The following is a 60948-nucleotide window of genomic DNA, read 5'->3' as shown; positions in this document are numbered from 1 at the left end:
TTTATATACCGCCCTTTCCCTGAGGACTCAGGGCGGTTTACAGGGAGTTAAAAATCCAACATACAAAAGTTAAAAACCAGATTAAAAAATATTAAATTGACCCTGTACGCTTAAAAACCCCAATTAAAAATTTCTCCTCAGCCTGGGCCCGAGAGCTCAAAGAGCCAGGTCTTCAGGCCCCGGCGGAATGATCGGAGGTCGGGGGCAGTTCTCAGCTCCACCGGCAGCTGGTTCTAGAGGGCAGGTGCTCCCACTGAGAAGGCCCTATCCCTGGGTGTCACCCGCCGGCAATCTCTCACCGGCGGAACCCTGAGCAGACCCTCCCTGTGGGAGTGCACTGGGCGAAGGGCGTTTGATGCCGGCAGCAGGTGTTCCCTCAAATAACCCAGACCCAGGCCATGTAGGGCTTTATAGGTAATAACCAGCACCTTGAATTTCACCCGGAGGGCAACCGGAAGCCAATGCAGCTCGCGGAGTAGAGGTGTTACATGGGAGTATCGGGAAACCCCCATTACAACTCGCGCGGCCGCATTCTGCACCAGTTGAAGCCTCCGAGTGGTCTTCAAGGGCAGCCCCATGTAGAGAGTGTTACAGTAGTCCAAACGGGAGGTCACAAGCGCATGAGTAACTGTGCGTAGGGCGTCTCGGTCCAGATAGGGACGCAACTGGCGCACCAGGCGAACCTGTGCAAAAGCCCCCCTGGTCACGGCTCCTATATGGTCTTCAAAATTGAGCCGTGAGTCCAGGAGGACGCCCAAGTTGCGAGCCCTATCAACGGGGGGTAACACCTCACCCCCCATCATTAAGGATGGAATAGCTTGGTTAACCCGAGATGCCGATATGCACAGCCACTCAGATGGTTACCAGTATATAAAATAAATAGGTACTGAAAAATCCAGCTGTAATTAGTATGTAGATATCCTTTTTATACTCCTATTAAAATTACAATTTGAAAGATAAAAACTAATACAAACTAAAAAAAGAATAAAAAGAAAAAATAGAAAAAGAAAAATAGGAAAGAAAAAAGAATATAGGATAAAAAAAGAAATGACTTCCCCTTTATCATTTATTTTTTTACTAATTTATCACCATCTCTTAAAAGTTAGTATATAGGTCTCCTGAATATGATACTGTTGACATTCACATGCTAATGAGAAACATTGTCTTTCATTTCTGGTTATTTGAATTTAAAACACTGGTAAATACGAAGTTTATTTTCACTGTACATTTCCTCATCCATATGGTCAATTTTGATGTTTAAAAGGTTTGATACAGTATATCTGGACAATGAATTTCAGTCAACTGTAAAAAAAGTGAAAACAGTTTTAATACTATTTGTTATAAATTATAGTCTTTTCATATTCAAAAGCATATGAAAGTCATCTTTAGGTATATGAAAACTTCTTGAAATATATAAGATTTAGAAAACAACTGACTTTGTTTGTGTTAACAGGATGAGAAAGTGCAAGGCTTCCTGTTATGTGAGTGTGACAGCTGTAGATAAGTGGGTAGGCCCTCACAGGAAATCCGTCTTACATCTGCAGCATGACTTGTCTAAGGCTGAGAGGCTATCTTTAATTGAAGTATCAATGCCATGACGTGCTAGTGATCAAACATGGGGGACTTGGTGAAGAAGGACTTGGAGGATCAAAGTGTATTGCCTTTGGAAAATGAATGTACCAGTAACATGGGAGAATTTGTGGATGTTTCTCTGAATGAAAGGGTTAAATTTAATGACACAGGCTTATCTATGGTCCTACAGAATGGCTTGGAGAATCTCCGTCTGGAAAATTCTCTCACAGACGTTACCCTGTGTGTTGGCAGCATGCATTTTTCATGCCACCGTGTGGTCCTTGCAGCAGCAAGCAATTATTTTAGGTAAGGTAGATATTTAAAATAAGACCTCTTCATTGGATTGTACAAACTTCTATCAACTTAGCAACTAGGATGATAAAACTACATTTTTGAATCCTTGATTTAAATCTACCTGTATTCTATACGTTTCCCAAAATTTTGTATTTGGGATGGTGCTAGAATGCATTTATAGTGAGTGTTGTATTGTATTTTTGCAACCCAAATCTTCTTGTGTGTGTGCTTTTGAATCAAACTCCTGGTGACTCCTGGTGACTGCCTGGACTAGTCTCTGCAGTTTAATTGGCAAGATTTTTCAGAAGTGGTTTGCCATTGCCTCTTTCCTAGGGCTGAAAGAAAGTGATTGATCCAAGTTACTCTGGTAACTGTGCCTAAAATGGGACTAGAACTCATGGTCTCCTGATTTCTACTCTGATCTCTTTAACCACAACATCAAATTGGCTCAGTATTAGATCTAACAAACAAACAGAGGGAAAAGCCTTACAGGCTTTCCAAAATTAGAGATATACAAATATTGTCATTATTATCTCTTTCCTGGTGATGAAATTATCTGTGGAGTTTTTTGTTTGTTTATTTTAGGCATAATATAAAATTATTATCAGTATTACTCATACAATTTTTATAATTTTAAAGCCTAGCCTAATAAATATGCAGGCTGAAATCCCTAAATTATAATCACTGACTTTATATTAGATGCTAAAATAATTATTCTTTGTTAATAATATAGGAGTTTCTAAGTACATTCAATGAAATTCCTCTCAGAAACCTTGCTGCATTCTTTTTCCTTTGTTTTCTTTTTATCTAGAGAAAATAGCTCTGGTGTTATAGAATGGTCAAAAGTTAAAGTGCTTTGGACATCATCAATGTTACTCCAATTCCTTGTTCTGTTTAGAGAAAAGCCACATTTGTGATTTAAAAATGTAATATTTTTGACAAAACAAATATGAGAAAGTTAAAGTGCTTTGGACATCATCAATGTTACTCCAATTCCTTGTTCTGTTTTGAGAAAAGCCACATTTGTGATTTAAAAATGTAATATTTTTGACAAAACAAATATGAGAAAATCCTGGGTCATGCTCAATAAAATGGCAATAAAATTCAGTGTTCGACTATACAAAGATCTGTAAACTACGTATAAAACACAGATCTGGGGAAAGACTTATCCAGGACTGCTTGATCTTATAAATAGGCCACATAACATCCTGGAAAAGGTTCTGATGAAATTCATAGTACAATAAAATATGTTCCCCTGTTTCAAAATCAATCCATTATAGAGGCAAAATCTTTGAGAGTGGAGATTTTTTGAAATCTATCATGTAGCATATAATTTGGCTCTTGAAAAGACAATTCTGTAATTACTTAAATATAAATTATTAAGCTACCTGTATATAGGGAGCTGAATCCATATCTGTAGTTAATTCAAAAAGTTACAGGTGAGCATGGAACTCTGGTTTAGCCATTAATTTATGTGCTGAATTATTCCATAATTTTTGTTTAATATAATTGTATGCTGGAAAGTAAATCATCAGGATAAGTGCCAAACTTTTTTTTTATTCCATTTATATCCCGCCCTTCTCCGAAGACTCAGGGCGGCTTACAAGCTTAGCAGTAGCCTTCATTCTATGTATATGCCTGCTTATTAGGGCTTTCACACACCCCCAAGCGGCATTATTACAAAGTCAGCTTAATTGCCCCCAACAATCTGGGTCCTCATTTTACCTACCTCGGAAGGATGGAAGGCTGAGTCAACCTTGAGCCTGGTGGGATGCGAACCTGCACTAATTGCAGGCAGCTGGTGTTACTTAAAAAGGCATTAGCCCACTGCTCCACCAAGGCTCTTGTAGATCACTTGTTTAAACCACTATCGAATCATTTGGGATTTCATGAAGCAATCCTTCCTTGTTTCTAAAAATATGTTTGTAACCAAAACATAATACTGTAGGGCAGGCTTAGCAAAGCCTTTGTTTCAATTGACATTGCCCAGTTTCCGGAGAACAACAACAGAATCCCTGGAATTCTACTTGGAACACTTAAAGGAGGTCTTAAAAGTTTTACTTGCAGTTGGGCAATATGTTATTATTGGTCAATGTAACTCAAATTGGAGTTCCCCATAAAAGTGAGGTACATTTTTTTGCATTGTTGCAGGAACAAATGCCCCATTTTTTTGAATAAAACATTGAAGTAAGGCCATCATAGTAGATTTTGTTTTCAGAATTTTTTTTCTTCCTAGTGTTTTCCTGCAAGTTCGGTTCCCTTTTTTTCAGATCATCTGTTGGTTGCAACAGGTGAGCCTAAACTTGTGAGCTGAAAGAGAGTGACTGGCCCAAAATCACCCAGCCAGCTTTCATTCCTACAGTGAAACTAGAACTCACAGTCTCCTTGCTTTTAGCCTACTGCCTTAACCACTAGACAAATCTGCTTTTGTATTTTGCTTTGCTATTTTGAAGTAATACTTTTCAGTGAAGTTACCAGGATAGAGCATAATTAAATAAAATGCCCAAATAATTAAAATTCTTCACTTCTGTCATGTCATGATCTTGAATTTTCCATCTGTACTTTTTTTATCAAAACCCAAAGCCTTAATTTTGTCATGGTTAATTTGAATTGATTTTTCTGGCAAAATTTAACTAATGTCTCAAGAAGACATTTCAGAACCAATGTAGTAGGTGAAAAGAGTTATCTACATATAACAAAGCACAAATTTTATTTTGACTAATAATGGGCATTGGGCACTAACCTGAAGTAATGTAGTTTCCCGATTATTGACAGAGATACAGTATTAAATAGCGTAGGGGCCAAAAAATAAACCTGTTTCATACACTTGTTCCTACCCTTTTAAGAAGAGATTGGACAATCATTTTGTCTGAAATGGTATAGGGTTTCTTGTTGGAGCAGGGAGTTTGATGAAAAGACCTTCAAGATCCCTTCTTATTCTGTTATTAATATATTGTTTATAAATATAATTATTTTGTCAAACCAAAACGAAAAACCTCCTTACTCTGCTGTTGTGGTGCCCACACCATTGGGAAAAACATTATCAAAATCAAAATAAAATAAAATAAAATAAAATAAAATAAAATAAAATAATCTGTATTGGTATAATTATTAATATTTTGTTCAATCAAAATAAAAGCACAATCTCTTTGCTCTGAGATATTAACGAACCATTGCTTTGGCATAATATTGGAATATTTGTTTGATTACACTGAAATTAAAATTCCCAATGTTCCATTGTAAGTCTTGCTGTGGTATAGTAAGTGAAGCAATTTAAGTGGCATTGCATACTTATTTCCAGAACATTTTGCAGACTGACTGGATTTTCTAGATTTACTGAATTGTCTATTTTTTCCCCTTTAGGGCAATGTTTTGCAACGACTTAAAAGAAAAGTATGAAGAAAAAATAGTTATTAAGGGAGTTGATGCAGAAATAATGCAGATTCTTTTGGACTATACATATACCAGTAAAGTGCTGATTACCAAGGAAAATGTGCAGAAGGTCCTTGAAGCTGCCAGCCTTTTTCAGGTTAGTAAATGCGTGCAATTAATGGAAAACGGTCAGGCCAAAGCACATAATAAGACTAATTATTATGAGTTATTATTATGAGTGGGTTAGGACGCTGAGCTTGTCGATCGGAAGGTCGGCAGTTTGGCGGGTCGAATCCCGAGTGCCATGTAGCAGAGTGAGCGCCTGTTACTCGTCCCAGCTTCTGCCAACCTAGCAGTTCGAAAGCATGTAAAAATGCAAGTAGAAAAATAGGGACCACTGCGGTGGGAAGGTAACAGCGTTCCGTGTGCCTTTGGCGTCTAGTCATGCCGGCCACATGACCACGGAGACGTCCTCGGACAAACGCTGGCTCTTCGGCTTTGAAACGGAGATGAGCACCGGCCCCTAGAGTTGGAAACGACTAGCATGCATGTGCGGGGGAACCTTTACCTTTACCTTTACCTATGTGTTACAACTGCTACATTTAAACTGTAGCCTTTATAAGCATGGCTGCTTACTATATATTCTTTAAAATATTGCTATAGAGGTAGTCCTTGTTTATTGAGTACAACAGGGCTTAACAATGTGGGAAGCAGTTGTTGAATGAAATTGTGACTGTGCTGATGATCTTATTTCAGCTTTCCTTTGCTTTTCAGACCAGGGAAGGTCATAAATGCAAGGACTGATTGTAATTTACTTTTTTCATCACCATTATAACTCAAATGGTCACTAAATGAGACAATCATTAAATGAGGACCACATTACCTATATTACCTTTTTGCAAATATTGCAAATTATACAGTTCAACAAAATATTTTTTTAATGTTTTAAGTATTGTAAATGTTGCAATGAAACTACTGATTTAACTGGTTGTTCTATTTTAAAGATTTTTTAAATTAATTAATTAATTAATTAAATGTGTGAGCCACTTAACCTTTGGACTCATGATTACTTGATTATCTAGCACAGGGGTGTCAAACTCAATTTCATTGAGGGCCACATCAGCATTGCGGTTGCCCTCAGGGGGCCGGGTGGGTGTGGCCTGGGTGGGTGTGGCCTACTGGGTGGGCGTGGCCAGCTCTGCATCCTTTGCATCAAGGGTGCCTATGGGGGCCTGGGCAGGAGTGGGAAAGATCTGAGGGTCTCTGGCAGAAGGAGGGTCTCTGGGCCAGGGCCAAGGCAGTGGGGGCCGTTCCCTCACTGTTTCCAGGATGGCTTTGCGGGCCGCATGAAACCACTTGGCGGGCCGGATCTGGCCCCCGGGCCTTGTGTTTGACATGTCTGATCTAGCATGAATCAAATGTCCATTGTAAAGTTAAATAAATATATATTGACATAGTACAAAGTCATGTAATAAAAACTGAAACAGTAATAACAAGACACAATAACTTATAACTGATAATGTAATATAGGACTCATGGCACCCCACAAGAAAGTGGCCACTGAATGTATCTCACCTCTTTTATTGATGAACTACTCACTGAGATAGAAACAGAACCACTAAAAGATAGTGTCCCCAATCCCAGCCTCTTCAGCATTCTAAGATACTGTGGTTGATGGTATCAAAAGCTGCCAAAAGGCCTAATAGGATCAAGAGGAATGCATGACTTCCATCCAGTTCATATGTTACCCACTAAAATGACCAAGGCACAGGCCTTGGACTGGTAATCCATTTTCTGTTAGCTGAGTCTCTAACATCTCCTTAATTATCAAACCCCCCTGGATTGGGGGGAGGGGTCTCTAAAGACAGGGTTTATAACAATAATTTTCAGGATTGCCAACATCTCTTGAAGCAAGGTATTGGTTAACCCCTTTATCCAAATTATCAAACTTATCGTGGCTGTAGATAGAAATCAGGAAGAGCATGCATCAAGCCCATAAGTGACAAACTGCAGAGCTACTTATAAGCTATTTCCTTTATTGTTGCTCACCTATAGATAGAATCTTGCCAAACTAAAGTAAATTACTTGCATCAATAAAGATATACTCTTAGAATTTCTATTTGGAATCTAACTTGATCCTCTTCCACCCAATCAAACTATCTAAACTTTGCTATCTGTTATACCTCTGGATTGCACGTCCTCATCTTGTAAATTTGGTTTACATTCCATCACAAAAGGTCATACTAGAACACATTCTAAACTCTGGTCCATAGACCAAGATAACAGTCAAATTATGCCTAGGATGAGTCACTTTTCTGGCAGATCAGAGCAAATCAGATAGCAAAATGATCATAACTGCTAGGCAGCAGTTCTTCTTAACGCCTCCCTATAAGCCAGGGGTCCCCAACCCTCGGGCTGTGGCTTACTACTGGGCTGTGGCCTATTTGGAGCCGGACCATGCAAAGGGTGGTCTGGCTTGCATGTATGCACATGCAGCTCAAGTTGCATGAGTGGCAGGCCAGTGCGTGTGCACACGCACACAGCTTAACTTACGCAAATTGAGTTGCACATGCATACGTGTGCGCACCGGCCCACCACTTGTGCAAGTTGAGCTGTGCATGCATGCATGTCAGCCCATTGCTCATGTGGTCTGGTTTCCCTCTTCCCCCTGCTGGACTGCCAAGCCACAAAGGTAGGGATCGCTACTATAAGGAACTATTACCCTAAACTTATTATTAATTAATAGGATAATCAGGCTGCTTTCACAAGTAAAGCAAATATATTTATAAATTCATTGAGTTTAGTTGGACTTACTGTCTAATAAATATGTATAAGATTGTATTTCTAAACTCTTTTTTTGCATGTCTAACAGCCAATTCCAATTTTGGGATATAATGGTGAGATTCTCTGGAAAAAATCCTTTGAAGGTGTCCTGTACAGCTTTCCGGTGTCATCCTGTGGCGATAAATTAAGCTAAAGCAAAACAATTTATCCCAAATCACCCAGTGAACTTTTGTGTCTGATGCAGGACTTAAACCTGAAACTTTTAACTCTTAGTCCAACACCTTAACATCACAATCTCTCACCATATCAGAGAGCAAACACCAAGGACATCTCCTAGGGGTGGGGAAAGGAATGGCCTTTTCTTTGGTAGCTCTCAAGCTGTGGAATCTCTCTGAGACGTTCAGTTTGCAGCCTTGGATCATGCAGGAATCTTCAAAGGGGCCCTCCTGTTGATTTGAGTAACTGGGCATGTCCATAGTGAGAGAGACATTTCTGTCCTAAGTCCTTTGGGGCTTTAAAGATCAGTACTAATTGTGTGATTTCTATACCTTGCATGGGTCATCAGCTTAACTGTTGAATTGTGTATGTGGCATTGCAGTTTCTGGAAGCTTTTCAAGCACATTTAAATGAAATGAAACTGTTTATAGATATACTGTATAAACAAATTATCCCCATATTTATTAACTGTAACCACATGAAATAACAGCAGATAGCAAGACCACAGGTAACGTAGTCTGTTTGCATAATCACATCTAGAACCAACAGTATATAAATTCCAGTTTCCAGCTTTTTCTTTCCAATAGCACCTCTGCTTTGTCTGGGACGAATTTCAATTCTTCTCTCTCATCCAACCTACTAAGCTTAGGCGTGTTCAAGGTCACTGATTATTTCAGGGAGTCAGCACAGTACTGTATAGTACAGCTGAATGTTATCAGCATACTGAAAACATACACCTCTGGAAATAGATTATAAGTGGTAGATGTAAATATTATAAAGCATAGAAGACAGAATAGAACCCTGTGGGATCATAGATCAATGACTTGGGTGTGTGTGTGTCTAATGCTTGACCCCCAGCATTAATTTTTGGAGGTTCCCTGACAGGAAGTCCATTCTCAGTCAGGGAAACTTATGAGTGATTTTGGGTCAGTCACATTCTCTGATTACAGCCTCACAGGCTTGTTGTGAGGAAAATTAGTGGAAAAAGTAATATAGTACTATCTGGGAAGGAAGATATAAATTCAAGAGTAAAAAGTGAATAAACTCTGTTTGGCCTTCAACATACAAAGCTAGCAAAATTAAGATGGGAGCAGTGATAGATATTTTGTATCATGGTACATATGAGGGCACCCTTCAGGTAACCAGGGGACACATATTGTATAATAGTAAATGAGGTTATAATACAACATTGGCTGAGGCTACAGATTTTTCTGTTTTAGAGAGCTACTTTGGCAAAGGCATTTAGACTTTTACTTGTTTTCAGATGCCAAGCCTCCTTTAGTGGGTCTATTTCAGATTTTTTAAAAACTTCCTACCTCACTATGGGAGAAAGTGCATTAGTAGTTTTTCTTGCAGAATTGAACAGAACACTATCTGTACTTCTTGTGTCATTAAGTAACAGTGTGGCTAAAATCATTATTATTTGTCTGGGAAAGGTATCTTATATGATGAATTATGCAACATCAGATGGACTACTGATTAAATAAGCTTCATTGAAAATACTAAGCTAAATATTTCCATACATGTATCTCAAAAAACAGGAAACAAGTGGTTTATACACCAGGTCTGTTAATTTTCAGTTTTTGTAAGCAACTAAATGTGTCAACAGGACATGGTTCAGAACATAAGATTCTCCTGTGAATAATTTTAAAAATCTACATACCCTATTAAACTGTTTCTGGTTTTTCACTTCTCTCTTTTACTTTTAATTACTTTTTAAAACCATGCTGTGCTTTAACTGTAACTAGTTTATGTACAGCAACCAATTTTTTTGAGGTTTCATCAGCTGTTAGAAAGAAACTGATGTAGTACTACGAAGACTTACTTAACATGTTTTGATGCCAAAAGCATAAGACAAGATGACGCTTTTATTATTAAGCAGAACTGAGCAGTTGCTTCATGAAACAGAATCTGAGAAAGAGGGGAATGTGGGAAGACAGAACAGCTCTGCCCTTAAGGGGACACTGGAGGTAACTGTCCTCTCACCAGTTCTGCTTGAATGAAATCTGGAGAGGCATCATCTTTAGGTCAAACACTTCAAAACCATTTGAACCAGCACTAGACTCATCCTGTGCATACAAGCTTACTACACAGATGGTTGAATCTTACTATAATACTAGGAAGAAAATAGAATTATTTCTGATATCTGAAGGTAATCAAGGAGCATATGATACATTCATACAACTTGGTACCTCAATGGAGGACATCTGGCAGAAGGTTTTGAAAAATGGCCAGCAAGCCGCCAGTACTACCTTCCAACATTTACACCTAACATGGTTGTATAACTCAGCCTTATGGGCAGACTGATTCCCATGCTGATATCTTTCAAAGTAATTGGATGGATATTTAGAAAGAATTTGCCAGCATGGTCCAGACAGGGTAACATTTTTTCTTATTGTATAATTTGATAGCTTCAACAATGTATCAAATAGTTGTATTAAACCATGAACTCAGTATAATGTAAACAAATTAACCCCTGTACTAATATTACTTTTGGATCGATTATTTTAATGATAATTAATAAAAGCATACATCCCAAGCAATGTTATTATTAATCTTATTGCACTAACAATATCAGGTGGGATTATTAATTATTTCTTCTAACCCCTTATATATACATTTCAGTAATATTACCAAGGGTTATCAGCAGAATATTTATTTGGAAAATAACTAAAATAAATTACTCCCATTTTCTTAATTTCAGGAATACAATGGAGGGAGCATATTTTATAGCAACATAATTGTTGCCCTTATTAAACAGTTGGGAGTCAAAACCCTTGCTGATCTACTTCTTCTAATTCAGGGGACAGTCAGTAGATCTTAATTTACCTTCAGCACAGTCATTTCTGGGAAAACTTTGTTGTGGTATTTTACTGAGATTAATTTGCATAAGCATTCATTATAATCTTAGTATAAAAGATTAAATGTTTGTTGAAAAGTAGGAATTGCCATTAAATGCAAAACATTAACTTGCTATTTAGGAGAGTGATATGCAAGTGTTAACAGTTTTTGAGGTAATATATAGTACGCCCAGAATCAAAGGCATCCTGTCAGTTGCATTTAGGGAATAACTGTGGAGAAGACCCTTGTCCTCTAATGCTTGTTCACTAGATCTTGTGAAGTCCTAGGATAAATCTTGTTGGCTATTGCTTTACAAAGAATAATCTTTTGGCCTGACCCATCAGCATTCTTCTTACATTCTTAAATTTAGGACTTTGCTTCAGTGGTTCCAGGTGGTGAAAATTTGCCTGGCTGCTGATTCTCCTGTTCTCCTTGAACTGTATCAAAATATCGTCAAGGTCAACTGTGAGAAGAAAATGTTTCAGTCATGAATTGCTACCACACAAGTAACATTATCATCAACTGAAACATGCACAAATGCATAAATAAATTTGAACTACTCTATGTCAGGGCTTTTCAACCTTTTCACCCATTGTACCACTTTTAGGGTATGGCAACATCTGAGTACCACCAGTCACCTAGCAAGGTGTCAAAAACTTGATGACCAAAAAAGAAAGAAAGAAAAAAGTGATGAAGTACAGGTAGTCCTTGACTTACAACAGTTCACTTAGTGACTGTTCGAAGTTACAATGGCACTGAAAAAAGTGCCCCCCGAGGCACAGCCGAGCAAGACATTTGCCTGCCTGCCCGGCGGCGCTCTTCCTCCTGTCCGAGGTTTTCATTGTTGTGAGCATTTCTATTAAGGATTGGCAGTGGGGGTGGGGTGGGGGGTGTTTGGTTTTTATTCCCCCCCTGCTGGGTGGATGTAGCAGGTTTTGGTTACTTCACATAACCCGGGGACACTGTGACTGTCATAAATATGAATCAGTTGACAAGCATCGGAATGTAAATCACAAGGCCCTGGAGATGCAACATTCCAGCTGATCGGCGCTTCTTCTGGGCTCAGCAGAAGCACCAGGATCAGTGCTGAGCTCCAGCTGGAGCCTGGCGCTGATCCTGGCGCTTCCGTTGAGCCCTGACAGCCATGCAGCTCCAGCCATCTCTCGCTCAGGCTTGTGTGGTGCTGCCACCAGTTCAGCTCATTCCCCTCCCTTGCTACCACTTTTGTAGGATGGTTGTGTACCACCTGCCAGGTGCCAATGTACCACAGGTGGTACCCGTACCACTGGTTGAAAAGCCCTGCTGTATGTAACAAAAAACGATGGGCAGAAATTGTAATATAAGAATTTGGGCACGCCAACCAACATTGTTCTTCATGTTCTTAGGGTTTTTCGAGAGCAGTAAAACAAGACAAGAAAATGGGTCTATATGATATCTTTCTCCTACGCTTTCAGTTTTTGCGCATGGTAGAAGCTTGTTCCAGTTTCCTTAAAGAAGCTTTACACCCAGAAAACTGTGTTGGGATTCTCAGGCTGGCTGATGCTCATTCCCTTGATACATTGAAGCAGCAAGTCAAGAATTATATTGTCCAGAATTTTACACAAGTGGTGAATTATGATGAGGTCTGTGAGTTGCCTGCGGACATTCTACATAGCATGCTAAAAAGTGATGACCTCTGTGTTACTGAAGAAGCTCAAGTTTTTCAGATAGTTATGAAGTGGGTGCGTTACAAAACGGCGGACAGGCTCCCACTCCTCCCGTATATCCTCGAGAGTGTGCGTTTACCTCTTCTGGATCCCTGGTATTTTGTAGACACTGTTGAAGCAGATCCACTCATCAGACAATGTCCTGATGTCTTTCCTCTGCTTCAGGAAGCCAGAATGTACCATCTATCAGGAAATGAGGTGAGTAAAAATGTAATAATATTAAAGGAACTACAATACAAAGATTTATCTGTGGTAAGAAAGTTGATTGCTAAATGCCACTTTGATTAGTTCCATGAATAATGGCCTCATGGCTTTCAACTACCCCTTTTTGCTCTAAATCAGAGATATATTCATATATTCAAAAGCTCACATAGCTCCTGGCATACAGAAATATTTTTGTGTGAACTTTTGTGGCCCCACAATTTTATATTTCCCCATAAAATTATGCAATTGCTGACAATCTGTTATTAAATTGTCATAGGATTTTTTTGGTTATTATTTATATTTCTACCTGAAAAATTTGTTATTAATTATACTTATGAATGAATTCCTTATTACCCTTTTGAGTTATGATGTATTTAAAGCCTAGAATAATGGTGCCGGTTTAAAGGCTCAGAGCATCTTCAAAAATTGCTTCCAAATTATACTTACTATACATCTTAAGTGGGAAATTGTAAGTAAGTTATTGAGTTCTGCCACATTTGACCTCAGAATCATATGTCACTTCTAGTCCCTACAAACATGTGTATCTATGACTAACTACACATTTATAGGGGGGGAGGTGGTAGTTGGTTGCTATTATTTTTATAATAATAATGATAATACTGGTTAATTTTGTTTTTGTTTAGATGATTTCAGGAAGAACAAAGCCCAGAATGCATGAATTCCAGTCTGAGGTTTTTATGATCATAGGTGGTTGCACAAAGGATGAAAAATTTGTATCAGAAGTAACTTGCCTCGATCCTTTGAGACGCAGTCGTTTGGAAGTGGCAAAACTGCCAAACACAGAACAAGAATTAGAAAGTGAGAATAAAAAATGGGTGGAATTCGCTTGTGTTACACTAGGAAATGAAATCTACATATCAGGTAAGGAATAAAATAATTTGTTATTTCTCCCCCCTCCCCTGCCTTTTTTTTTGAAAAGAAGAATCACTGAGCTAAATGGTGAATTAGCAAATAAAGCAAACAAACGGATGCAAGGTGAACTCTGATCCACTTCCTAAGGGTAGCATCTCTGGGGAAGCCATCAGAGTTTCCAAAGGGTTTACTTACAGAAGAAACCATGCTGTTTAGCAGGAGTGTTGCTGACCTATAAGGTGCCTTTATGTAAATATTTTTGCTTCCAGTGTGTCAAGTCATGCCACATGGTAGCTATAGTTTGCTGGTGCTTCATTCTCCCTACATTCACAGTTGCATGAGGTTGTAACTTGATGGGCTTCTTCCCACAATCTGGTGTCCAGTAATGGGCATTGGGCTGTCACCTTTCTCATCATTTGGTATCCCTATGTCTTGGCACTTTTGTGCAATGTATAATTTACATATCTGCTTGCAGTGGCCCTGCTGCTGAAGCAAGGTTGATTTGAAGCAGTTGGGGAAGAGATGTTGCAGCAGCTTTGGTGGCATCGCTCTCTATCTCCTTCCTTCCTTCCTTCCTTCCTTCCTTCCTTCCTTCCTTCCTTCCTTCCTTCCTTCCTTCCTTCCTTCCTTCCCTCCCTCCCTCCCTCCCTCCCTCCCTCCCTCCCTCCCTCCCTCCCCCCTCCCCCTCCCCCTCCCCCCTCCTCCCTTTGCTACAGCTCCTATTCAGACCCCACATTTATTCAGGTTTATAAAAATGTGCGTTGAAGAGTGCTTAGCAAAAAGGAGTCTTGATGTCCTGTGTCTGTGGGGCATAGCTCTTACCTTCCCTGTCTTTATTATGTCTATGCCTAAGAAAGAAAGAAGTTAAGATAGCAGGGCTGTGCAGAGCTTTGAATTTGATCTCCAAAATGTGTTTTAGCACATACAAGAATGCAAATGTTTCATCTGGCCGTTTTTATTTTGAAGTACACAGTAGACCCATCTGGATTCCCATTAGTCCTAAGTATGTTTTGGAAATAAGATCCAAAACATTACATAGCATTAATAGATAAACTTATAAGTGCATATATAAATAGCATGAAACAAATCTTTTTCTTCTTATGCAGGGTAGATTGTTGAGGGTATAGCCATGGATGGAGAACCTGTGGGTCATCAGCCACTTATGATTTCGTAGTCCCATTTTTTGTGAAGTTTGAGTGCAAAATAGAAGCATCTATTTAGCTTCTTAAAACTCCCAGATCCTTTCCCTGATCAAAAAATAGGAACCAATATTGTGTCCTCACTGGTGATGTCACTTCTGTGCCACTTCTGCACCTTTCAGATGCTGGAAGAATATTCATGTAGGGTCAAAAATTGTGTCTATTTCTAAGTGCAGGCATGTAAAGAATATGACAATGGCACCAAGACTCAGGTTTAAATCCACTCTCTCCCACAAACTTTTACAGGACCTGTTATGTCATGGGCTGTGGTGAGCAGGAATGAAGACACACGGCTGAGTACAGAGAAACTCATTCTTTTATTCAAGCTGGAACTGTACTTAGGCTTGGGCCGCTCCCAGCCCCAATATATAGCCAAGCCCTATGGTAGCAACCAATAAGATTGAACTCGTGCTTGCTGCCTAAGGCTGACCAATTGCAGGCCCGGAGACGGCCTGTCTGGGTTGCTGGAGAACCGTTAGTTCTCCAGCAATGCACGTGGTGTGGTACCCAAAAGCCCAGTACATAACACCCCTCCCTCCTAAGATCAGGCTATAATCCCCTTAATAACTTGAGAACAGCCAAGACTTATGAATCACTCCCAATAACCAAAATATATAATAACAAATAATAAAATAATGCTTATGAATTCAAGGTGGCTAGAATGACATTATGCGACCTTTACAGATGTGCCATTGCAGTAAGGACTACAATAAAATTAAACAACGGCTAAACGGCTAGCTAATGCAGTAAGTACTACAAAGAGATTAAACAACGTCTCAATGAACATGCTTACATGCAGTTTTCAATTGCCCCAGTTTCTGTAGGTAGTGGTACAATTGTCACACAATATACATCACTTTATTTTACAATATAGTCTGTAAGATATGCCGGAGGTTTGTGTGGCCTGGAGGAACGCCTTGGAGTTCCTCTCACTTTGCGGTCTACCAGCTTACCCGGTGGGCTGGGTAGATCCATGTCCCCTTGTGCTCCATCGTCCAGGGGAATTGAAACGCTCTGGCTGGCCTCACCAGGTTGGCCCACCCCAGAGTCAGTCTGCTCTGCAGAGTAGGCACAGCGCTTGCTGAGATTCGGTTGGCTTGCCTGGTCAGGGGTTCCATGTTGCACTTCTGACCTTCCTGGTTCTTCCTCAGAATCAACTTCTGCTGAGAAGGGGAAACCCTGGTGGTTCTGGTGTGGGCTGGCTTGGGTGCCAGTTTGAGGACCTCGGGAGGGACTTATGCCACAGTCCTCACTTAGTGACCGTTCTGGAAACCTTTTTCTAAGCTGGTCGATGTGTCTTCTGACCAGTCGCCCTCCCTCCAACCCCACTTCGTAAAATAGGGGTCCGGATGCCTTGGTCACCTGACCAGGAACCCATAAATTTCCTGGCCCATAGTTTCTGGCCCAAACCCAATCACCCATTTGCAGCCCCCTTGGGGGTTTTGGTCTAGAGGCTTCTGATGCTGATGCAAGCTGTCCAGTTTAGTAATTAAACGTCTTCCCCAACGAAGCTCAGCAGGACTTTTACCTGTAGCAGTGCAGGGTGTAGAATGCTGGCAGAGCAAAAGATCTGCCAATCTGTGATGCCAGTCACCTGTGATAATACGCTTGAGCGCCTCCTTTGTTGTCCTCACCATGCGTTTGGCTTGTCCATTCGAAGAAGGATGAAACAGTACAGACATAGCATGTCTGATGAAGTTAGCTCTAAGAAAAGCCTGAAACTCAGCAGCAGTGAATTGAGCCCCATTATCAGAAACTAAAACGTCAGGCAACCCATGTGTTGCAAAGAGTTTTCTCAGCACCTGGATGGTCCTAGCAGTAGTCATATTAGGGACTGGAACTACTTCCAGCCATTTTGAGTGGCTATCCACTACTATCAAGAAAAGCTGTCCTTGAAAAGGCCCAGGGTAGTCTATGTGAACCCTGGACCAGGGGGTATGCATTTCTTCCCACCTGTGAACTGGGGCTTGAGGCATTTCAGGCCTAGATTGCTGGCAAGTATAGCAACCATGTACTTGATCCTCTACAGCTTATCCAAGCCAGGCCAACAAAGGTAGCTTCTAGCTAAGGCTTTCATCCTTACAATGCCTGGATGGCCTTCATGTAAAGAGTGTAAGACTCTGTCCCTCAATGAAGTGGGTATAATGACTCTGTTGCCCCATAAAATGCAGCCCTTGTGCGCAGACAACTCATGTCTCCTGACAAAATAACTTTGAAATTCAGGGCCTGGACTTTTTTCCAACCAGCCTGTGTATACCCATGTCAACACTCTGCTCAGAATTTTATCTGTGGCAGTTTCAGCAGCAATATCCCCTGCATGGAGGGGAAACTCAGGCAAGTCCTGAATGGACAATATTTTAGCAGCAGGAGCTGGATCAGGATCCATTAGTGGCAGTGGTAGTCTGCTGAGGCCATCTGCATGGCCCATTTCCTTCCCTGGTTTATGAATTAACTTAAAATTGTATGCAGACAAAAATATAGACCATCTCAGCATTCTTGGAGATAGTATGTGGGGAGTTTGTTTGTCTGTTGTGAACAACCCCAAAAGAGGTTTGTGTTCAGTGTAGATAGTGAAATCCCTGCCATATAAATAATCATGAATTTTCTTAACTTCAGCCACTATGGCCAAGGCTTCTTTATGAATCTGTGCTCGTGACCTCTCGGTTAGACTACTGCAATGCTCTCTACATGGGGCTGCCCTTGAGGACCACTTGGAGGCTCCAACTGGTGCAGAATGCAGCCGCGCGAGTTGTGTTGGGGGTCTCCCGATACTCCCATGTTACACCTCTGCTCCGTGAGCTGCATTGGCTTCCAGTTGCCTTCCGGGTGAGATTCAAGGTGCTGGTAATGACCTACAAAGCCCTACATGGCATGGGTCCAGAGTACCTTAGGGAGCACCTTCGGCCGGCATCAACTTCCCTCCGCCCAGTGCGCTCCCACAGAGAGGGCCTCCTCAGGGTGCCACCGGTCAGAGAATGCCGACTGGTGGCCCCCAGGGGGAGAGCGTTCTCTGTGGGTGCGCCTGACCTTTGGAACCGTTTACCGGTTGAGCTCCGGATGGCTCCCGACCTTCGCTCCTTCCGATGTGATCTAAAAACTTATTTGTTTGAACAAGCCGGCCTGGTCTGATGGGGTTGGGTTTTAATTATTGTTTTTAAGTAATTTATTTATTGTATTTGGGCATTATGGTTTAATCTGTTTTTAATTTTTGTATTTTTGTATTTTGGTATTTATTGCCCTGTTCACCGCCCTGAGTCCTTCGGGAGAAGGGCGGTATACAAATTAAATTAAATTAATTAATTAATTAAATAAATAAATAAATAATTGCGCTCAGCAGAAGATGAGGTCCTAGAATAAAACGCAATAGAAACTTGTTTCCCATGTTTCTCTATGTGGCTTAAGACTGCCCCCACCCCATAGGGAGATGCATCACATGCAAGACATACAGGTTTAGACTCTATGTAATGACTTACTGTGGACTTTTCTGATAGAAGGGCTTTCAGGTCCTGGAAACTTTTTTCATGTTGGTTAGTCCATTTCCAAGAGGCTTTTTTATCAACCAGCCTGTGGAGGGGCTCTGCTGTCGCAGCCTTATGAGGTAGAAATGTGTGATAAAAATTTAGGAGGCCCAAAAATGCTTGCAGCTCTCCCTTTGATTTAGGCCTTGGAGCCTTTTTGATGGCCTTCACTTTTGAATCAGTGGGGTGAATTCCATTAGCATCGATACAGAACCCCAAGAATTCCGTTGATGAGACCCCAATACTACATTTTTTTTAATTTGAGGCCCGCATTGCAGAGCCTCTGCAAAACAGCCCTGAGCCTATTGGCCAACACTTCTGGGGATTCCCCGGCAATGAGAACATCATCAAAATAGGGGCAGACACCTTGAATACCCTTAAGAGTGCATTCCATAATCCCTTGTAAAATACATGGTGCAACACTGACACCAAACTGCAAGCGTTTGACTTTGAATGCCCCTCTGTGAGTTACTATTGTTTGAGCTGCGGCTGTGGCCTCGTCAACCGGCAATTGCTGATACGCCTGCGCTAAATCAAGTTTAGCAAAAATGGTTCCCCCTTGCAAAGAGGCTAAAATATGGCTGACCACAGGAACTGGATAAGCATGTTGATTAAGGGCCTTATTTAATGTACATTTATAATATGCGCAAATGCGAACTTGTCACTCCTCCATTGGACTTCAGGGGGGGTGACAATAGGAGTTTCCCACTCCCTCCCCATCAACAGGCTGTAATACGCCCTGTTCTACTAACTTATCAATTTCAGAATTGATTTTGAGCTTTAGGGCAAAGGGGACCCTGTGAGGCTTAATCCTAATTGGCACAACGTTAGGATCTAACTTGAAAGAAATTGGCGGCCCAGTGTACGTCCCCAGCGTTGACTCAAAAACATCTGCGTATTCCTCACAAACAGTCATGAGGTCTGCTGTTTGTGTATGATTAATGCCTGTAATTTGAATGCCTAAAGCATTAAACCAATCAAGTCCAATAAGACTCGTTCTTTGGCCCTCTACTACTATGACATCCAGGTGCCCCAAAAACCCTTTAAATTTTACTAATAATGTGGCTTCACCCTTAACTTTAACATGAGCGTTCTGAAAATCTGTTAGAATAATATCTGAGGGCCTTAGTTTAGCCCACTGGTTACTGCGCCTACACACAAAATTGAATGTGTCTTGTGAAATGATAGATACTGCTGAGCCGGAGTCCAACTCTATCTTACATGGAACTCCTTATAGCTCTATTGAGAGCTTGAGTTTAGGCTTGAGGGGACGATAATAATAATAATAATAATAATAATAATAATAATAATAATAATAATAATAATAATAATAATAATAATAATAATAATAATAATAATAATAATAATAATAATAATAATAATAATAATAATAATAATAATAATAATAATAATTTTATTTATATACCGCCCTTCTCCCGAAGGACTCAGGGCGGTGAACAGGGCAAGAATAAAAAATACAAAGTTACAAAAGTTAAAAAAGAATTAAATATATGCCCACTAAAAACAGTAAATACAAATATTAAAATAACAATAAAAACCCCCACCAATCCCCCATCAGGCCAGGCCGGCTTGTTCAAATAAGAATGTCTTTAGATCGCAACGGAAGGAGCGAAGATCGATGAGCCCCGGTGCGGCAAACGCTCCTCCGGCTTCTGAAGAACCCCTCACTAACTGGACCCTGGGCCCCAGTACCTCTCCTAGTCGGTTCCTCCGACTGGTGTTTGGGTGGCCTGTCTCTCTGGTGGGCTCTGCAAACCACCACGATGTGTCCGGTCCTTCCACAAGCTCTACACATGGCCGAGCGGAATCTGCAACTGGCACGAAGATGGTTGCCTCCACAACCCTTACATCTAGGTAATCGTTCTGTCGTTGGTGGATGCTGTGGTTTTGCACGTTTGGTTGTCTTTGGAGCTTGTTGATTTCGGGTTCTTCATCTTCTGATGATTCTCTGATGCATTTGGCGACCTCAAGATGGACAGAATCTTCAATCTTTGAAGGTTTGGTGGGCTGCGCTGTCTGCACTGCACCCCCGGCGGCTTCGTCGGCCATGACCTCGTCCTGTGCCTTGGGGAATGTGAGATTGGGTCTAGCAAACAGTCTCTGCTGAAGGGTTCTGTCTCGAAGGCCACAGACGAGTCAGTCTCTCAGTCGTTCCTCTAAGTTTGAAAACTTGCAAAGGCATGCGGCCTGCCTTAGGCCCGCGATAAACTCTGAAGCTGTCTCACTGGGTAGCTGCACTCTTTGGTCGAACTTAAAATGCCACACCATTTCCGACATCTTGGGCTGAAAATGCCCCGTCAGCTTCTTAATGTCTGCGAACAATACTGCTTCGATGGGCGTCAGTGCGAAAAGGTTTTCTGCTAGGTCGAAAACAGCTGGTCCACACACGCACAGCAATGTTGAGACTTTTAGGCCTTCCTCTGCAATTTGGTTCACCTGTAGATATTTCTCCACTTGCGAGAGGTAAGACAGCCATTCTTCAGGATGTTTTACATCGAACTCTCTTGAGCTTGCTGACCTTCGGCATCTTTCCTCGATTCCTGCGTTCTTGGATCCTGCTTCTTGAGCTCAGGGAATGCATCCACTGAGCACGCGGCCGCTATTGTAGCTTTACTAGCCGGCCTAGAGGGGGGGGAATGCCTCTTCCCTCCAGTGTGTATTGCCGACCCCTCGATAACTTCAGCCCTTTTAAACGGTGAAGCAGGATCCCATCCTTGTCGCCACTGTTGTTGTGGGCTCTGGTGAGTAGGAATGAAGACACACGGCTGAGTACAGAGAAACTCATTCTTTTATTCAAGCTGGAACTGTACTTAGGCTTGAGCCACTCCCAGCCCCAATATATAGCCAAGCCCTATGGTAGCAACCAATAAGATTGAACCTGCGCTTGCTGCCTGAGGCTGACCAATTGCAGGCCCGGAGATGGCCTGTCTGGGTTGCTGGAGAACTGCTAGTTCTCCAGCAACACACGTGGTGTGGTACCCAAAAGCCCAGTACATAACAGGACCTTTTAGTTACACTCTTAAACAATAGAAAATACTTTTTGGTAGAAAAATATTGGGTGAGATCATTCGTGGTTTTGGAGTTGGGTATCATCAATATGCCGATGATACCCAACTTTTCATTTCGACCCCAAACCACCCCAGTGATGCCCTCGATGTGATGTCCCGTTGCCTGGAGGCGGTTCGGGCCTGGATGGCGAGGAACAGACTTCAACTCAACCCTGACAAGACAGAGTGGCTGTGCATTCCGGCATCCCGGGACATTCAAAATATTCCATCTCTTTTTATGGGGGGTGAGTCCTTACCCCCCGTGGATAGGGCTCGCAACTTGGGAGTCCTCCTAGATTCACGACTTACTCTGGAAGACCATATAGTAGCCGTGACTAGGGGGGCTTTTGCCTAGGTTCGCCTGGTGCGCCAGCTGCGGCCCTATCTGGACCGGGATGCCCTGTGTACGGTCACTCATGCGCTCGTGACCTCTCGCCTGGACTACTGCAATGCTCTTTACATGGGGCTTCCCTTGAAGACCACTCGGAGGCTCCAACTGGTACAGAATGCAGCCGCGAGAGTTGTCTTGGGAGTTTCCCGGTACTCCCATGTTACACCTTTGTTCCGCGAGCTGCATTGGTTACCAGTTGTCTTCCGGGTGAGGTTCAAGGTTTTGGTTATGATCTTTAAGTCCTTACATGGCATGGGTCCGGGATACCTTGAGGACCACCTGCTGCCGGCGTCAACTCCCCTCCGCCCTGTGCGTGCCCACAGAGAGGGCCTCCTCAGGGTGCCTCCGGTCAGGGAATGTCGACTAGTGGCCCCCAGGGGGAGGGCCTTCTCTGTGGGCGCTCTGGCGTTATGGAACCAACTGCCGGTTGAGCTCCGGATGGCATCGGACCTTCGCTCCTTCCGGCGCGGGCTGAAGAACCACTTATTTGAACTAGCTGGTCTGGCCTGATGGGGAATATTAGGGTTTTTTAATGGTTTTTTTTACTGTTTTTATTGTTATTGTATTTTAATTGGGCATTTGTTTAATCTCTTTTTAATTTTTGTATTGTTATTTATATATGCCCTGAGTCCTTCGGGAGAAGGGCGGTATAGAAATTTAATAAAAAAAATATATATTGAGTACTATATATACACTTTGGCTCTTGAAGAAATGGCAAGGTATAAATCTAAATTTTATCTAAGATGGCGGCACCTGGATCGACTCTGGCTGCATTGGCTCTTGAAGGTAAAAGGTTTGGAGGGATATAAGGGATATAGGCCACATGATCGGGAAGGTTTTAATGTGTTTGAGCAATGTAGTGGGACAAAGGTAACATATGATCAACAATCTTTGCTGATATGGTGAGTTTCTAGCTGTTTTGGAACTGTTGGTGGGACCGTTAAAAGTTGTTTACACTGTTTGCAATTGTTCTGCGGGCAGCAAGATCTGACTGCTGGGACAGCAACAGATTATATTGCAAATCAGAGCTGTTTCCGAAGGAGGCAGAGGAGGAGAGGTCCCGGGGCTTATGGAGTGAAGGAACTGGATGAGGCTGTTGGCAGGCCCAGAGGAAGGGAGAGAGGCCTTTGGAGCAGTTGGAGGCGGTGGCAGCGTGCTCCAGGGGTGAAAAGGAGTGAGGCCCCTTTAAGGAAAAGGTGGAAGAGACAGGATCAGAAAAAGGAAAGGAGACAAGGTTGTCCTGGAGGAATACAAGCTAATTTGAGGGCTAAGCCACATGGAGCTCCATTTCCATCTGTCCTGTTCTCTCCCTAGAGACTAAAATGGACATTCTGAAACTTGAGCTGGCCATGAACAAGGAGTGTTTATCGGAGGTGGTGGCCCTTTAGAGCTCTATGCAACGAAATTTCATTTTGATGTATGCCAATTGGTGAACATTCAAAGTGACAATAAAGTTGTTGTTGTTGTTTTTATTTTTTATTATTAAACTAAATAGATAAAAAAGTCTTCTGTTTTTTCAAGTATGTCATTATTGATGCATTCCAGTTAAAAACATAATGATGTATTTAAATTCTGTGAATAAAAAAATGTGTCAGAGCTTTTTGAGATTAGCTCTGTTTATCTCTTAAGCAATAAGGACTAAAATCTTAGTAAAAAAAAATAGACAACAGCATAAATAGACAAGAGCCTAATGAGAGCGTGTGAACAAAAACCGTTGTTGAGAATATGTTCTGGATCTTTGAAAAAAGTGGAATTTGATTTTTATTCGCTGCAGGAGGAAAAGAAACACAGCATGAAGTCTGGAAGTATAATTCATCCATCAACAAATGGATCCAAATTGAATATTTGAATGTTGGAAGATGGAGGCACAAAATGGCTGTTTTGGGCGGCAAAGTGTATGTGCTTGGTGGTTTTGATGGTGTACAAAGACTTAACAGTGTGGAGATTTATGATTCCTTTCACAACTGTTGGTCTGAGGTAGAGTATAGCTGTACTTTCAGTATTAGTGAAACAGAAAACAGGACCAAAATAACACCACTTTAATGTAAGTGAACGGGCAGATAGTGTTTTCACACAAACCAGAAATGTTTTTTAAAGTCTGCATTTATAATACAGTGTAGAACTAGCCAGCGGATGCACTGAGTATTAAAATAACTTTATTCTGTCCTCCATTATCAGCTGTGCAGCATGAATGTAGATTAGACAAGAGAGACATACAGAACTTAGCACATCTGTTTTTCACGCCCCATGTAACAGCTCTTGCAGGTGAAGATCTTCAAAGCAGATCAAAAATCCCAGGCTGTTTTTAGATGCAGCCTGCATAGAGGGTGTACAAGTCAGAGCAAACCAGTGCTCAAAGACAGTGTTGTAATGTTGTACCATTACTCTCAATTCCTGTTTCCCACTTTTACATTAGTATGAATTCATGAAACTGAGAATGCAAAAATAGCAGTGTGTGTATTTTACTTCATTTGTCAATTTTTATGGGTCTAAATTAAAACAGAGGTATACGTTTAGCTACATGTTTCCTAAGAAACCGATTTTCCATTTATAAGCAAAAACTTTCTATTCTTTCTTTTCAAAATAGCATTTCCATTCTATGTAAGAAATATTTTCTAGAATTCTATGTTAGATTCCTCCTGTGCAGATGCAGATTTATTTACTTATTGTGCTTTGCAATATAATTAACTCCTGCACAATTAGTCCAACTCTGTTGAAAAATAACAATTCTTGTTATTCTAGCTATTATAATATTGTTGGTACACTGTTGGTACACTGTTTTTACTCCTGTGGAAAAAAAATGGGTTCAGGAATGATGATTAGCCCAAAGCCACCCAAAGTCATTCCATTGGCAAGTACAGACTTGAATCTCTTATTCCACAGATTCATATCTATGCTTCTTCCTTCCTTCTTTCAAACATAACTGTGTTGTTAACTTTTGACTTCTTACCCCATGAAGTTTTGCATTATTTTTTTCTTACTCACAAAGATTTTGGAGCCACTTTTAATTCTTTCTCTATTATTGTAATATTTTTCTTCCTAATCAACTAGTATCTTTTAACTTTGGATTTCAACTTAATTGTGTAATCTATTTCCCTAATAGAATAAAACACATAAAATAAAAATTAATTTTAACACATTCCTAAATTACTTTATTTGTTTGATTTTAATAAAGGCAACTCCTCTCATGATCAGTGTGAGCTCATTTGGAGCAGCCAGTTACAAAAAGAAACTCTATGTGATTGGAGGAGGACCCAATGGAAAGTTGGCTACTGACAATATACAATGTTACGATCCAACAACAAACAACTGGTGCTTAAAAACACCTATGCCTGTTGAAGCAAAGTGTGTGAATGCTACAACTTTTCATGACCACATCTATGTTGTGGGTAAGTTTAATATCTGCTTGAACATGCTTAATAATTTTGCATATTTTCATTAACACAGAACTCTTTATAATTATACTTATTTTCACTTACTGCACAAATACCACATAAGGATGTAGAAATATGACTTGTGATACTCTTTTTTAATTAGATCATGTGGATACTTCTAGAGACATAAAGTGCATTTTAGTGTTAGCTAACATACAATAGTAAAGTTACTACTAATGATACACAATTAGAATAGAATGAATAAATTGGTATTACTGAAATCATTTAAAAGTAATGTAATAGTATTATGCTTGCTTATATATGTATACAGTGAATGTCCAGCATGAGTGTGTGTATGTGTGTTTGAGTGTGTGTGTGTGTGTTGGTGTGCATACATACATACACAAATGCCAATGCTTTTAGATGAACTTTTGAATGTAAGAAAATAGAATATTTTGCTTTCTTTTCAGTGAGCCTGTCATGTGTGATATATATGTGTCTCCTTTCACTTCATATATACAAACCAAGATTCTTTGACAATAATTTCATACACATTTTCACTAAGTCACAGACAAGGACGTAATTAATGTACAGTCTAGTAGGATATGCCAAAAAAGTTGTGTATTTAATATACTTTCAGATATCATTTTGATTTGAATAGATCAAATCAAAACAATTTTCAGTGGTTAAATATCTTGTACAAAAGAAAAACAAGAAGTTTTTGTATTCTATCTTATACCAGGATGTAGGTAGAAAGTTAAGCAATAGACATCCTGCAATCAGTATGCACTGTTATCATAAACCCCAGTGTAGTGTTACCTGTGTGCTTATGGTCACTTACTTACAGTCTGTTGAGACACATTGAAATGGTAAGTCCCTCTTGTCTATGGAGATTCTCAATCATTCAGGTCAGTTTTCCCAAAGGTGCTTTTCCATGAGGCAACTGTACTTTCTTGTTTTTTTGTTTGAAGACATTTCACTTCTCATCCAAGAAGCTTCTTCAGCTCTGACTGGATGGTGGGGAATGAGAGAATTTATCCAAGAGTATAAATCCTTCCATTCTCCACCATCCAGTCAGAGCTGAAGAAGCTTCTTGGATGAGAACAAAATGTCTTCCAAGAAAAAAAAAGAGTCCAGTTGCCTCGTGGAAAAGCACCTTTGGGGTAAGTCCCTCTTGTTTTCTGCCTGGATTTTCCAGATGAGTGTGGCTAGAGAAGACAAGACACACATCTCTGGTCATCAACAGTCAGGAAATACAAAAACAAAAATCAGTTTCAATGTAACACTGAAGCATATCAGCTTCTCAGGAATACATGGAGGCCCAATGAATTTAAAACAGCAGTAAAACTATAGTAGGGACGCGGTGGCTCAGTGTCGATCAGAAGGTCGGCAGTTTGGCGGGTCGAATCCCGAGTGCCACGTAACAGAGTGAGCACCTGTTACTCGTCCCAGCTTCTGCCAACCTAGCAGTTCGAAAGCACATAAAAATGCAAGTAGAAAAATAGGGACCACTACGGTGGGAAGGTAACACCGGTCCATGCGCCTTTGGCGTCTAGTCATGCCAGCCACATGTTCACGGAGACATCCTTGGACAAGCGCTGGCTCTTCAGCTTTGAAATGGAGATGAGCACCGGCCCCTAGAGTCGGAAACGACTAGCACGCATGTGCGGGGGAACCTTTACCTTTAAAACTATACTGATTATTATGTACATTTGTGCTCTCTGTCTCTGTCTCTGTCTCTCTCTGTCTCTCTCTGTCTCTCTCTCTCTCTCACACACACACAGACACGGCTAAGCTGCCAGGCATTAGTTAGAGGGACGTAGGCCCATGTCTGCATTCAGGAGGACTCAAGGAGTTGGAGGGCTTCAGCACATTTTTTATCCCCCTAGATCAGGCATGTGAAACTTGTGATGTCACGTGACATTGCGCAACGTATAACGACTTTTTCCCTATTGCCGGCAATGGGGTGGGCGCGGTTTCAGTATGATGCATCCGGCCCACGGGCCGGCAGTTTGACATGCCTGCCCTAGATGCTTGTTTTGTTAATTCACAAGTCCCAGCAGCTACATTTGCTTGTTGATTTACAAGTCTTTGCTTCAGATAACATTTCTTCTTTGATTTCATAATGATTTGTTCCAGTGGTGGGATTCAGTTGGTTTGCACCACTTCGGCAGAACCGGTAGCTAATTTTTTGTTGCCCAGGCCCAGAATGGACTTCCGGAAACGGCATCCACACAGAGAACTGGCTGTTCACATTTTTGAATCCCACCACTGATTTGTTCTGTCTTTTCTACCTCCCTGGAAAGGATCTTTGAGATAAGATTCCTGGCTTTTGTCTTCTTGGCTTACTTTAGATTATGGCATCTTCAGCCTAAATCTCATAGTAGAGTAATTTTTGGTTGTCCATTTTTTTACAATATTGTGTGTGGGGAGAAGAAACTTGACTCTGACATAAATACTGTGCATTGCTCTGAAGCATAGTGGAATCGTGCCTGAATTTAATGGGCCATTTGGGGAAACAGAATTCCATTACTCCCAAATGTCCATTAAACCACAAATTACATCATTTGCAATGGTTTACATAGGTTGCAAAATGATATCATTTCATAAATGATAAAAATCATCATACATACCATAATTTTTTTAAAAAAATTAACTGCCTTATGTAGATTGTCTGCTTCAGATGCAGTGGTCTTGCCTATTATTTTTTGGGGGGGATATCTGGAGACAAATTTGGTCTGTTGCATCCAAAGTCAATTAATGGGAGTCTGTTAAATTGAGGTTTCACTTTATGCATTACCAATCACTTGTTGAATAATTTGCCATCTTCCCTTTCCAGGTGGGGCAATGAAAGCACTCTATTCTTACAGCCCACTCAAAGATGTATGGTGCCTTGTGACTCAGTTAAACCATGAACGTGCTAGTTGTGGGATTGCTCCTTGCAACAACAAACTGTTCATTACTGGAGGACGGGATGAGAAGAATGATGTCATTGCCACAGTGCTGTGTTGGGATGCTGAGACCCAGATATTGACTGAGGAGTGCATCCTCCCTCGTGGGGTCTCGCATCATGGGAGTGTCACCCTGAGGAAATCATATACATACATCCGTAAGGTAGTGCCTGGAGCAATCTCAGTTTAACTTTGAAGGAAGATTCAAGATAAATGAAGAATAAGTGCTCGTGAAATACCTCATTTTCCCAAAAGTTATAAAGAGTCTATTGGGAATGGAACAATCATGCTGGTGTAGTATATTTGCTCAGTTTCCTTCTGTAGATGCTAAATTGTCAACATAACTACTAGGTATGGGAAAGACATATGCATCGGGGTATAAATACATTTGTACTCCCCAAAGTGATTTATGAATCACAATAATACTGTGCCTTGGTTATCACATTTCTCTGATTTTGCACTGCACTCTTCTGGTTTAAAAAGAATGTGCTTTATAGAATAATATGTGAAAAGGGAGACATTGCATATAAAAAGAGAGGTGCTGGGTACCCTGTTGCCTCTAGACACCAATGCACTCACAGATGAAAATGAAGGGAAAAGCTGACATACTGCAAATTAGTCCCAACGCATTCTTAGAGGATAAAATGGGGGATGGCTGGACCTAGATGGCAATTAATTTGTGAGATTGCGATCAACACCACCCACTATATCCATGGCCATATCTGACCTCAGTAAATCCCAGGTTACAAAACAAAGCACCTCTTAAGCTTTTCTGCTGATATTGATGCTTGGGCTGAACTGACTAGGTGTGTCTTCCACCAGAAATTGGGAGATATCTGAAATTCAATCATAACCATAAGAGATCCCTTCAGGATATGGAAACCTTTACCCACACAAAGAGGTGGAGACTGGCCAAAGGTGGTAGCCCATTAAACTTTCCTTTCAGGGTAAACAAAAGATCCCTTCCAGGAAAAGTGAGATAAAGGGTAAGAACTTAATTTTTATGACTAGGGAAAAATTAACCCAGACAACACATTATTTATTAAGCACAAATAAATTGTAATGATAGAAAACCAATAAAATACTTATAAAAAATCCCTTTCTCTGTTTAATTGACACCTCCAACCACAATGTTAATTAAGCTGGAAGCCAGTTCATATGGTTAGATGTCTGGATTCTTCTCCCTCACAAGCTCAGCAAGGTGTTAACCACTGAGCACCCCCTTTTAGCTATCCAGCTAATTAGAATTTCCAATAATTCCTAGAAGGCAGGCCCTGTCCCTGGGAAGAGCAAGGTAACCACTTCAACCCTGTAAGTTCATACTCTACCTTTTGATTGCTGTACTGCACATTGAGCTGTTGAAATAAACTCTGACTCTGCTCTAAGTAACTTGCCCTGTGTCTTCTAGGATCCAGCCTAGATTTGAACTCAGAACTTTCTACTAACATGACATTAGTGGAAAGCATATATAAAGGCCACATTATTACATTCATTACAAAGAAAGATAATCTGGATCAGCCCCCTGTCCTCCACCAATACAGTATAGACAGCAACAAATAAATAAATGCAGGCAAAAGTCTTGTGCAATGCCCAGTTTCCCTGCTTGTTACCGAAGGTTGCTAACTCCGGTTCAAATTCTCCTGCACTTTGAAATATGCAAACAGAGCCTGCTTTTATATGTATGAGCATATGTCAGTGGTCTATATCTCCTAGAACAGAGATGTCAAACTCGCAACGTCATGTGACGTTGCGCAACGTATCGGAGCTTTTTCTCCATTGCTGGCAATGGGGTGGGCGCGGTTTTGGGATGACGCGTCCGGCCCACGGGCTGGCAGTTTGATACCCCTGTCCTAGAATCTCCCCCAAAGAATAGCTAATTAATTGCGTGGTACTTTTAGATAGGTAAATGACACAAAGTGTCAACCAAAGTTCCATCACAAATACATTACGCTTGTATCCCAGGCCCTGCACTGTCTACTAGTGCAATTCAAATGCTGTTTTTGACTTTTAAAGCCCTAGGCAGCTTAGTAAAGGGATACTTCAATCAGTCAATCAATCAATCAATCAGAATAGAGCTGGAAGGAACCTTAGAGGTCTTCTAGTCCAGCCCCCTGCTCAAGCAGGAGTCCCTATACCATTTCAGACAGGTGGATGTCTAGTCTTTTCTTAAAAACCTCCAGTGATGAAGCACCCACAACTTCTGATGGCAAGCAATTCTGAAGCCAAACTTGGGGGATCACTAGTTGGTTTCAACAGCCTGATTTATATGTCCCGACAGAATCTACTTATAGGCAATTTTCATGTGATGAAGGGGGTGGGGGGGGGTCACAGGCACTGTTTTCCTGTTGCTATGAATATTTTATTATATTTTTATGGATCTATTGTAAAATTGTGAAGAATCTCTTTTGATTATAATAAACATAAATCAAACAAACAAAGAAATATGTGAAATTTACCTGGAATGCCCTTCTAGTGGACAAAGCTGAACTCTGTGAGTTGTGATTCCCAACTTTGGATATTGCTTTTAAATATTGTTTTGTCAGCTGCGCTAAATTTTTTGCTGAAAGATGTGATGAAATTTCAAATAAATTGATGTTAACAATTGCCACTTTAAAATGTTTCTGTCATTTGGTAATAGCCTAAAATTTAAACATCTTTTTAAGATTAAAACAAATTAAATGAACATACTTGCTTCTTCATCAGATCAAAGAATAGAAGAACAGAAAAAATAAATGTAAAGGGGCTGTAATAAAGCCTTGCCAATTTATGATAGGCATGATATGGCCTCACTGTTTTACAGGTACATCATAACCCCATCTGGAGCATACCATGATATTCCCCGCCCCCCCTGAAAAAAACAACACAAAAACCCCAAAAAACCCAAACAACACCATTAAGGACACTTCCAGACAACCCGCTTTTCCATTACTCAAGTGGGCTTCCTGGGATGCTCTAGTTATAGATTACCAAGTTGTCACTGGAATAGTATCCATATTTCTTTGTAAAACTACAGCTTTCCTAGAGAATGAACAGTCAGTTCTAACTCTTCCCCTTTATGGGATGCCTGCTTCAGGAGAAGACTGCATTATATTTTGTTCTAATGTTTATATTGCTTTTAAACACAGTGACTTTTATTATGATGGTTTAACTTAAGATTTTAATTTTAAATTTTTTATTCTTATCTTGTAAATTGCTCTGGGCTTTCTTGGAAGTAAAAAAGTTATAGAAATGAAGTAAAATAAACCAAATTAAAAGTTGCTGCCATATAAAAGGAGCTGTGTCCTTTTAGTCTAGTACCATTTCCCCTTCTAGCAATGGTTTGGTTGAGACACTATAGAGCAGGGATGTCAAACTCAATTTCATTGAGGGCTGCATCAGCATTGCGGTTGCCCTCAGGGGGCCGGGTGGGTGTAGCCAGGGTGGGCGTGGCCTACTGGGTGGGCATGGCCAGCTCTACATCGTTCTCATCAAGGGTACCTATGGGGGCCTGGGCAGGAGTGGGACAGATCTGAGGGTCTCTGGCAGAAGGAGATGGGACTGGGGCCAGGGCCAAGGCAGTGCGGGCCGTTCCCTCACTGTTTCCAGGATGGCTTCGCGGGCCGCATGAAACCACTTCGTGGGCCGGATCCTGCCCCCGGGCCTTGTGTTTGACATGTCTGCTATAGAGAAAGACTATGATAAATCTAGACAAAATATTAATATGCAGAGATATCATAAAGACCATAAAGGTACATTCTGCACTGTCAAAGTGGCCTTCCCATTCATCATTACTTCCTCTTTCACTTGCAATTTCTATGGAAAACTTGTGATCTTTATTCCATTTACCTGGATTGATGAAACTTTATTTTTATTCATTGGTAGCATAAGCAGGATAGGATCTTATCTTCCTATCTCCCCCCTCATTAAACAAAAAAAATATGTATTGATAAGTTGTTTATATCTGTTGCTCCTTTTGTCTTCACATACAAGACCATTTCCTTTTTGTTTTTGTACATTTACATGAAGCCCAATAGGTGGCACTATTATACTATTTTTAGCTCAGATTTTGCTTTCCTGGAAGAAACATACAAAACAACCCCTTGAATAATAAGAAACATATAAAAATGGTATTGCAACATCATTTCCAGGAAATATATTACAATTTCAACAAAATTATGCTAAATAACATGGCTCAAAATGTAATTACATTATGCAAGAGCTCTCCTTTTGTCTCTCAACAATTGAGGCCCCTTTTCTTTTTGTCCAACTTACATTTTGTCAGAGATCATTGCAGTTTTCTGAAAAATTTATAATTTTACTAAAAAAATTTAAGCACAAGAGCAATACAAACTAAAATAGAGTAAAAAACAAAAAACAAACAAAACCAAAAGTGCAAAAAGAAAAGAGTAGCAGAAAAATAGAAAAGAAAGAAAAAAGATATAAAGTGGGTTCTGCTCCTTCACAGTAGTTTAAGTATTGTACAGTTATAAGCTGACCTTTCTAAAGTTACACCATGCCAGCCTTCTTTCTATAATCCATCCTATCTAATCATCGAAGCCATAAATCATGTTTTTTTTTCTTTTTTTAAACAAAAATGCATAAGGTGTCTCTAGTCCTCAATAAACTCTTGTCCTGCTGGCAGAGAGGGCTGACTGTGGATCTCATCACTTAAAGAATTCTGACTGTTTGGATCCAGAAGAAAAGCTTTCTCTGGCATGGCTCCCACTCTATGGAACATCCTAACCCCCCAACACACACACACCCGGTAAGATCTGCCTCCACCCTCTTATCCTTCCACAAGAGCCTGAAGGCCTGGCTCTGCCAATTGGCCTGCCAATTGGGGACCCAACTGGGGAGTCCCACGCTGGAGATGGCTACTAGATTGATAGCAAATACTACCTCCCTTTGCTCTGCATTCCCTACTTCCCTCTGCCCATCTTTTAATCTCATATTACTGTGTTTTCATTGCTTATTTCATTGTGTCATTATTTTGCTACTATTATGTTTACATTTCATTTCCCTGTTTTTACTGTTGTAAGCCACCTATTGTAGCCTCATGGCGAGATAGGCGGCAAATAAATTAAATAAACAAATGTAAATATTGTCTTTTCTTTCATCAAAAATAAATTTGGCATTTTCAATGAGTTCCGTTATCTTCACCTACATTGTAGGTATAAAAGTAATGATCGATGATTATTTTTCTAACTGTTTATCCATCAGTTCCAAAATATTTTTTTTTGTTTCAGTTGCATGTTAATATTTAAAATCCTCTGAATTACTTGTACTAACTTAAGCCTAACATTTTCTATTTTTTCCCCAATCACCAAATATAATAAAATAACCATTCTTGTTCTTCACATTTCCAAAATAAATCTGAAGAACCTTTGAAGGGTCTTTGGTGCTCTCTGAGCTTGATTGTTTTCTTGCAGACATTTCATTATCCAAACTAGGTAACACCATCAATGCTAGTGCTAGAAGAACCTTTATATATACTAGGTATTTTTTATTGGTGTCATAAAGCAATGGTATATCATTTTATAAAAGTTTAAGATTATAGCACAATGGTATTTAGTCCTTTCAACCACATATTTTCACTTTGTTCCAACTGTTCATTATAATTTTTATCATTTCTGAAATTTTTCTAGTTCAACTTTAATCTACTTTGAATTCAGTGTTAAAAGTTATATATGTTAGCTATCACATGTTTATCGTTTGTGCACAATTTTGTTTCAAAATCAGTCTTATAATGTTTTAATCCCCAAATTATTTTATCTACTTCAAATCTTTCTGATTGTAAACAACCCAAATTATCAAATCTGTACATAAGAAAACCATTCCGTATTCTCAATATGGTACATCTAGTGTAATGATTTTTAAAATCTACATTAACGTTAACTTTATCATACAACAATTATCTCTGCTACCCAAATCTTAGGTCATGTCCTTCTGACTCTAAAATTCTTCTATTTCTCAGAAACACCTACCAAACCAAACAACAAGCTGTGAAATGCAATTTCAAATAAGATAAACCCAGTCCTTCTCTTTTCTTTATATTGTGTAAAATCTTATATAAATAACCTGTGGCTTCTCCCTTGCCACACAAAATTAGAGGTATCCTTTTGCCACCATTTAAATAATACATCAGTTGCCAAAACAGGTAGTCAGAAGCAAAAACTAAATTCTAGGCAAAACATTCATCTTTATCCTGAGCAATGACAGATTCTCCCACTTTTACAGGTCCTTTTCATCTTCTTTCAAGGTTTAACATACCGTATTTTCCAGCGTATAAGACAACTGGGCATATATACTGCTAAGCTTGTAAGCCGCCCTGAGTCTTCGGAGAAGGACGGGATATAAATGGAATTAAATAAATAAATAAATAAATAAGACGACCCCCTACATTTCCTGTTAAATTATAGGGTTTGGGCTATACTCGCCGTATAAGACTACCCCTCTTCCAACGCACACCAAATAAAAATTAAAAAACATCAGATTTGATTTTAATATGGTAATTTTAATTCAAATGCTTATGACATGCAGGTGCTTAGTAGGAAAACTGTCACTTCTAAATATAAGGCTCTTTGTCATCAAACATGTAAACATAAAACAGTACAAGTGGATTAAATAATAATAATAATAATAATAATAATAATAATAATAATAATAATAATAATAATAATAATAATTAGTTGGAGGGGACCTTGGAGGTTATCTAGTCCAACCCCCCCTGCTAAGGCAGGAAACCCTATACCATTTCAGACAAATGGCTGTCCAGTCTCTTCTTAAAAATTTCCAGTGTTGGAGCATTCACCACTTCTGGAGGCAGGTTGTTCCACTGGTTAATTGTTCTAACTGTCAGGAAGTTTCTCCTTAGTTCTAGGTTGCTTCTCTCCTTGATTAGTTTCCATCCATTACTTCTTGTCCTGCTTTCAGGTGCTTTGGAGAATAGCTTGACTCCCTCTTCTTTGTGGCAGCCCCTGATTCCAGCAACCATTCCCTATTTTCCTAATTCACTTTTTCACTTTTCCTAATTCACTCTAAAGCTTTCCCTGCGCAGAGCCTTAAGTAACAAAAGCTGCCTGCAATTAGTGCAGGTTCGCATCCCACCAGGCTCAAGGTTGACTCAGCTTTCCATCCTTCCAAGGTAGGTAAAATGAGGACCCAGATTGTTGGGGGCAATAAGCTGACTTTGTAATAATGCTGCTTGGGTGTGTGTGTGAAAGCCCTAATAAACAGGCATATACACAGAATGAAGGCTATTGGTAAGCACATTGATTTGTGCTTTAAATTGTAAGCCACCCTGAGTCTTCGGAGAAGGGCAGGATATAAATGGGATTTTTTTAAAAAAAAAGACCAAATGGGAGATCTGCTCCAGGTTTTCCAGCCAGCCCGCCCAGTTCCTGAGTCAAATGTGTCCTTAGAGCTAAGCCGCTGCTCTGACTGCTGCATTCCCCACCTGCCTTTCAAGTTGGGATAGACTACACCTGCTCTTCAACTTTAGAAGGAAAGACGCCCAGACCCCAGCCTGTAAAAAATCACAGACTGCAGCTTCTTTTCCAATTGGTCCCGCTTTCCCTGTGCAGACTAAATGGGAGATCCACTCCAGGTTTTCCAGCCAGCCCTGTCCCTAAATTTTCAGCACCGGGCATATAAGATGACCCCTGACTTTTGAGAAGATTTTCATGGGTTAAAAAGTAGTCTTATACGCCGGAAACTACGGTAATTATTTTGAAATAACATACAATTTATAATTCTTATGGTGATACCGAAATATATTACTTTCTTCTCAATCTTAAAATCTATTTGTTTCATCAATTCTGTTTGGTCCTCTATTTTCATGTTTTTTATTAACATCTTTATCTTCTGTTTGTTAATCTTACAATCTGCTAATATATCAGTTTTCCCCATGAATGCTTCTACAATATTCCCTTTAGTGGATCCTCCAAAACATTAATGGGAAAGTTAGCAATACCCTTAGCTTATAAGTCTCTTTTCTAATCTTTATTCAAAAAATTATCTTGTCTTATAACTCAAGAACTAAAATAGAAAGAAGACAAGAGCCATCCCCATCTTGACCCTTTTTGTATATCATAGGGCTTTGCTAGATCTCCATTAACAACTATTTGTACTTTCTGTGAAGTTGATCTTACCCATTTAATAAAATTCTTTCCAAAGTCCATATCTCCCAAACTCCAGCCCAAATTATCAAAGGCCTTTCCTATATCCAATAAAATCAATGTGGCTTGTTTTTCATTATGTTGCTCCAAGTATTCCAAAATGTCCAAAACGTTTCTAATATTGCATTTTAATAGTTCTTTAGGTTATAAACCCACATTGATCCTGATGAATAAATTCTTGCAAAATTATTTTCAACCTCTCAGCCAAAATCATTGCAAACAACTTATAGTGTTCATTCAGCAATTATATTGGCTGATAGTGTTAGTCAAATCATGTTTCTTCTTAGGTATTAATGCTATATTATCCTTTTTCCAGCCCTTTCTCCTCTTTAAAATAGAGTTCATTGTATTTTGTAAAGGTTGGAAAGATCATCCTCAAAACATTTATAGTAAGGCGCTGGTAATCCATTTTATCCAGGCACCTTTCCTATTTCTGTCTTTTGTATAGTTTCACTAACTTCCCTTACTGTTACACTGCAGCCCATTAGCCCACAATAGCCCATAATCTATTTCTATTTCTCTGTAATCTTCAGAAAACCTAGTTCATGTAAATATTAATTTATTTTCTCCAGGAAAATTTCTTGTCTTTTATATAAATTTGAATAATAGTGATGAAATAATTTTTGCACAGCCACATTATCTGTTATTACCATGTCTTCCTCTTGTAATTTCAAGACCATTTTTTTTTCTTTTTCTTTTTTGTAATTTTTATGCCAACCACTTTTCTGGTTTATTTGCAAACCCAACTTTTTTGTTTTTGTTTTCATTCACTTTTATTTCCATTTCTGGTAACATAGATAATTGTCCTTGTAGAAGTTAATTTGTTGAGAAATACTTATATGCTCTGGAAATTTAAATTGTTCTTCTTTTCTTTTAATCTCATCCAAAATAGCTTATGCTTTTTCTTATGTCTTCTTTGGAGTTCACCATTATGTTGCATAAAGTAACCTTTCATGAAAGCTTTGCTTGAGAGCCAAACCATTCTTTTATCTTTACCTTTATTAAGATTATTTTTTTAAAAAAGTAATACTTACCAAATAAGTGTTGAGGACTGTGTTAGAATATATTGCTTAGCTACTATTCTTCATTTCAAGGATGTCTTTTAAAGCTGTTCTTAGAATATTGTCAGGGAAAGGGGTTTTTCCAATAGGTGCGCCTGACTGGATCTGGTTTACGTATATCCAAACATAGATGGCAGATTTGGTTAGCAACCTATCTTTCTCTAGCAACAGAACATTATTGATGCACTTCTGGGTAGAAAAAAATCTCCAAATGTTGCTGAGGGAACACAGTTGTCTCATAAAGGATTACAAGATGTACTGTTAAATGTTTATTTTCTTTCCCACACAGTTTCACTATTGATTTGATGGAGGCATCAAAAAGGCTTGTATTCTTGAGTTCTTCCTCTCCCACAGCAGAGATCATTAGATTGGTTTTTCCCCAACCTGATGCTTCCAACTGTGTTAGATTTCAACCTTCCTATTTCCTGAACTGGAACTGTATGGAGCAAAGGTATTTTTTCCCCTATTCAACTATCAATCACCTGGAGGCATAATCCACATTACTGAGAGGAGTCAGGATTTGGGGAAACAGGACATATAAAATATAGAAAATATTTCTATAAAATATAGAAAATTCATCTCATACAGAAAAAGTATCCTGCATTTGTTCTATTCTTATTGGTTTCAAGATTTTCTATAAAAGGAGAGAACTTCACAGAATCCTTCACTGACCAACCATTGTGTTCTTGAGCACACTTAGAAGGAGCAGATGTGAATTCCTATTTTTCATTTCTCCAATGGTCTGGCTTCCTAGACTTCCATTAAATCCCAGGGAAACAGGTTATAAAAGGAAGTGTTTTTACTAAGCAGTTTTTTTTTCCAACCAGCAAAATAGAAAGAAGAATAGCATAAAACAAAAGGACCAGCTGTTTGCAGCCTCTACCACTTCAACAATAAAGAAACTCAAATACATTGCCATGGAATGTGGATTTTTGCCATCAAAAATTTCTTTCCCAGGGAAGGAAAAAAATGGGAAAGGCTAGAAAAATGTAGGATAGATTCTGGCTCTGTATTATACAAAACAAAGAGAAAACTTGGCTGGTACAAAACATTAGTACTGAGCCCCTTTTTAGTGAAAAGATTCATACTCTGGAATTTGTAAAGTCAAATGTAACAATGTGCTTGGTACATATTTAGCAGATTTAGGTCCATATCTGAAGAGTAAACCCATGCATCAGAACATTTCACTCATAGCAATAAAATTATTATCCTAAATATCATCTAGTATGATAGCATGTTGATATTAAGAACACATTAGGAAAAAATACAAATAATTTAGTCAACAGGTCAATAAAATTATGAATAATTTCAGTTTATGAGATACATAGCACAGCTTTAGGTCACAGTTACTCTAATGTCCTTGTTTCTGCTCAGGTAAATGTAGTAGGAGCTACCACTGTAGAACGTTTCCATTTGATGCAGAACTTGAGGGATGATGATATCTCTCTGTATCGAAGCCCACACAGATAAGGTAACAAAGCCTTGGGCAAAGTAATCAGGACATTACAAGCTATCATAGACACCCAAATTCCTGTCTGTGGCCCAATTACAGCATTGACATAAAGGAGTGACTCAACTACAACAGCCACAAGAGGAGAGAAATGAAAGAATAGGATAATATGATGCATTAGGAATGTCACACTGGCTCGAGAGAAAATGCTTCTCCATATTCCTGATTGCTTTGTTTTAAAATACAAGACCATGTAACCACAAAGAATGAGGGTCAGACAGATAAAAAGGGAAGACACGCAGAGTATGTAGCAGAATTTCATGGCATCATTTCCTAGTAAAGTCATTGCCAGTATAATTGGAACAGAACAGTTTTCTACTGGACATTCCCCAGAGTCTTGAGTGATGTGTAGTATTAAGAAAACAATCCCAGGGAAAATCCCAGAGCAGATCCATAGGAACAGAATCAGTTTTTTTGCTCGGGAATAAGGCAGAATGGAAATATAATGCAAAGGCCACAATATGGCCAAATAAATGTCTAGCACCATTGCCGCAGATGTTAATAAGCCTCCACAGTAAGTCATTGCTAGCAAAAACAACAGCATGACACAACCACTTTTTGAGAGGTTGAAGGTGGACATACTGAAAACCGCAGACAGAGTGTAGAGCAGCAGATACATCAAATCACTAAGCAAAGCATTGCCCAACAAAAGGTACCTTGTTTCCTGACGTATGTTGACATGAGAAAAAATCACAAATAAGATGAAAGGAATGACCAGGATGGCTGCCAGAAGACAAATTATTGGTGGGATCAAAAACATCTTCATATTGAAATATGGAGGGTAGACAATCCATTCTTGCAGGCTTTTCAAAATGGGGTTATCCTCAGAGAAGGAATCATTTAAGCGCAATTCTCTATAGAAGGAGATGTTCTCATGCAAAATCCTTGCTGATGCACATAGAGAATAGCTCATTTCTCTAAGAAATTCAGAGTACCAACAAATACAGGTTGTTCAGTAACAACAAGAGTTCTTTAATGCTGCAGATTTGTAATAGCAAGTAACAAACATTTTATAGCTATTCAAAACCTGTCTGTAGCCAACTTTGAAACAGTATCTGAAGACAAGCACAGATTTTTCTAAGAGACTTCAAAAGTGAAACCTGGACTCCTGAAAAATTGAATATATCCCTTTCTGAAAATAAAGAATATAATACATAAGAAATTTCCTCACAAGACTTAAAAAGTATGAACTGCAGAACAAGTACTTGAGGGATAAAATAAATGGGTTGCTCATCGTTAGAAATTTGCTCTTGTCTTCACAGCATCATCATCACACAAGAAAAGCAGATGGACCATTAGCATGATTAAACAGATGTGATGATATAAAAAGGTACATTCCAAATATGCCAATGTAATCAAGTTGTAAATGAATGCAGAAGACATGGTTGCTATGCTTAAGTGCAATAAATGTATTAAATCAATGTAATCAATAAGAACAGCGCTATTAGCTCATGAAATATAACTGCATCATAATCTTTATGATATATGATTCTCTGAAGACTGTGTTTGTATGTTTTTATTTAATCCTTAAGAATTGGGCAGACTTATCTCAAAGTTCAAATGGAGTATCCAATGGTGGAACACTTCAATAATTCTTCAAGCATTAAGAGGCCAGAAAAAGAGTTGTTTCCCAATGCACAACATGAAAGGGACTTAATGTATATGAGCTCAGTTCAATTACATTTGAATGCTTTGCATTGGAGCTAGAGTTTCTTTCAACCAGCCTCTAAATAGGTTTTTCTGAATCTTGGGAATTGATGTGTGGCCTTCAATGCCCAGAATTCCCCAGCCAGAATTCTGCAAATTAAAGTCTATTTATTGTAAAGTTGTCAAGACTGGGGAACACTGCTCAGAAAGCCATGCCCTGCACAGCTTCATTTTGGAATTTCTCAACCTTGCATGTTTCTAGTGGCATCCTTCAAATCAGACACACGTATAGATGTAAATAGATAAGCTGTTTGAAGTAAGTAGCCCAAATATAATTATAGCAGCAATGTGACATTACAGATTTTGCTTCCTGAACACTTTTGAATGTATCTTATAGATTTTTGGCTGCTAATCATGAAAATAACCAGGAATTTAACCTACCATATACCATTTTATAGAAAACTTCTGTTTTTATACAATGGCAATGTACACTCTTAATACCTATTGGCTATGCTGCACATATGAAAGAAACATACAAAAACATGGAACTTCTGTTGAATCACATTCAGTACAACAAATATAACTGGATTATCTAGACCCGTACCAATCGGGCTTCAGGCCTGGGTACAGCACGGAGACGGCATTGGTCGCGCTGGTGAATGATCTCTGGAGGGCTCGGGACAGAGGATACTCCTCTGTTCTAGTCCTATTAGACCTCTCAGCGGCTTTCGATACCATCGACCATGGTATCTTGCTGCGGCGTCTCAGGGGATTGGGAGTGGGAGGCACGGTTCTTCAGTGGTTCTCCTCCTATCTCCTGGGACGTTCGCAGTCAGTGTTGACGGGGGGGCAGAGGTCGACCGCGAGGCCTCTCGCTTGTGGAGTCCCTCAGGGGTCGGTCCTCTCGCCCCTTCTGTTCAACATCTACATGAAGCCGCTGGGTGAGATCATTCGTGGTTTTGGAGTTGGGTATCATCAGTATGCTGATGATACCCAACTTTTCATTTCGACCCCAAACCACCCCAGTGATGCCCTCGACGTGATGTCCCGGTGCCTGGAGGCGGTCCGGGTCTGGATGGGGAGGAACAGGCTTCGTCTCAACCCCGACAAGACGGAGTGGCTGTGCGTACCGGCATCTCGGGATATTCAGGATATCCCACCCCTCATTATGGGGGGTGAGTCATTACCTCCTGTAGATAGGGCTCGCAACTTGGGAGTCCTCCTAGATTCACAGCTCTCTTTAGAAGACCATATTGTAGCTGTAACTAGGGGGGCGTTCGCCCAGGTTCGCCTGGTGCGCCAGTTGCGGCCCTATCTAGACCGGGATGCCTTGCGCACGGTCACTCATGCGCTCGTGACCTCTCGTCTTGATTACTGCAACGCTCTCTACATGGGGCTACCCTTGAAGACCACTCGGAGGCTCCAGCTGGCACAGAATGCAGCCGCGAGAGTTGTGTCGGGGGTCTCCCGATACTCCCGTGTTACACCTTTGCTCCGCGAGCTGCATTGGTTGCCAGTTGTCTTCCGGGTGAGGTTCAAGGTGTTGGTAATGACCTACAAAGCCCTCCATGGCATGGGTCCAGAATACCTTGGGGAGCACCTGCAGCCGGCGTCAACTTCCCTCCGCCCAGTACGCTCCCACAGAGAGGGCCTCCTCAGGGTGCCGCCGGTCAAAGAATGCCGACTGGTGGCCCCCAGGGGGAGAGCGTTCTCTGTGGGTGCACCGGACTTATGGAACCATCTTCCGGTAGAGCTCCGGATGGCGCCTGACCTCCGCTCCTTCCGGCGCGACCTTAAAACCCATCTCTTTAAGGAAGCGGGCCTGGCCTGATGGGATGGGGTGGGTTTGTTATTATGACTTTAATTTTAAATTTGTACTATTTGTACTATGGGCATTGTTTAATCATGTTTTAATAATTTTAACTTTTGTATTTGTCTTTTACGTATTGCCCTGTTAACCGCCCTGAGTCTCTTGAGAGAAGGGCGGTATATAAATTAAATAAATAAATAAATAAATAAATCTGTGGAGGTCTATATGTAGTGGCCCTGCTGCCTGGAATGGAGCTTGGATATACCAAGTACTGTTGTTATATATGGGACAGCCATGCAGAGAGTTACATTGGAAAGAAATGGCCACTTCAAAAGAATTTGGCTCCAGGACAGAAAAATGTAGAACATGAAAGATTTGTTGACCCGATAAAGATATTTTTGTGTCTGTTTCACATAATAATCAGATTAATGAAAAAAATTGTGAAAGTGATGAACAAGAAAGGTGAAAGTTTTCATTATTTGAGACTGATTTTTCCAAAAATAACTGATGCCAAGATTAAGGAAGGCATTTATGTTGGTCCTTGGGTCAGATATATTATCAATGACAAGTGGTTTGAAGATCTATTGGTGGGACCAGAGAAAATCATCAGGAAAGCATTCAAAAGACATTATTGAGAATTTTCTTGGCAACTACAAACCACAAAATTACAACAACCACAACTGGCTGACAAACGTCTTACAGCATACAAGGCCATGAAGTGCAGCATGTCACTGAAGATTTATTTTTTGCATTCACATTTGGACTTTTTTTTGAAAATCTAGGTGCAGTCAATAAAAAACATGGTGAAAGACTTTGCCACAATAGAAAAATGGAATTATGGCAACTAGAATCCATCAGTCCTGGCTGACCATTGTTGGACACTGCAGTGAGATACATCAGAACCACTTTTATCTCTGTTGAACTCATGCAGCATGTTGGAAACATTATGCTATTAAATACTTTATAGTCATTAAAAGTTAATGTCATATTTCTCAAGATTCCTACCTGATACAGTCATTCTGAAATTATATTTGTGTTCAGTTTGAATGGGTCTATCATAATCACCAAATATTTTTCAGGAAACAAAACTTCTTAAAAATTTGTTGTCCTGTGCAGCTATTGGAAATCACCACCAGTATTTATCAGTCTATGGAAGCATAATGGAGGAGGAAAAATAAGCGTGGATAAATGGTTGAGGAGGATTGAACTGAATGGTGAGGAAGAAGAGCATCAAGACGCATGAAGAATATGGAAATGATAATAAACTCCATGATAAAAAACTTCTCAATAAATAAAAACGTCATTATTTATTAACATGCAAGGCATCATGGCATCATGTGCCAAATGGTGTGTGGCTGTTTAACCTCTTCTGCTTGCTTAAACTTACTGCGTTCAGTTACAACTAAATTACAAACATTGTCAGTACACACATGCACAGGTGCAGCTTAGAAGTATTTCCCCCCCTATATCTGATACACTGGACACTCAGCTTAATAAACTTGTTTTCAAGCTGCATATTGAACAGCTCAGCAATGAATAAATATCTACTATTTATCCTTATGGAAATATAAAATGCTGATTTCCGGTTCCTGTCTCTCAGTGGAGCAGTTGGAGAATTCGAAACGTCGGATCCTCCAGCTGAAATTTCTTTTTGTTGGGGACCCTAAGGGGCCAGAATCCACCCTGAAGTGGTGGAATGAATGAAGGAAATCCCAGGGACTTAGGAGAGACGGCGGTCTCTCCAAACAGTCCAGGAGAAGCCTCCCAGAAACCAACAGAAGAAAAGGCTGGCTAACGTCATGTCCAGTCATAGCTGAAGCAACAGAAGTCATAAGCAATTAAACTAAGCGAAATAATAAACAACATGCTTGAATCTGGGTAAGAATACTGATTTTCTCTATCCTACCTACTTTCCTGAAGAAGAAAATCCCCAAAATAAGAGATCTCCAAAGAAGGAAAGGGGGAGGGGGACTTCGCTCCCTCCCTTTCAGTTGGGTGGTGACATTTACCCTTTAGAGAAAGAAAACAACTAGAAAGACATGAAAAATGAGCAAATGCTGACACCTGCTGGTGGATGAGGATTTTTTTCTTTTCTTTTTTTCCCCTTTGAACTTTTAAGCTTTCAGAAAATGCACCTGTTTTAAACAAAGATAACACAGCTGAAGCAATGAATACTTTACAAAAGGAAACATGTGATGAGCGACAACAATTTCAAAGGACAATGACTTTAAACTACATAGAAATCCAGAATAACTTTGAAAGTATGAATCAACTCATTTTCAACTTAATTTCACTCCAAGAAATTCCTCAGGAAAATACAGTAGAGATGACTGAACAAGATTTTGAAGACAGAGACTCAAAGAAGGAACATTATAAAACGCTCATTTCAAAAAAGGAAGTATATGATAAGCAGCAAAAATTTCAAAGGACAATGACCTTAAATTACAAGGAAATGCAGAAGAACTTTGAGAGCATGAATCAACTTATTCTCAACTTAATTTCACTTCAAGAACTCTCTCAGGAAAATATAGCAGAGATGATTAAATATAATTTTGAGGATAGAGACTTGAAGATGGAATCATATAAAATAAAAAATTATGATTTAATTCAATTGGGAAATATTTTAATACATCTAAACAACTTTGAAGATAAGGAAAAGAATGAGAAAAAAATACCCTTTAGGGAAACAAATGATGATGAAACATCAGGAAAAAGATGGAATATATCAGAAAGAATACTTCAAAAAGAAACATTTGTTTGAATACGGCTAAGAAATGGGAAAAATTTTGAAATATACTACTCTTAGAGGGAAATTTTTTCTTCTTTTTCTTCCTCCAAATCAATATAATAGTGTTTTGTTTTGTTTTTGTTGTTTTTTTGTTTTTTCCCTATTCTTCTGAGTTGAATTGATTTAAACAAAAGCAAACGTTTTAGCTACTTAAATGTGATGATAAGAAAAATATAAAAAATGTGTTTTGAATGAGATTTAAAGGATTAGGTGATTAGAACTATTGAATGGAATGTTCAAAGTTTAAATAGACTAAATACATTCTTAGCTATGGTTAAAAAGAATGAGAAATTGAGGGAATAAATATATATTAAATTAGGAGAAATACATATTTTCATATGTTATCTTTTGTAGTCTAGTACTTAAATCCACTAATGTAAATATAGTTGAATGTTGAACTGATTGTTATTTGTAAGAACATTTAGAATTTGGAGGGAGAAATAAGCTGCTCTTCTTTCTTCTTTTTTTGTTTCTTTTTCTTTTTCTTTTCTTTTTACTTATTGATTGGGAAATATAAAAATATGAGAGGGTATGGAAAAAACAGAATGAAATCCACCAAGGTAAATACAGTTAAGTGTTAAAAAGGGGAGAAATAAGCTGAAATAAACATGGTGACAGGATTTATGATAAGGCAACTAAAAGGAGATACAGGATTATTGAAACTATATATTGAACTGTTGTTAAGCAAATAAAACTGTCTTAATGTAATGTTTTGCAAAGAAAGATACGTTGGGGAAAGGGGAAATCAAATAATTAACATATGGAATATAGATTATAGAAATTAATTGTTAAGGACTGTCTTATAAATGCTACCCAGACAACATTCTGTTTTATAATGATTTATGTTATGTTTAAAAATTTTAATAAAATATTTACAAAAAAAAGAAATATAAAATGCTTTTCTCAAATAGTTACCTCTGATTCATGTTACATTTGTGAATTCATGCCATTCAGTTTGAATGGGCTTACGTGGAAATGATTACAGACTTCCTTCCTGCAAAACAAGGATGGTTTTGAAGATTAAGCCTGAAGATGGGAGGGCTGTTTGCCAGGAAAATAGTCTCCTTTTTCTCCTCAGAAGCGTGGGTCCCTTCCCCTTCCCCTTCCCCTTCCCCTTCCCCTCTTCCTCCCTCCCTCCCTCCCTTCTTCATTTAATTTAATTTTAAATTCTCTTTCTTTTTCCTTCCCTTCCCAGTGCAGCTATTGTTGCTTTTATACCATCTTCATCCTTTTTATTGCTTCTATTGGAAGGAAGAAAAATGTGCAGAGACTAGTTATTCAGAGGGAGAAAGATTAATTTGCAGTTAATAAATTTTAAATTCAACTGATATACATTTATTCTCCTATGTGCCTTTTTTGAAGTGTAGCTTCAAATATAGACATGGAAGTATATATACAGATGCAATTATATCACATGCACATATTCATTGGTGAAGAAGAAATCTCCAGGACTGGACTTAGAAGGGGCTAGCAATCTTAGATTGATAAAGAGGCTGGACAGCCACTTGTCTGGAATAGTATAGGGTCTCCTACTTGAGCAGGAGGTTGAACTAGACCTCTGTGGTCCCTTTCAACTTGGTTATTCTATTCTGTTCTGTTGAGTTCTGTTCTGTTAAGTAGTAAAGGCTGGCAATGCAAACATTAGAAAGAATTTATAAACATGTACACCAATCCTGGGCAATCTACTCTCCTTTTGGAGATGGAAATAATCTTAAATTCAGGGCTATCTTTATTTCAGATGAATACAATATTCCAGAGCTCCTTTGTGTCTTGTGTGAATAATGAATGGATACATTTGTGTTTCTATCTGGATGTGTGTAGTGTATGAGTAGGTGTATGTACAGAAACAGAAATTCAGTTTGCACAATTTGTTCTTGTTTTCTTTATGTTGTCCTGCTCAATGCATACAAAGTTTCCTATCCTTGAACTATTTCATATACTGGAAGATATATGGGAAATAATATAACCTTAATAAATATATCACTAACTATTTCCATGTGTTTTTGAAAATCTCAAAATTGAAGGCAATGCAATCTAAAATTTACATAAAACATGTCTCTTCATATGGGTTCACTAAAATGGATCTATCTCTTAGTTTCTACTCTCAGTTAGTACTTCATTTTTCCACTTCTCTATTTAACAGTATTTAAAGAGCAGTTTCTGTATTCCTGGCTCCCTGATTACCTTCAGCTTACTGAGTAATAACTATGTCTGATTATTCGGTGCCATAATGTCTGCTGTATATTGTGGCATGGTCCTGGCTATGGAAAAAGGCTCTATATATTTTTATCTCAAAATGATTAGATAACCTTTGTTACCTAAAACTTCTTATTGTGGCCTACAGTGAGAGCCTGCTGCAAAAAGCATCTGTGTTAACAATTTTGTACCTAGGTCTCTTCACTGCTTTGTCAGATGAATAAGGATAGGTCTGTTCCATACTATTGTTTGACAGTACCATAAAAAACAGATTAGAAACACAAGTTAAAATTGTCAAGAAAATGGTAAGTGAGCACCTGTTCACCCTAGATGGGTTCAAATAACCAGGACCAGATGGATTACACCCCAAGGTTCTGAAGGGACTGGCAGATGTGATCTCAGAACCACTGAACTATATCTTTCAAAGATCCTGGAGCACTGGGGAACTACCGGAGGATTGAAAAAGAGCTGATGTAGTTGCCATCTTCAAAAAAAGAAAAAAAATGGATCCAGGAAACTACAGACCTATCAGCCTGACCTGAATACCTGGGAAGATTCTGGAAAAAATAATCAAGCAACGAATCAGAGAATTCCTAGAGGCAAACAAAGTCATAACCAAAAGCCAACAAGGGTTTGTCAAAAATAGACCATGCCAGGTAAATCTTATTGAGAAAATTAGTGGACCAGAGGAATGCTGTGGATATAATTTACTTGGATTTCAGTAAGGCGTTTAATAAAGTAGACCACAACCTACTACTTTATAAGATAGAAAAATGTGAGTTAGACAGGTGGATTCATAGCTGGCTGACCAGCTGTACTCAAATGTGTGGTCCTCAATGGAAGTGCATCTACATGGAGGGAAGTGTGTAGTGGAATGCTCCAGGGCTCTGTTCTGGGCCCAATACTCTTCAACATCTTCATTAATGATTTGGATGAGGAGATAGATGGGGATCTCATCAAATTTGCAGACGACACTAGGAATAGCTAACACTCCAGAAGATAGGCTTAAGATAAAGAAGGATCTTGACAGACTTGAACATTGGTAGCTATCTAACAAAATAAAATTCAATGGTGAAAAAGTAAGGTTCTCATTTAGGCAAGAAAATTAAAATGCACAGGTACAGTATAGGTGGTACCTTGCTCAATAGTAGTAAGGCAGGCTCGGAACAGGGGTTGCTCCTCTGTCCTAGTCCTATTAGATCTCTCAGCGGCTTTTGATACCATCGACCATGGTATCTTACTGCGGCGCCTCAGGGGTTTGGGAGTGGGTGGCACTGTTTTACAGTGGTTCTCCTCCTACCTTCTGGCTCGTTCGCAGTCGGTGTTGACAGGGGGACAGAGGTTGACCTCGAGGCCTCTTGTTTGTGGAGTTCCTCAGGGGTCGGTCCTCTCACCTCTCCTGTTCAACATCTATATGAAGCCGCTGGGCGAGATCATTCGTGGTTTTGGGGTGGGGTATCATCAGTACGCTGATGATACCCAGCTTTTTATTTCCACCCCAGATCAACTCAGTGATGCCCTCTCCGTGATGTCCCGTTGCCTGGAGGCGGTGAGGGTCTGGATGGGGAGGAACAGGCTTTGTCTAAATCCCAACAAGACCGAGTGGCTGTGCATACTGGCATCTCGGGTTGTCCATTCTATTCCATCTTTATCTATAGGGGGTGAGGTGTTACCCCCGTAGATAGGGCTCGCAACTTGGGTGTCCTCCTTGATTCACAGCTCAATTTTGAAGATCACATAGGAGCTGTGACTAGGGGGGCTTTTGCCCAGGTTCACCTGGTGCACCAGTTGCGGTCCTATTTGGACCGGGATGCCCTACGCACAGTCACTCATGTGCTTGTGACCTCTCGGATAGACTACTGTAACGCTCTCTACATGGGGCTGCCCTTGAATACCACTCGGAGGCTCCAGCTGGTGCAGAATGCGGCCGCGCGAGTTGTGATGGGGGTCTCCTGATACTCCCATGTAACACCTCTGCTCCGTGAGCTGCATTGGCTTCTGGTTGTCTTCCGAGTGAGATTCAAGGTGCTGGTGATGACCTATAAAGCCCTGAATGGCATGGGTCCGGGTTATTTACAGGAGCACCTCTTGCCGGCGCTAACTTCCCATCGCCCTCTGCACTCCCACAGAGAGGGCCTCCTCAGGGTGCCGTCGGTCAGGGAATGTCGACTGGTGGCTGCCAGGGGGAGAGCATTCTCTGTGGGCGTGCCTGCCCTCTGGAATCAGCTTCCGGTTGAGCTCTGGATGGCTCCCGACCTTCGCTCATTTCGCCGCGACCTGAAGACTTGGCTATTTGAACTTGCCCGCCTGGACTGAGGGATTGGGATTTTAGATCTTAAATTTTTAAAAAATTTTAAATTTTAGAATGTGTTTATTGTTTAGGGCTATTTGATTTAATCTCATTTTAATTTTTATACATTATGTGTTGTTTATAGTGTTTTGGTTGCCCTGTACACCGCCCCGAGTCCCTTTGGAGAGGGGCGGTATATAAATCTAATAAAATAAATAAATAAATAAATAAATAAATAAAATAAACTGTGAGAGGAATCTCCTAGTAAGTCCTAGTAAACAATCACTTAAATATTAGCCAGCAATGTGCTGCAGCTGTCAAAAAAAAAGCCAACACAGTGCTAGGTTGCATTAACAGAGGGGTAGAATCAAGAACATGTGAAGTGTTAATACCACTTTATAATGGCTTGGTAAGGCCACACTTGGAATACTGCATCCAGTTTTGGTCACCATGATGTAAAAAAGATGTTGAGACTCTAGAAAGAGTACAGAGAAGAGCAACAAAGATGATCAGGTGACTGGAGGCTAAAACATTTAAAGAATGGTTGCTGGAATTGCTAGTTTAATGAAGAAAAGGACTGGGGGGGTGACATGATGGCTGTCTTCCAATATCTCAGAGGTTGCCACAAAGAAGAGGGAATCAATCTATTCTCCAAAGCACCTGAACCTAGGACAAGAAGCAATGGATGGAAACTATCAAAGGTAGAAGCAACCTAGAATTAAGGAGAAATTTCCTGACAGAACAATTAATCAGTGGAACAACCTGCCTCCAAACGTTGTGAATGCTCCAACACTGGAAGTTTTTAAGAAGAGACTGGACAACCATTTGTCTGAAATGGTATATAGGGTTTCCTGCCTGAGCAGGGGGTTGGACTAGAAGACCTCCAAGGTCCCTTCCAACTTTATTACTATTACTAGTATTGTTATTGTTGTCAGGAAATTTCTCCTTAATACTATGTTGGATCTCTTTTTGATAATCCATTACTTCTTATCCTGCCCTCAAGTGCTTTGCTTTGGAGAATAGATTGAACAGTCTTCTCTGTGACAGCCCTTCAAGTATTGGAAGGTTGCTATCATACCATCCCTAGTCCTTCTCTTCGCTAGACTAAACATAGCTAGTTCCCACAGCTGTTCTGGAGTCTTGATGCTGTAGAGATAAAAAAAGTATTTTATTACCAAAAAAAATGAATTAATGACCGCTATGAACTTATTAGCCTATATTTAACATTAGATACTATAATAGTATGATGGTTTTTAAAAGAAATGTGTAACACTAGGAATAGGGACAAAATGCCTCATTCAGTCCACTGAAAGGTCCATCTTCTGCACATTTTCTAACTGAGATTGGCCTCATTTTGCATAATACAGAATACAAACTCAACTTGCAGTACTAATAGGATGAATTTTCGATAGTATTTGTGAGAGAGATAAGGTGACCGTTTCATTGATGTTATTGTTTTCTTTTTTCAATGCTTTATTCTTGGGAGGGACAAAGAAATTGAACTTTACTATTTATTAAGTATTTGTGAGTTTTTGTTCTTTATTTCCATAGTGTTAATAAAGCTCCTTATACTTAATGTTTGAGGCTTTTATTTTTTCCTTTCATTTTTTAGAAACTCATTACTAATTTTATCATTATCCTCTGGGATGTTCTATTAAAATACTATTTTTAAGTCTTTGGTAGAAAACAATACTGGCAGAAAAAAGTCTGCTGCCCTGATTGACAAACCTCATCCTTCCTCAGGTATAATGCTGGCAAACAATGCTGCTCAATGGACACATTGACCCAGATTGGTGGATTCTCCTGCCCTTATTTCCCTTTCCTCTAACCAAACATCACAAGCTGTGGGAAAACATCTACCAATCCTTAATGCAGAATAGGTCTGAACCTCGGAGGGAGGCAAGTATGGCTAGAGGATTAAATCTTTATATCCTGGAATAACCCTAAAATTGCTGCCCAACTAGCAGCTGAGAAGTAGGAGGCAAGTTGTATTATAAAGCAGAAGAGAGGGAGTTGAGTCTTACTTTTCCATGCAACCTCCTACCACCATCCCTGGTCAGCAGCTGTTCTGGCTGATCAATGTCTTTAAGTTGGGGAGCAGCACAGAGACTTGACACATATAGGAATTTTGAAGAAACTGGAATCACATCAAATTGCATCTACAGCAAAAGTGTTGTTATCTCCTTAAGAGAAAAACACAACTTTTAAACCTGAACTATGAGGAATATTGGCAAGTTGCTCGAGCTTTGGATTGAATGTGGCAGGTAAAAAGAGGTTGCTGGCTCATGGTGGGCAAGTGCAAGAACTGTGCGATATGTGAGTCTTATTAGCCAGCATGAGTTAGGATAGCCATAAAGTATAAGTAGAGGATTCCAAAAAATTTTCAAAGATGAGGCAACCCATCAGTATGGTCCTTCCCCAAGCCATTATTGGATCTTTTTTTTTTGTGTGTGTGTGTGTGTCGCTTAAGAGAAAATGAGAACATACTATACTGCTTCCTGATACAGATTATGTATCAGGAAGCAGTTTTGTGCATATCTGAACTATGCCCTTAAACATTTGACAATACTTTTAGATTATGTGGAATAGTCTGTTTCAGGTTAATGACAATTAATTTGAATCTTATTAAACTAGTAAACATATAGTTATTTAAATATAAAAAAGTACGCCTACCCCCTCTTAAAGTTTCAGAATTCACAAAAATAAACAAGCATGATTGATAGTTGCATACAGTTTAGTCCATGTCATATTTGATATTAGATTTCTTCTATTATATATGCTTTTTGTATAAATAGCATTTGTTAAAAAAATCCCTAATCAGCAGATTGTAGCACATCTTAACAAGGGACATAATTAACAACAAGCTATTATCCTTAAAACATATCAGTTAATGATATATATTAAAAAACCCTATTAGTTATTGCCTTTGAAAACCAGTCTTACAAACCATGTGTAAATGTGTGCTTGTGTGTGTAATTTTCAGAGAACAAAAATATATTTTATTATAGCACTCAGTAGTCATCAGCTACTACACAGATGGCTTGTAAAAACCTCATTGTTCTAAAATTGGCTACATGTAAAAATTTGAAATCCATGCAGAGAATGACATCTAATACCTGAAGAGACTGAAAGATTGGTTAAAAGAAGGAAGAAGAGGAGAGAGGGAGGGGAAAAAGAGAGAGGGAGGAGCAAATCCCAGTAAAGGGAAGAAATCAGCTCTTACGAGTCTTGAATATATTTCATGAGCTTCTATATAAAGACACAACAGCCTCAGTAAAAAGGATGTAGTAATAAGGACTTCTGCAGCTGGCATAATAAGACATGGTGAGTGTGATCTTTTGTTGCCTTAGCGGGTTGTTACATTTTGGTGCAGGGTGTGGTGTATTTATTTTTCTTTGTCAGTGCTAGAGTGTTTAGGATTATTTCGAATGAATTGCTTGCCACAGTTCCTTTTTCATATTTTCAACACGCACACATTCTTTGTGTAGAAACTGAACAGCAAGATGATGAGATCTGGTAGGATAAATACTCAGTGTCCTTGTACAACAGATTGCTATATATAACCAGTAATGAAATGCTGATTTTCTCTCAGGTGAATGCAAACAAGTATTTGAATATATGTGTGTCGTGGGGTGTGGGGGGGAGGCTTTTCCCTCTGGAGACAAGCTAGTGATTGGATGCTATATTATATGTCGCATGCCATGCAAGTGTTCCTTAAGGTGTGAAGGAAAACAGGAACAACACATCCCTCAGCTTTAGACATGGGGGAGGAAGGCAGAGACCTTTATAAATAATTGGTGCAGAATTTTCACACAAGAGGCATCTTGATGTGAAATCAATTAATCCCTCCCCCACATTCCAGTGTACAATTCCTTTCCAATTGGCCATTTTCACAATCGCAGCAAATGAGTATAATTTACTGCAACTCTTCTTTAGATGGCTGGTCAGAGTACCAGATAAGGCACTATCCATTGTGCTGATTTATCTAGAAATAGTGCCATGCATGTAAGGAAAGAAAAGTGGGGAAAAGCAATGTAGGTGATGCTACTATGTATCTTACTTTTCAAGGAGAGAAGTGAAGATGTTGCAACAAAAGGGTTTTTTAAAAACTACATAACCACATTCATTTAATTAAACAATTGCTTGAATCTTTTTAGATTTCTAAAAAGATTAATACTTTTCATGTACAAAAATGAAAGCTTAACAGTTTAAAGAATTGTTTTTTTAATGGACATTCTGCTTTAGTCTGAAAATGATCTAAAGAGAGACAGATGTTTTGATCCATGTGTGAGAAAATCAGGGGCTGTCCTATAGCAGTTGAAATGAAAATATTGTTTTACCAAGGTGAGGAAAGGACCAATGAAATTACAAAGAACTTCTGCTTCATGGAAGAAGGATTCTTTTTAATTGTGTGGGAAGTTGTATTGACAAAGTTTGTTTAGTAAACATGCACACATACCCAAATATACCACTCCTTTATTTGATTGGAAAAATTAACAATGCAAAGCTAAGGAATTGTAGAAATATAAAAAGTGACATCACTTAATATAAACCATATCTGAGGGTCCTGTGGAAGAGCCAAGGGGAGGGGGGTATCCATACTTCAGGAAATAAGCTGTTCCAGTAGAGGGAAGCTTCTACAGAAAATGTTGTATTGAATTGTAGTATGTATTAAACTTACAATAAATAACAAACACAGGTATTCATTTGTTTAGTTGAAATCAATGGGAATGATTGGAATCACAATTACAAACTCACAATTACTACTGTAATTTGAATTTGCAATCACTAAAGATTTCAAAGGGAATTATCTAAGCATAAGCATAAGTCAGTTTGAATCCAATACTTACCTTTAGCCTAACATATTGTGAATTAAGATGAAAATTGTGGACTTATGGTTTTCAAAAATGAAATGAATTTTCATAGATAATAGCTAACATACATTTATATATGTGCCTAACTACTCTAAAAAAATCTAGTCTCAGAGCAGTGCTATTCACAAGATCATATTTCAGCTAGAGTAGCCATCTGTTTTGAGAAAGTCTTGCTGGAATAGAAGAGATTTTGGATCATTAATGGATGGCTAATATGAACTTTTAAAAATGACACATTTAAGAGTTTAGTGACCTGACAACCTTTGTTGAGTCTAGCATGCTGCACTGATGGAAATACATTGCACAAAAAACCTCAGGTGGACTACAAAGCAACACTGAAATATTACAATCATAAATTTTAAAATATGTAATAAATATATCTGTAGAGACAAGAGAGTTGGGAGAAACACTAATTCCACTTGATCAATTCCACTTGATCCTGCCAAGTCACTATGAATATCTGGATTGGATTTGGAAATAATGTATGAACAATTGTTCTTCCTAAACCCTTGACATTTTGGATGTGAGGACAAAGGAAAGGACATATTTTATTTTACTTAGTTCTGCTTGAAGAATTTAAGTATTTCACTTCTTTACTTAAACAGGTTTGTTTTTATAAATCCAAAACTCTCAGATAAGTAATGTTGTTATGTTTCCATCAGAGGCAATGTGGTAGATACCCTTTAAGTTTTATTCTATTTTTCTGATTATAGGGCCAGCTGTGATGGAGTTCAAAAGAGGAAAAACATTCATAAAATCTGGCATGCATCTGACTCATGAGAAGCTACCTTTAGTGCACTTAAATCCTAGAGAAAAGGATAATATCAAAGCAGACATACAAGAGAAGAGCAAGCCTGATGTCGAAATTCAAAAAGCAACTTTTTCTGCAGATAAAAATGGCAGGTTTTCCAACAGATTAACAAAAACTGGCTCTAGTGAGAGTGTACTGTTGCTACCCCAATCTTTCTACAAACCTGTTAGGAAAAGCAAAACCCATGACTGTGTTCTAGGAGGAATGGTAAATAAAATTGAACCATGCAGTTACAATAATGAAAATTCTGAAGAGGACGTTTTAGCTTCTGAAAAAAGCAAAGGGAGACTCGTCAACAGTGCCAGCTTTTCTGGGCTTGCAAACACCCAACATTCTAGTGGCAAGAAAGAAACTGTGGTCAACTCAACCCATTTTTTGAACAGCTCTCAACATATGATTGATTACCGCAACTTTGTACCCCAAATGCCCTTTGTGCCAGCTGTTGCCAAAAGTATACCTAGGAAGAGAATTTCCCTGAAACGATCCAAAAAAGGTTTCCGAGATATCTTTCATATTAAAAAAAATAAGCCTGAGAATGTTGCCTTGTTTTCAGAAAAGCAAAAAAGGGCATTTCCTGGCTACAAGTCACAATTGGCAGGAAAGTTTGGTAAATATTTATTCAAAGCTGGTGAAACCTTTTCTACTGATTGCTTGGCACAAGATGTATCTGATTGTGAGCTTCAGTCTGAGTCTTCATATGAATATTCAAGTACTTTGTGTGAAGATGTTGCTTCCCTGAAAAGCTTTGATTCTCTCACAGGATGTGGAGAAATCTTTGCAGATGAAAGTTCTGCTCATATGGAACTGGAGGTGAGCAAAGAAATGTTGTTTAGACAATCTCACCAAAAAGAGAATCCTGCCATGGGTTCCTTTCAAGGTGGAGTAGAGCAGCTTGCTTCCCCAGCTCAAAATGAAGCAGCTGATTTTTCAAAACTTTGGGACAACATCAACAAATCTGTGCAATTGCACCAGAAGACACTGTTTGATAGGAGTTTGCTAAAAATACCTAGCAGTGAGTTGGAAAAAGCAAAGAAGGAAGCCAAATGCTCAGTGACTGACTTGCTTTCTTCTCCTGACTCTTCTAAAGACAGTTCCATAGATACAGGCACCCCAAAGAGTGACAACCAGGAATCTATGTCCACCAGTGATGAAGGATACTATGATTCATTTACTCCTGGGCATGATGATGAAATAAGGGAGGTTCAATCCCCTGGAACACCAACCCAGTTTCCAAGAGACAGTTATAGTGGAGATGCCCTATATGAACTATTCTATGATCCTAATGAAGATCAAATCAGCCCAGTTCTAGATGATGATTTATGCTTCTCTGAAAGCATTTCAGAAAAGGCAGTTGAGATACCTTTATCAATTTACAGCTTTCATGTAGGGTCAGAAGAAAATATGGCTTCCCAGCCAACCATTGATATAATCAGTCAGGGATTCCTTCACAGCACATGGAAGGGCAAAGAATGCTTGCTTAAGCTATGTGATACTGAGCTTTCCCTGACCATGGGGATTATCAATTGGCTGCGAAAAAAACCAGGACTGTTTTCACCCCAAGACTTTCCTAACAACCCTCAGACAAAGATGAGAAAAGATGATGAGTCAGTGTCTCAATGCATCCCAGATTTTAAGGAAAATAAAAGCAATCCAGGAGCATCTTCAACTGATAGCAAAAGTGAAATCCAGGCATATTCAGTAGAAAAAAATGAACATGATCAAAAGGATATCCATTCATGTAGCTTTCTAGAAAGAGAAGAAAACATGAATGTCATGTCTGAGCTCATAATTAACAATGGCATTCCAGCTGACAGACAAAGAGTAGAGGACAGTTGGGATGATCTATTGGTAAATTCATCTGAAATGAAGGTGCTTCTCTCAGAAGAATGTACAGATGTTAGTATTGAATCTCTGCCACTAGAAGTCTCAAATGAAGATTCAGTTTGCCACATTGTTATGGATAATCATGATGCAGAATCATGTTCTTCTTACATGACTGCAGCAACTTCTCCAGATTCTCTAGAGCCTGAAGATGACAGTGAATCAAAGAATGAATCCTGGTCTGTTGAATGTAAGGATCCAATGGAGCCATTGAGCTTCTGTCATTCTCAAGTTCCCATTAGTGAGACTTCAAAGGAGAATAATACTAACCCAATCCAGCTTTTAGAACATTGTGTTACCCAAGTTGCTTCTTTAAAGATCGGTTATGATTCTAAAAACAAGCCTTTCAAAGATAAAGGGACTGGAAATGAAATGAGCAATGATATAGCTCAATTTAAAAAACAATCCCAGTTGCAAAATGAACATAGTGACATAACCCCAAGGCCAAAGTATGTTCTTGGCCATCATGCAAATCAATATAATGTTCAAACAACTACTGATAGCAAGTCTTTATCTTTTATGAATCAGAAAGAAAATATCATTTGTTCTGAAGATGAGAAGAACTTAAGTATCTTAGATCGTGTGGGTCAAATTACAAAAAATAAACTGATGTTCGAATATGCTCAGCTGAATAGTCAAGCCTTGTCTTATATTAAAGATTTCAGAGTTGAACTTAATACTCAGAATTCTTCTGCAATGTCAGACATTTGCAGGCCTACATTTTTACCATTCTTCAGTTCCATTTGCTCAGATTCAGCCAATCAATTTTCACAATCTTTCTGTAAAAGGTTCCGTTCATTGGGGAAGCATTCATACAATCAAGGGATTATACCACCTGACCTGTCCTTGAATAGCTATTCAAAATTACAGTGTAAAGTACTACCACAAGTTGCTTCACTTTCACTTTCAAAGGATGATGTCAAAGAGAGAACAATAATGAAGAAAAACCAGGAGTAACTGGCTGAAATAAGGTGAGGTTTTGAGGTAAAATCAACGTTGCGTTGAGGAAAAAAATACAAGGATATTTCCTTTCCATTTATCTTGGCTAACCAAATATTTTTAGGAATTCTATTATTGTTATGGCTTTATTCTTTACTCTTTTTCTGAAACTTCATTCCTCTCCCTACATTACATGGTTAAAATGAGATAAAGAAATAAACTACAAGAAATGTAGTTTATTCATTTGCAAAAACGAGCTATCTGTAATCTAGGTGTTTATTACCCCCACATTGTGTGGCCAGATGAGGATTCTTTCTTTGGCTATTTCCTGGTTTCTGCGTCCTGAATACGAATACAGAATATCATGGAGCATGCTCAGTGATCAACTAGCCAGCAACTTTCATAGAAGAGTAAAGAAAAAGCTATTATTTCACAGTTGAGAAGGGTATTAATTAATTTTAGAAATAAGAATGTTTTATTTAACAAGTGGCAATGGGATATATAATGTATTTGTTTCAAAGAAAAATAAATTCTCAATATAGATGGGAAGGAAATAATATGTCAAACTAAAGCATTATTAATTTAATTATACAACATTTTTATTAACATCAACTAATTATTTTATTTTATTACACTTAGGTATATCTGCAGGAAACTGAAACTTTATGGGGATCTCATAAATATATGATATCCTGATATCATATTTTTATGAGATAAATATAAACGTATCAGGAGAGATTGGAGGAACTGAATACGTACAGCCTGGAGCAGAGAAGGGAAAGGGGTGACATGACTAAAACCTTTAAATATATTAGAGTGTGAAAAACATTCTGGAAGGCAGTATTTTCAATATTAAGCAAAAACAACAAAAGGGTATAACCTCAAACTGACAGGAACAAAGTTCAAAAGTAATATTAGAAAGTGTTACTTTACAGAAAGAATAGTGGAAAATTGGAGCCAACCTCCAGCAGAAGTAGTGAGTCAATCATCAGTAACTGAGGTTAAACATGTTTTCGGATACACACATGTCCATCATGCGATAAAAAATAAAATAAAATAATAATAAATTAATTAAAAATTTTAAAAAACCAAATAAACTCAAAGGGCAGACTTGATGAACCACTAGGTCTTTTTCTGCCACTTTTTTTGGCTTTTTTATGGTTCTATATTTCTATTGGAGCCTGCAATAACAGTTCAGGAGATATACTGCAAACAGACATCATAGAACTTGGGGCATTTTCTAATATGCTCTTTTCTAGCAGCTGTAGCATGCCACCAGTTGTCAATAAAATTGCCTGTCAGTCAGTGCAATCCTATGACTAGCTGTGCAAAATTAAATGCTACTGAGGCTTGTAGCTGTGTAAAGGACTGCAGTGTTAATGTTCCTCTCCCCTCTCTCCCCCACATTTTGCTGTCTGAGAAAGGATGCTGTGTACCCTAAGATTTGTTATAAACCCTCATTTAAAATGTTGACACAATCTCTGGTTACATCAGGATTTAATCTATTAGTAATTTTAGCACATCACTGACTAATTGTTTCTGGTTACCTGCTAAACACTTAGTTGAAATATTTCAACTAAATATATTGTGTAGTGGGTCCGACGCAAGAGAGACGCCAGCCAGTGTGTGAGTTCAGCTCTTTATTGGAAGGGGAAGTGAACTGAGGAATGAGGGCTACCTGGCCTCCTTATATACCTGGCCAGGTAAGCTAACAGCCAATGGGGTTGGCCCTAGGTTTCCTGCTGAAACTGTCCAGGCCAACGCCCCCTGATGGCTGTTGCTATGCAGATGCCTGCATACATAACACCCCTCCCCCCTTAGAGAAGACCCACATAACAACAACAACATGCAACTACTATAACTATGAGTATATATATATATAAAAACCAGTGGTGTCCTTGTGTGAGGGTCACTTGCACACATAGTCCGACAGGTAGGCTGGTGTCCTGTGTGGACGGGTGGATCGTCTGGGTGTGCTTGGCCCCTGGGCTTGGACCGTGGGTTCCTGAGGCCTTTGTGCAGGGCTGCAAGGAGCCGGCATCAGGAAGTCCTCCTCCTCTGGTCCCTGCCCTGTGACGTCCTCAGCTGGGTTGACCCCTCCAGGAGTATGGTCCTCCTGTTGATCGTGTGTGTTGAGTTCAGGAACGTGTGTGACGCGCTCAGGGGCGTGTATGACGTGCTCAGGGACTCTTCCTCTGAGCTGATCGATGTGTCGCCTTATGCGTCTGTCCCCCTCCACCCCTACAATGTACGAAAGGGGTCCTGTTTTCCCGACCACTGTCCCCGGAACCCAAGGATGTCCAGCCCCATAGTTCCTTGCCCAGACCAGGTCCCCCAGGTTGAGGACCCTGTGTGTGGGTGATGATGGCAATGGTGATGGTAGTGATGCTGGTGGTGATGGTGATGATGGTGATGATGGTGATGTTGCCCTACCGGTTTCGGCTGCTACCCGGTCTGGGTGTAGGCGGTCCAGCTTGGTGATGAGGCGCCGTCCCCATCGCAGTTCTGCTGGGCTCTTGCCGGTAGCCACGCATGGTGTTGTGTGTTGGGCTAGTAAAAATTTGGCCAGTCTGTGGTGCCAGTCCCCGCTGATGATGCGCCGGAGTGCGTCTTTGGTCGTCC

At 39.4% G+C, this 60948-nt stretch overlaps 2 protein-coding genes across 2 annotated transcripts; one reads left to right on the top strand and one right to left on the bottom strand.

The window, feature by feature from the left end:
- Window positions 1–1606: 1606 nt before the first annotated feature.
- Window positions 1607–31407, top strand: KLHL6 (kelch like family member 6). Its single transcript, XM_083363375.1, has 7 exons — window positions 1607–1878; window positions 5230–5395; window positions 12534–12983; window positions 13634–13871; window positions 23813–24015; window positions 25214–25427; window positions 28252–31407. Exons 1-7 carry the CDS (start codon window positions 1616–1618, stop codon window positions 28551–28553), a joined length of 1836 nt encoding a protein of 611 aa, XP_083219501.1. The 5' UTR covers window positions 1607–1615; the 3' UTR covers window positions 28554–31407.
- A 7543-nt stretch (window positions 31408–38950) lies between these two features.
- GPR148 (G protein-coupled receptor 148) lies at window positions 38951–40003 on the bottom strand (the record flags this gene model as incomplete). The annotated part of the gene is made up of 1 exon (XM_083363290.1): window positions 38951–40003. One exon carries the CDS (start codon window positions 40001–40003, stop codon window positions 38951–38953), a length of 1053 nt encoding a protein of 350 aa, XP_083219416.1.
- Between the last annotated feature and the right edge of the window lie 20945 nt (window positions 40004–60948).

This window comes from Vipera ursinii (genome assembly GCF_947247035.1).
Source record: "Vipera ursinii genome assembly, chromosome: 5".
Taxonomy (NCBI): domain Eukaryota; kingdom Metazoa; phylum Chordata; class Lepidosauria; order Squamata; family Viperidae; genus Vipera; species Vipera ursinii.
The sequence above is the reverse complement of the archived record's forward strand: the minus strand, read 5'-3'. Positions and strand labels throughout refer to the sequence as shown.

What these genes read in the sequence shown, in the direction of transcription:
- KLHL6 (XM_083363375.1), top strand. Translation starts at nt 1,616, where the DNA reads ATGGGGGACTTGGTGAAGAAGGACTTGGAGGATCAAAGTGTATTGCCT. An exon ending in ACCATCTATCAGGAAATGAG is followed by an intron (nt 12,984 to 13,633) that starts GTGAGTAAAAAT and finishes GTTTTTGTTTAG; the next exon opens with ATGATTTCAGGAAGAACAAA. An exon ending in AAATGAAATCTACATATCAG is followed by an intron (nt 13,872 to 23,812) that starts GTAAGGAATAAA and finishes TATTCGCTGCAG; the next exon opens with GAGGAAAAGAAACACAGCAT.